Below are 66,418 nucleotides of genomic sequence, written 5' to 3'. Positions count from 1 at the left end.
GGTTGTACCAAGCGACGTCTCCATGGAGTAGAAGACAAGTATAGCAAAAACAAAAGAAACAAGGAAGGAATGTATGTCGAATGGAAGCGTCCGTTTTGATGGCGGCCCATGAACAAGGTTAGGCCTTTTCTGTTCACAGCGAGACCTAATCAGAGATGCGTTTGGGTGTCGAGAGAAAAAAGCATTCTTGGATTTCAAATTGAACTGCGAAAGGTGCCCTGAAAAGACCTAAGGAGGCAACCATTTCGGCTTTTCCGGGAATTCAGTTTCCCTACGTCGTAGGAAACCAGAATTCCTGGCAAAGCTAGCTTTTGAACCCTACGTTGTACAGTTCAAAAAGCTAGGTCTTAAATGGCTTTGTCCGTAGGGGTTCGGGATACTCCACAGGCGAAAAGGGGCGTAGAAGGGAAGCACACATACTTCGCTTCTGGGAAGTATCCTCTCACTGTGACATGTGAACATTTTGCAACGTTACTGTATGAAAGAAGCATGGTGTATGAAAGGCGCAACATTGAACAGCGCGCATCAGATAGGGCACAAAGAGGAGCACGATGATGTCGCTATCTCTCGGGCCAAAAGCACCTCGCGGAGGCCCACTCCCTTTTTCGCCGTGGACACGTGGCGATTTGGGCGACTCTCGTGAATTCGCGCAGCATTACAGATCTGATATTGACAGTGAAGGATTCGTTAAGCTACCCCTCTCGAAATCAATGGAATAAAACGGGGGAAATTTCGAAACTTTGAACCCCGCCGAAACAGCAGCATTGATTGGGCCGCGTAGCACCCGCCCTCAGCGCTGTCTGGCGCAGAACGGCTCGCTCGAAATGTCCCCAATGTTCCGCTTCTCCTATTCTGCCTCGCCTTGCTCCGCCACCTGCCCTCCTCATCTACATATACACACACATCCTTCACACCGATCTCTGATCTACCTATCGCTCCAGCGATATCTCCCCGCCACTATGGTCGACGCTATGGCGTTGCTAGCCGCCGCCGCTGCTGCGAAGCTCACCGGCGACCGCCTGGTCCGCGACTTTGTCGCATACATCCGCGAGACGAGCACCTCCATGTCCTCCACCGCCCAAGCCTACGCGTCCTCCTCCACCTACAAGAAGCGCTCTGCACGCAGACCACGCAGAACACGTCTCTCCAGACCCATGAAGCCCTCCACCTCCGGCCTTGGGCGTCGGCCCGCGTCCTCGCGCCTGTCTAAAAAGGTGTCTACCATGACCGACGCCGAGCTCGAAGCGGAGCTAGAAGCCCGCCGCCGCCGCCGCGCAAAGGAGCGAGAGGCCTATTCGAGAGCCATGCGCTCGGACAAATTGGCGGCTCTCGAGTCGGAACTTGATAGCCTGCGTAGGGAAATTGGTCGCCTCGACCCGCCTGCCCCGGGAAGAGCACCAAGACAACCGGCGGGGACCCCACCAAATGCTCGTTGGGAGGCCTTGCCGCGCTCGCGCAGACCCTCGATGTCCCACGGCCCGTCGCCGCCGGGCTTTGCGTATCCGAACACCCCGGGAGTCGCGGGCCCAACGGCGGGCACGCCGGCTCCACCAGTGGGTGGCCCGCCTCCACCACCGCCTCCACCACCACCTCCGCGCATGGGCAGTGGTGACGACGATGATGATGCGGAAGTCGACCCGGAGAAGCAGCGGTTGGAAAAGCTTGAAAGGCAAAAGCGACGCGAGGCGAAGAAGAAAGAACGTGAGCGCACTAAAAAGAAGATGACGTTGGCGGATATTATCCGCGCGGCGGGGCCGGATCCTGCGAGTCGCCTCAAGCCTGCTGGGCTTAAGCCCGCGGATTTGGAGCAGCAAGAGTGGGAACGCGCGAAAAAGGAGAGGGAAGAGAGAGAAGCGCGACAGGAACAGGAACGCGTGGAAAAAGAACGGCTCGTCAAAGAAAGTAAAACTCGGGTATCGGAGAACTCTTCCGCGAAGGGGAAAGAGAACGACGTTGAGAAAGAACAGGATACAAATGAAACAGGGGACAAGGGCAATCCGATGCCGACGGAAAACGGAGACAAGACAAACGGCAAGTCTACATCTGCCGGGAAGGATGAATCTGACAAGGAGAAGGACGGGGATGTTGCAGATGAAAAGAGTGGGGAGGAAACGAAGAAGTCGACAGAATCGCTTTCATCTAAGAAGCCGTCTGCCGATTCTAACAAGGGGAATGGGGAAGGGCCCAAAGAAGACGAGACGAAAACACAAGAAGCTGCACCAGGTAAGGATTCTGCCGCAGAAGCGATACAAAAGGCTGGTGCCAAGCGCAATGCGGAGAGCGAGGCAATTCAGGCATCCCCTGACGAGGCCCCAAAGGATTCAGAGAATGTAGCTCCGAACGCTCCTCAGAAGGTTGATACCAAGGAACCGGCAAAAACAGTTGAGGATGCAGGCAAAGCGCAAACAAATAAGCAGGTGGAAGCGAGTTCATGACTGTGCTAGTGTTCTCCATCACAACCACTGTTGACGGGGCTCCCCACAGTTCCCTTCCGTGCGTAGAATGGAACTTGAAGATGTATGTAATCCTAGACTCGATATCTTGAAGATATCAAACATTTATTTTTTCCATTTCACAGCAACCCATATGGTCGGCTCAGATTCGATAGTCCATGTGACTTTATGTTTGGCGTGAGGTGGAATGATTACCCAGTCCCCTATATTCATTCTAACTGCCAGCGAGTCCTTGAAGAGTAAGTCGGCCGCTCCTTTCAACACGGAGCAAAATTCAGTTTCTTCTTGATCATACCATTCTGAAGAAGTATGTCCATGGGAAACGATGCGTTCGATGACTAGACCGTTACTCTCTGCGAGTATTTTGAATTCCTCTTCATCAGCTCCGATGGGAATATTGTTAAAGAAGCTTGAAAATACGGGCGTTGGGGCAACTTGTTTGTCGCTCATTGCAACAGATATACACGATGACTCCAAAGGCTTCCTCTGGAGTGTTCGTTGCAAATCTGGGGCAGTTTTGAAGAGTGGATGACAATTGAGGCGTGGAAGATCTGCGAGTTGTACTTGACCAAGGATGTGAATTACCTCTCGAAGGTAAACTCTTTCCGCAACGCTGCTCGCGATCTGCGCTGGACCTTCCGTGTAAAATACAGTACAATCTCTGGCAAAATTCGTAGTTAGGAATTAGTGAAATTCACTTTTCACGTCATGAACCAGGATTCAAATTGTCTGCTTGCGGGATCCGTCTGCGTTGACCTCAGGAACGGGGCGAAGTTAGCCTTTCCGTTAGATAACCATTCCGTCTATGGTGATCGAGCGAGTCTTTCCAGTGCCCATCCCTTCAGTATCTCTCGCGCGTCATGATGCACTCAGGAAAAAGTTGCGGCAACCGACGCTTCTAATCGAATGGCACGGTTTCATAACTGGGTGCATGGGTCAATGACTCTTGCGAAGACCAGGCAATCATCGTGCATGGATTCGAGGTACTGATATCTTGGTATCGTCGTCTCTGCAACGAAACTAGTGGGCGACAAATAGTATGTACATATTCGTCCCTTTATGTACATATAGACTTAGAGATTCTGTGTGCGCTCTTGAAAGCCTTCGATTCGTTCCGCCAGTGCGTGTATATCAGTCCCCTCCGGCAAATGAGAAAGTGGAGGTGGCAATGGAGCGCCATCTGAATCCAAGTCAAGGAAGTCCTCGATGGCCTTTTCGTCACGGTCGCAGCCAGTGTTGACGTTAGTTGCTGCGGATACTTCGCCATTCACGTCGTCAAAACCCTTGCCACAAAAGTCCGGCGTGTCCAAATGTCCGTTCGGTTTGTCGGCGCTATTGTTAAGCGCAGACTCGATGGCGTCCATCGTCAAACTTGAATTTGGGGTGGAAGGCAATTCTTCCAATAACCCCAGGGCCTCATCGTGAATGGACATCGAAGAGTCTCCAGGTTCACGTACCGATATGCCGCCCTTAATTCGTGCAGACGAGTATGGAGAGAGCAGATTGTGAACAGCCGGATTTGCAGCAGGCGAAATCGGAGGCAGTTCTTCGTGTAGTTCTTGGACGGTTGCTGGAGCGAAAGCGAGCTTTGCAGGGGAGGAAGGCTCCTCCGAGCTTTTCAGCAACGACGGCGAGGGCCCTGGCTGTGAACTTCGTACGCGTGGGGTCGAAGGAGATCGGGACATGTTCATCTGCATTTGCTGCATCATGGCTCGCAGAGCATCCATTCCGGGTGGCGGCTGTGGGGCATGTGAGACAGGCTGGGAAGTGGAACGCGGTGGACTGTTGGCTTCAGTGACAACGTCGGTCATTTCCGCTTCGGAAGATGACATAATGCGTTTTCTTTTCCGAGACGCCATGGCTTCCGAATATGGCTGGAGCACCTGAGAAAAGTAGTGCATGATGAAGGCCTGCATTTGCTTTGAGTTGCTTTCCAAGTCTTCCATCCTGTTTTCGAGGTTGTCGCATTTGTTCTTGAGCTTCTCCTCCGCCTGTCGCGTAACAACAAGCTCCCTAATAAGCAGATCCTTATCCCTCTTTAGTGCTTTTACCTCTCCCTCAATACCGTAGTTGCCAAGCTCAACGACGGCTTTATGCGCGAGCGTCCCCGGGGCGACGACAGCCTGGCTAGCCTGGCTCGCCGCCTGGGACTTTGGTCTTCGCCGCGTGATGTCACGAAGGAGGTCTGGCCTTCCGCAGCGAAACTTTTCGTGACCAAACATCCAGCGGTCCGGGTCTTGCTTGTGGAAGCCGTACTGGTTGAGCTGGCGCACAAAGGAGGAGAAGTTGTTGTGCTTGAAAAACTTGGGGAGGATGTCGCGCCCGAATTCGCTCGGCTTGTGCACAGTGAAGGAACGGCCGGCGTCATCGGTCCACGACACAAGCTCGTCGATGGACGCATCGTTGACGAGTTGGAACAACTTGGTCGGGAAGGGGGGTGGTTGCGCTGGCCCGGAGGAGGAGCTCATGGTGAATGAGGGAGGGGGGACTGAAGGGGGGGAAGGAAAGCTGAAATGCGTGATGCGTGAGCCAGAGCGTCTGAAGAAGACGTGGGAACCACTATGTGAAAGATAGATGGGAGGGCGACTCAAACCGATCACGCCTGATTTAAGACTCGGCCCTTGTACATGTTGATGGGACAAGACTTGAAAACGCTAACAGTGTATCATACAGTACCATGGCGGATCATGAGATGGCATGAAACACACATGCACAGGCGGTGACACTTGCCGCGGTGACACTTGCCGCGGTAGCGCTTCGCTCAATTGCAATCATGCAGAAGAAATTGAGCGGAAGTCATTCAGCACCAATCAGTGACCGACACCGAGACGCTCAATCGGTCCCACGAGATCTCGGGAATTCGTTTCACCTCCTCAACGCGAAATACCCAAGGGTAGTCCCCGCCGATGACCGTTCTCTTTTCACAGAGACGATCTTCACTTTTCGTCGTCCACCTGCCGGTGTCTAACGATGTCTCCCCTACAGCCGGCCTTTGCTACCCCATGCCCAAAATCATGTTTTTCTTCTTTCACCCCTTCAAGACTTGCCTCCCGAACGGCGCAAATGCCATGCCCACACTCTCCCCGTCGTCGCCCCAGCCTGCACCTCCCATTCGTCGCTCGCTCCACCACCGCACTTCACGAGGACCCTCTCCAGGAAGACGCCTACCTTGATACGCCTCCCGTCAAGCGGGCCACCTCCACCCTCCCCATTGTCGCCGTCGTGGGCCGCCCCAACGTCGGTAAATCCACGCTCGTGAACCGCATAGCCGGCGCGTTCCATGACGGCTCCATCGTCGAAAACGTTGTCGGCATCACCCGCGATCGCACTTACCGCCCCGGAGTATGGAACGGGCGCAACTTCCAGGTTGTCGACACGGGCGGTTTGGTCTTCGATGACCAGTCAACCTTTATGCCAGAGATACGCACCCAGGCTCTCATCGCTATCCGCGAAGCCGTCGTTGTGGTGCTTTGTGTAGACGGAAGGGAGGGCGTGAATCCGCTTGATCTCGAGCTCGCCTCATTTCTACGGCGCGAGACCAAGAAGTCGTCCGTGTTTGTCGCAGTGAACAAGTGCGAGAGCGATGCGGGATTTTCGCAAGCGGCCGAGTTTTGGTCGCTTGGGTTGGGCGAGCCGTACCCAGTTAGCGCAATACATGGCAGCGGCACAGGAGACCTGATGGATATGGTTGTCGAGCCATTGCCGCCTATTGAAGGAGAGATTGAGGAGGATGTTGTTAATATTGCGATTGTGGGCCGTCCGAATGTCGGAAAGAGCAGCCTGCTTAATCTCATGACAGGGGAAAACAGGGCAATTGTTAGCGAGATTCCGGGCACGACGCGCGATGCGGTGGATGAAATAATCACCGTGAATGGCAAGCAATATCGGCTAATTGATACCGCGGGTATTCGACGAAGGACAGCGGTTACTTTTGGGACTGAGTTTTTCATGATCAACCGAGCGTTTAAGGCCATTCGGAGAGCGGATGTGGTGTTGCTCATGCTCGACGTATCTGAGGCCAGCGAACAGGACAGGAAAATTGCAGATCGCATCGCCGCGGAAGGGAAGGGGTGCATCGTGCTGGCTAACAAATGGGACCTTATCACAGAAAAGGACAACAGGAGTTACATTAATGCCGTCGGAGATGTCAAAGACCGAACCGTCTGTATACCGTGGGCGCCCGTAGAACTCGTGTCTGTCTTGGAGAAAAAGCGCATCGGCAAGATTATTGGGCTCGTCGAAGAAGCATTGGAACAACATCGACGCAGGGTGTCCACAGCTGTGTTGAACGAGATTTTACGTGAGGCTGTTGAATGGCATAAACCACCGGCGACGAAAACCGCGAGACAAGGCCGCATTTACTATTGCACGCAAGTCGCGAGTCGGCCTCCAACTATAGCGATGTTTGTGAATGAGCCCAGACTTTTCCATGAAAACTACCGGCGCTACATGGAAGGCCAGTTCCGGAAGTCCCTTGGATTTCAGGGAACACCGATCAGACTCGTCTGGCGGGGAAAGTCCAGACCACCAGCCCTGACCTAGGAATAATTTGTCTTTAGTCGTTAACGAGGTGTTTTGTGTCTGTGTGCTGTGGGCCAAAAAGGTGCACTGTGCTTCACCTCACGTTAAGGTGCGCAAACACCGTTCGTGGTGCAAATTGGGGTTGAAGGAGCCGACATCTGGGAATAAATGATATCAAATGACTGACTAGGTTTGTTTCAATGCCCGCATACTGCTTCTTATGAACATGTTAGATCGGAATGGATATGGCATATTGCCAACGCCAGGAGTCGAATAGCACTTATCGACTCTTAGGAAAATTATAGTATTCTAAGTAGGAAGAGCCAAGTCGTGTTACGACGGCGAGTGCATGGTGCGGAATAAGTCCTTTGTGTATTCGTAAACTTCGTCTGGGGTCCCAATAGCGGAGTCCACTTCGCGCAACAGACCACGTCGTCGATAATAATCAATCACAGGCATTGTCGTTTTTGTAAATGTTTGAAGGCGTCGTTTTACCACTTCTTCATTGTCGTCTGCTCGGCCACTTGTTTCAGCTCGCTTGGAAAGTCGTCTTATCATCACGCTCTCATCACAGTTGAAGTACAGAACAAATTCGCAAGTTGCCACCAGCTCTTCAAAGGCATGAGCCTGATCCATAGCCCGTGGAAAGCCGTCTATGAGCACACAATCGCATGATCCGCTGAATTTCGCAAGCTCGTCATTGAGTAAGGTCATGGTCACTTCACCAGGGACAATTTCTCCCTTTTGCATAATCTCTGCGATCGTTTTCCCTATTGGTGCTTCGCCTGCAGCTTCGCGGCGTAGCAGGTCTCCGACGCAGACTTGTACAAAATCGAAATCTTGCAGCAACATTTCACATTGCGTTCCCTTTCCGCTCCCTGGTCCGCCTAGCACGAAGACAACCGGGGGGATCGGCAACCGAGAAGTGGTCGGGAGGGTAACATTTGAATATTGCGGCGCTTCACTGGGGTGGGTACAGAGCAGCGTTGGTCGCTTAAATCGTATTTGCGGTCGTCGCGTTGTCAGCATGGGGATTGAAAAGCAAAGCATATTGCGAAGCGGTGGGAAGGGTCGATCAAACGCGCCGGAGTCGAGTTGCCGTTCGTCACTTGTTCAGGTTGCGATCGAAAAAATCAGTAAGGACAATGTAGCTGGAGCCCGTTGCTTTTTGCTACACCACGGCCTGGGACAGAGGAGCAGAGAGCCGAATAAATTGATGGAAGTGATCTGGCGGCGGAAGCTATGAGAGGGGGGGGGGGGGGGGGGGGGGGCTATCGGGTGAATTTGAAGTGCTCATGTGCGGGAAGTCATACCCATACCGTAGAAAACAGGATATGTGGATCAGTGGATTTAGAGGGTTTTCCTTCCCGCCCTGCTGACAATTCCACCCACGTAACCAGCACACTGTACATGCGAATGTTACATTCCCCGATTCAACTTTGGGCACCAAGGTACTGAATGCATGTTGACATGCGAAGCGAAAACAGTGCATTAACATGGAAGTTGACATCAACTTCCATGTTTCAAGTTGCAGATAACTTCCCTGTTCAGGAATCGAGTTTTCTGAGCAAAGCGATATGATGGAATGCGGGGCGTAACGACGACACGCAGTAGCCATTCTGACTCATCCTACCATCAGTGAAAACGCGAGCTCTTGACAGCCTCCGTGCATGTGTGGATGGGAGGAGCAACATAGAGCATCCATATTGGAAATTCCCTCGACTGGAAACGACTCTACCTACAAGAAAGAAAGTGTAACCAGAGCTCGCTTCGCAGACAACCCTCGTCGGCAAATCCAAGCTTCGGCCTCTACCATTGGTATTATGTCCACTATGTGCCAACTAATCATCAAACTGGAGCCCGCGATTCGCCAACAAAACGTACGTTTAATATCTCGTTTAGCGATGTAGCAGATAACACATCTACAGCGCCATAGTTTGTACTCCGTCAATGTCGTTGTATTTCAAGTTATTGCCAGGATCTCCATGGTAGTTGCAGCCTGCGATATTGCGCAAAATCTCCACTGGGGACCCCTTGAGGCGACTCCGAACTTCTTTGGCGTTGTAAAGTTGGGTTTTCTCAAAACAGAGATCAACTAATTGGCTCAGTTTCTCAGCGCATTCCGGGAACTCTTGAAAATTCATGTTGCCGGACACATCCAGCGAGGACAAAACCGATCCTTCCTGAGCAAAGTCATGTGGTAAGGTTCTTAGCCTATTTTCGGACACATCCAAGTGCCTCAGTGCCTTCAAGTTCATGAAGCCACTGGGAAGCTCACAAATGGCGTTCTTCTTGACGTTTAGAGATTGTAACCTCGTCAAGGAAGTAATTTCGTCTGGGATCGAAGATAATTTGTTTCGAGATAGATCCAAAATGATTAAACCGCTGTCGCTGGGAAAGATGTGAATAAGTTGGAGACTATTTTGTCGCAGATTCAACCGAATCACATTCAAAGAAACTATCCATTCCCAAATTGCATGTGGGACCTTCGTAAGACGATTATAGCTCAAGTTAAAGTATCTCGTTGTCTTGTCATTTTCTGGCGGCTGTTTCCGCCTGGTGCATCTTTCCATGATATTGCACAACTCCGTGTCTACGAGACCATAAAATGCAAGCTCGAAGTACGGTATTTGCATTGCAAAGCATCTCTCAACGGTTGCTTTTGCTCTTTCCAAATTCCCACCCATAGGTTTCAGCAACTTTTGATACGCTGTAGACCGTCGTGATTCAGCTTCCTCCACATGGGACACAGCCGGCTCGTCGACATCCACGTTTTCCACGCTGGGCTGCGATGTAGACTTTTCGGTGGGCTCCACAGCTTTGTTTCCGTGAACTTCTACTTCAAGTGCCTCTCCACTCGCGAGACTTCTTTCCTGTCTCAGAGATGGGCTGCCAGTTCGCGGTGCTACTAAGCTCCTTAGGCGCGGTATTTTCAACCCATCTGCACGAGCAGTGCTTGACGGCTTGGACTTGACCTCCCCATTTCGCTGGGAAACGTCTCGTTTCAGATCTTGAGGTACAGACGGTATACTAAGGGCTTTCTTTGAGGAAGGCAAAAGGACAGACGGCTCACCGAATCTTCGTCGCTTTGAAGTGGCGCTCGAGCGTATACGATCTGTACCTTTTCCTGCGCCCCTGCTTTGCAGTCCTGGCTCTCGGAGACGTAGCACTCCTTCGTTCTCATGCTTTGCAATAGTTGGTTTCTCCAAGTTTTTAGATCGCCCCGGTTTTTTTTGTCGGTCAAGGTGAGAACCTTTTGGTTTTGCCGGCTTTTCGTGTTCCAACGGCGTCGGCGAAGTGTGCTGATCCCTTTCCCTTGATTGGGTGAGAGTTGTATCTACTATAGACGGGTGCGCCTTGCAGTTTCGTGTCTGATGACCTTCTGAAACGCTCCTCCTTGGAGCTGGCTGAAATTGGGGATTGGCGATTGCCATGGCGGTCATTGGTCGGAGTGATCGGCGTGGCCTCTTGGGTACATGCTCTACGGGCGGGCCTTCGTCAGCTGATTCCGCAATTTGCGTGAAGTAGTCGCCCGCGGGGGGGGGATTTCGATTGTTGAGGTCGACGAGTTGGTAGTTTACAGTCAGGATCTCCGGGCTCGAAGAACGGCGGGATGTAATCTGGCGGGTAGCTTGGGGTAAGGGAGTTTGACCGTCAGTTCGTGGGCGAGAGAAGCGTGCAAACTTGGCACTCGGTGGAGAAATAGCTCGCCTGGGAATGAATGGTGCATTGGCGCTTGTTGTACGGGCTCTGGTGGCCAATACCTTAGTGAGCTCGAACGGATCCGTCGGGGGTTTTGATAAGGAAGGCGAGGGATTTTGAGGCTGCTTATCTGGAAGCGGCGTGTACTTGAATGGAGTGGTTTGAGAGGGAGGAAGGGTGGTTGACGGTGCTACGTCGAAACCCTGTCTCTGCGCAGGGGTGGGTTCCTTGCCAGGGAGGTGCTTGTGCGGTTGAAACATACGCTCTGGCATGGCGCCGCAGTTGGTAGTGCTGTATAGGAAGGGGAAGGGGGGGGAGGGGGGGTGGGTGGACTGGTGCAGGGGTAGGGTAAATCGAGGAATTTCGAGTTAGGAAGAAATAGTTTGAAAAAACATGGCTTCCACACGACGGAAGCCTTGCGGCAGAGCGCAAAGTCAATCGGGGGCCGGCGTTGAGGAAGCCGCACCGACGGACAACAATAGAAGGGGGAAGGGGGGCGGCGAACAAGACAATACACAAGTTGTCCGCCAAAGCCGGTCTACCCCAACAAATGCCAAATGGAAGCGGAGCATGCACTGTACAGTACCAAGGGTACATCTATATAACGCCCTTCACAAATGAAACAGCACAGGGCGGTACGCCCAGTCGCAACCGGAAATTCAAGCGACACCCAATTGCGTCCAAGCATCACAGATCCGATACACGATGCTCATTGGTACGGCCTCAGAAATATCTGAAAATCCAATCATCGCTTTTGATCCCCGGTAAAAGGCAACATCATTTCGCGCCACTCTCAGACTGCACCCCTCACTCCGTCTAGACGCCGCCGACTCCTCCCGCCCTCCCTTTCACGGAGACAGCCTCCCCACCCGCCCTTGACTTGACTCAGACACCCTCCCGTCCTGACACCCGTGTCTCACTCCTCTCCCTTCCGAGCTGTATCCGTGCTGGCCACACCCACACAGCCTCTGCTTTACCTAACATGGTTTCGGCCGTTGAAGTCCCTTCCACCTTGGGGTTCACTTCCGCCGCCTCGCTAGATGCCGTGTATGGCGACGGCACAGCCGCACGCGTGCACAGCTCTCGAATCCTGGTTGTTGGCGCTGGCGGAGTCGGCTGTGAGCTTGTTAAGAACCTCGCATCTACAGGCTTCTCGCACATCACCCTCATCGACCTCGACACCATCGACGTCTCCAACCTCAATAGACAGTTTCTCTTCCGCAAGCACCACGTCGGCAAATCAAAGGCTGTCGAGGCGGCCGCCACCATCACCGCCATGGTGCCTTCTACTGAAATTGAGGGTATCGTCGGCAATATCAAGGACACCAAGTTCGGCATCAGCTTCTTCAAGAGCTTCAACATCGTCTGTTGCGCACTCGACAACCTCGAGGCCCGCCGCCATGTTAACCGCATGTGTCTGGCAGCCGATGTGCCCATGATCGAGAGCGGCAGCACAGGGTATGTGGGACAGACCTCTGTCGTAGCAAAGGGGTTTGAATGCTACGACTGTACTACGCGGCCTCAGCCGAAGTCGTACGCGGTATGTACCATTAGATCCACGCCAGAAAAACCCGTCCACTGCGTGGTCTGGGCAAAGTTTCTCTACGAGCTCATCTTTGGTCCGGATGACGACGGCAACGTCTTGAAGGATCTCGACATGGATACGGGCCGCGCGGCGAACGAGGCCTCTGCTTCGATACCAGACACGGAGAAGACAGGGCCTAAGGAGGATGCGAAGAAGGGCAAAGAACCTGTAAAAGCCCCACAGGCGAACGGTCATGAAAATGGTCACTCAGAGCAATCAACTGAAAACAACGGTACCGTCATTGCGCCAAAATCTAAGCGCGTGCGATACGCTGAGGGCGAAGATCCAGAGGAATTTGCTAAACGGGTCTGCGAGCTCGTATTCGTGACCGATATTGAAAAGCAAAGAAAAATGACAGAATTGTGGCAAGAGCGCGCACCGCCTCTTGTGTACGATGTTGGTGGAGTTGTTGACAATCTTTCAGAGGAATTTAAGCAACCCAACCTGTCGGACCAGACTTCGTGGACAAAAGAGAAGAGCGCGGTTGTGTTCAGAGAAACCTTGAAACACATTGCCTCACATCGAAAGGAGGAGGTCGGGAATCTCACCTTTGACAAAGATGACAAGGATGCGCTCATGTTCGTCTGTGCTGCATCCAATCTCAGATCGCATGCCTACGGGGTGCCACTGCAGAGCCCTTTTGCAGTCAAAGGAATTGCAGGCAATATTGTCCATGCAATCGCTACAACAAATGCGGTCGTTGGAGGACTAATTGTACAAGAGGCTCTGAAAGTTATGGCTAATAATGGCGACGTCCGCGACTGTCTGACCACGTTTGTCAGCAAGGCACCGGTTGGAGCAAGAGTGATGAAGATATTGTATCCGGAGCAATTACGGAAGAAGAACGAGAAATGCTTTGTCTGCTCGAAGGGTCACCTGCAGTTAATCCTTGACTTGGAGAAGACCAAATTGAGGACAGTGGTCAACACGGTGCTGCAGAAGAGAATGTGTGTTCTACAGCCAACTGTGAACCTGACTGCAGGAGAGTATCACAATACCCTTTATGAATGCGGAGTGGGGCTTGAGGCAGATGAAATAGAAGAGTACGAGCAGAATTTAGAAAAAAGTCTTCAGGAACTACGAGTCACAGATGGAAGCGAACTGGTTGTATCAGATTTGGCGCAAAATCTGAGCTGCACCGTGCATGTGAGCCATGCGAGCGGGTTGTATGAAGATAAGGCAGAATGGGAGAGGTTCAGGCTGGAAGGTAAGATTCAGGAAGCTGAGGTTGACACGAACGGGGTTCGTTCTGAAGATGATAGCACTGAAGACGTTGACGATGAATGTCTTGAAGTACCGGTACAAGAGATGGAGGGCAGCTGTGCAGCTGCTCCGAATACGTCAGTCGCAATTGCTGACGAAGCGAATGTAACGGTGACAGCGGAAGGAGAGGACCGAGGTGGTAAGAAGAGAAGTCTGGACCATGCTGAGAATGGAAGATTGGACGGGGAACCAGAATCCAAAAAGATGCGAGGAGAAGAAAGGGAAAGTATGGAGGCGGAAAATCGATGATTGGAACAGGCGTGGCCGTAAAGCATGTGCAAATCAAAACATATACGCACGACTTGAGGTAAGACTCAGACGATGCATTTATTGCACTTGGTAAACTATACAGAAGAGTGAGATTTGCGAAGCCCGAGGCCACGCGTGGTGTTACCGCGAGGCGACATGTACATACTCCGATACTTCCCCAGGGAGGAGTCCGTGAGAGAGCACACGTGCTCTCTCTCACGCCAGCCCTTTTGCGGTGGACATACGGCCAGGGACGGGCAACCGCAGGGGGAAATAATCTACACGCAGATGGCTTGCGTTGGCAGTCTCAACAGGTGCAGTGAAACTGACGTCTGAACTGCTCTGCGAACAGAGCCGCTATGAACAACAAGATGAGAAAGGGGAGGTCTGTGGTCTCGTCGCCGAACGCCTCGACAACGTTGTTCTGCTCGTCGTCAGCCGCCGGGGCTTGCGCAAGCTTCTGCGGGCGACGGCCTGAGCCGTCGTTTCCGTTGTTATCACTGCGGTCTGGGAATTCCATGTCGTTGTCTGATTGCCTGTGCAATACAAGGAGGAAGCGAGGAAGGGCTAGGCTGCGATATAGGCAAGGCTTCTGTGGCGATGTCGGCAACCGACAGTATGAGGGTGGATGCGACTTGCAAGAGGCTAGCGTCAGGTGTGTGAATACAGAGCGATGTGAGACCGCCGTGTGGAGCGTTGCTGGGCGGAAGAGTACTGGGGCGCGACCACGCGGTGAATCCCGTGAATTTGTCGTGGCGGAAGTGCGCGACTGATGGCGCCCGTTCTTGGGGAGAGGAAAATATTGTCGCGGAGCCTGATGTGACCGTGCATGAGATATACTCCCTTCCCTGCACTGTGAAATTATTGAATTTCAGCATCCGTGGAGAATGATGCGCATTGTGCGGTACGTGGCGGTGACCCCTCTCCCCTGCTGCTTTTTGCGGGCCAGCCGCCTACAAAAGCATCTTCTTCTAAGAAACGCGGGTTCGCAAAATGTCCCCAACAAAAAACAAATACAAGCACCGATTTCACGATTTTCATTCTAGATCAGCGCGCACCAGGTATTGGTGCAGAATTAAAAATTGCCCATCTTGTAGCTTCAGGCCATAAATGCGAGGTATCGTGCTGTAATTTACTGTATGTAGGTGCACCATATCCCCCTCGACGGCACCACATCATATCGCGCCACCACGTATTCAACCTGTCCAGACCCCCAAAACGCTCACCATCGACGTCCTTTTTGCCGATTGCTCCTCCCGCAACGACTTTCGATATCTCGCCTTCCAAGATGATCCGTCGATCCGTTCGCCTCTTCCGCCTCCCCCAACTCAGCTCTCGTTCCCTTACAACCCAACCGCTCACCACCACACCCCCCACCCCCCTCCTTCTCGAGCTGCACCGTCGCATTCGTTTCCACGGTCCCCTAACCGTCGCCGAGTACATGCGCCAATGCCTACTCCACCCAATCCACGGCTACTACACCACAACGCCAACCATCTTCGGCCCCCAGGGCGACTTCTACACCTCCCCCACCCTCTCCGCCCATTTTGGCGAGCTGCTTGCCGTCTTTCTCGCGCATCACATCCCCCCGCCCTACACCCTTATCGAGCTCGGCCCCGGCACCGCCTCCCTCCTCTCCTCTGCCCTCCCTGCGCTCCGCACCCTGCGCTCCTCGCCCAGCTCTATTTCGCTCGTCGACCGCTCGCCCCTCCTCCGCGACGCCCAGAAAGCCGCTCTCCGCGCCGCGGCCAGCCCCCCCGTCTCCTGGTTCGACTCGCTCGAGCACGCGCTGGAGCACTCGGACCCTTCCATCCCGCGCGTCTTCCTCGCGCACGAGTTTCTCGACGCGCTTCCCGTGCACGTCTTCCAGCGCGAGCACGCGACCGCGCCGTGGCGCGAGCGTCTCGTCGACGTCGCGCCGGACGCAAGCGACGACAGCCCACGGCTGCGATTCGTGCTCGCGCCGAGCGCCACGCCAGCGTCCGCGCTGCTGGGCGTGTTCCCGGCCCCAGTGGATGCAACTGTGACAGAAGTAGGGGCAGAGGCGGCCGGAACGGTGGAGACAATGTCGCGCGCTGTGGGCGAGTCCGGGGGGATGGCGCTGTTGGTGGACTACGGCGGGGTGGGGGTAGGGGATACGCTGCGAGGTTTTAAGAAGCACCAACAGGTTGACGTGCTGGCGGAGCCCGGACGGGTGGATATGACGGCGGATGTGGATTTCGGGCACTTGCGGACGGCGGTGGAGCGGGTGGACGTGGACGGGGTGCAGTTTCGCGGGCCCGTGACGCAGAGAGAGTTTTTGCTGAGGCTAGGGGCGGCGGCGAGGTTCCGCAACGTCGCTCAAGGCGTCGTAGAGAGGGGGGAGAGGGTAGGGGACAGCGATGACGTGGTGGATAGAAAGTTGCAACGGCTGCAGGGCGAGTACGATCAGTTGGTGGGTGAGACGGAAATGGGGCTTAGATTTAAGGTGGCTGGAATTGTGAAGGGGCAAGGGGATTTCGCGGGGGGTTTGTAGGCGGGGTGGACGGTTTTTTAGTGAGACGTGATAGTTTTTTACCTTGCGCTTTGTTCCTGTTGAAAACGTGAGCGGGGAAGAACAGGTACTATTACCGCAGCCGTGGATGGGCCGTCAATCGGGTGACGATCAAGGTTGTTGACCTTGCTGTCCATGAATCGATGAAGTCTTACAGTAGCGCAGGCCTCGTTTCTGTGTACAGTATATATTAATTTATGCATATATGTACTATTGTAGAAACCTGGTTTGTCATTGGTGTACTAGGTCTCAAACGCAGATCCTCGCTGCGTGCAGCAAGATTTACTTCACATGCAGAACAAAGGTAAAATATGTATGCACTTGGTCTTTACGAAGTTTCTTGATAATCATTGGCCATCCTCAGTCTTTTCGAAAATTTCGTTATGATAAACTAGAACATGGGCAACTGTAAACTGATATCACTATTGTTCCGTTCCACAACCATTCGGCTCTTCCAAAAATCTTCCGCAAGAGACGCACCCGAAATCCGCCACCTCCCTCTCCCATCCGCCCGCGTGAGAGACAACAGCTCATGTGAGCTGTTGTCTGTGTGAACACACCCCCTATTTCCAGGTGCACCACACAGTGCCACCCTTCTCACTCTCCCCCCCGCCACTTCGCCGCCCACTTCCGCCCAACTCCCGCCGCTCCTCATGTGCACTACACCCATCCATCTGACCCGCCAGCATTTGCCCCTTTCCCGTCCGTCCCGGCCCTCACTCACCCTTCCAGTACTCTCCCTGCCCAGTTCCTCCCCCACATGCCTCCCCGACTCCCGGGTCCAGCCGGCAAGTGCTGCAGAGCACCTTCGACGCGATCGTGCGGGAGCACATATCCCATTTCGGCCAGACCCCTGCGGAGGCGGTGTCCGACGCGCGCGCCCAGCTGACCGCCGCGGGCCTCACGGACCAGTCCAACCTCTCGGACCCGACGTCGTCCGGCCCGGCGGACGTACAACAGCGCGCCGCGGAGCTCTTGGCTGCGCTGCGGGCAGACCTGGCCTTCCCGTGCGACGCAGTCACCGCGGAGCGCATCGCACGCCCCCTGCAGGCGGCGGAGGCGGCGCTAAGCAGGGCGGCGCCCTGGGCGGCGCACACAAAAGCCTGTGCACAAGAGGGCAGCAAGGGAGCCGAGAAGGCGGAGGTGGAAGAAGACGACGCGGGCGTAGCGCGGCTGCAGGATCTGCAGGACCAAGGCGACGGCGGCCGCGAAGTGCACGGCCAAGGGGCAGGCCTGGAGAGTTGTGCTACCCGGACGACGAAAGAGGGGATTGTGTTTTCGCGTGTGGACATTCAGGCGTGCTGGGATCATGGTTACGGCGTTTACGCACTACGTTTATGAAAGAGAGCAAAGGGCAAGTTGCACGCACAATCAGTGAAGCGTCCGAGACACGCACGAGATGTAGTTTTAGTCGGACTCATCTGTGTGGTTGATGGATCTGAATTGCATCTCCACTCGGCGACGACGCTTTTCGCGATAACGCCTTTGCACCTGGCGCCGTTTTTGAATTTGAGATGTTGCTATATGATAGCGGCGGTTCTTCATCGTCCTCAAAATTTTGGAGTCCTCAGCGCGTAGAGGATTCTTGTGTAAATGAAAGTTTGTCAGTCCCACACATAAACGAAAAATACTGTCATAACCCGCCTCACTCCATTTCCACTTCGCTGCCATGACATTCCAAAGACCACAAAGCCTTCCAAAAAAGTTTTCCACTATAATTCTATCGCTTGAAATGTGCCTGTTATTAGAAACCTCGGCTTGCGTAAGTGTTCCATTGATCGGTTTTTTGGTCGGATGGATCACACGACAGAACTCCTTAGCCCCATAGTATCCTTTATCGCACAGTACAGCCCAATAGTTTGGGAACTCATTCGACAAGGGCCCATCATCCTCTATGTCATTTTCACCTTCCCCTGCACCTTTGCGAAGTTGTTTCGAGTGAAAGGGTGGCATGGCCTCGAATATTTTTAAGTCTGACACTGACCCAGGCTCGTGAGCGCTGCAACCTAAAGCAAGGCCATTTGGCAATACCGAGACCTCAGTCTTGTAGCCATACAATTTATGTTTCCCGCTATAGTACAGCTTGCCTTCCTCCACGCTGCCACTCGGGCGGAAACTTTGCTGGAATGTCACATCAGTGGCATAACGCGCAACAGGGTAGTTTTTAAACCCGACTTTCTTGCTCTGCATGACGGCCATTTTCCATTTCTTACCTTGATATTCCACATAGTGATGGAAGACCGGATAAGAGATTATGTCTACAAATTTCATAATCATTCGCTCAAACGTAGGACCTTTCAAACTGAACATCTTGGCCAAGAAGTCCCATTGGCCTCCATGTTTTAATACAGAGAGTGTCATAAACAGGACATCACGTGGAGTATGGGAGCATTTGCGTCCACGCCCTGCATTGTACCTCTCTTTGATGGCCTTTTCCAGGCTGCACCAAGTGGAATGGAATTCTGTCGGACTGAAGTTGGTCATCTGTATGACGGCGGCAGCGCCCCCCTTTTCGTAGAACTGATCATAAATGGGGGACTCACTTTCCACCTCATCGTCCGTATCGACGGCGTCAGAGTCTGACGCATACTCCTCCAGGTCTGCACGGCGCTCCAGGGCGGCATCGGAGAGCAGGAGTAGAGCTCTTGCAGCCTGCGTGGGGGTCACAGATGCCATATTATGGCGCTTGTGAAAAGGTGTGGGGTCAAGGAGGGAGAGGGAGTGGATTGGTGTGGTTTTAGTGTGGTGGGGTGCTGTGCGGGCGTGCGATGTTGACATGTTTCCGAAAGACCAGAGCCTATTGTAAAAGACCGCCCTTTTTTGAACTGGACCGATAATTTTCGTAAATCATTACAGCTCAGGTTATGACAAAGTCGATCGAAAACAGATCTAGTGGACCTGACAATACGACGTATTCATACAAATATTTCGAAAGTACTGATATACTGGATCAGTTCCAATTGCGCAGTACTTTTACTGTAGGAATCAATGTGATTTCGTGTGCGACAGGTGTTTGCACGAAAGGTCTACTGGGGGATTGCAGGCGAATGGTGAGGCGCTACTCTACGAACACGGTAAATGAGCACAAGTGCTCCGGGTCACGCAGTGAACCCGTTGTTGCTGTTTTCTCTTTGCTCTCTAGCTGTCGCTGTCAAAATCCCATTTCCTTCTATCATCTAGTTTACAGTGCTAGCTTATGTAGCTCTGCCTGGGTTGCTCGCCGCCCCTCTGATGCTCGCTCTCTCTATCATGGCCGTTGCTGATAAGTTCTTGCACTAGTCTACGTACTAATTGCACTGGGCGCGTAGTGCTGAGTGGTCGTGTAGCCACTGCACGACACTCCGAAGTCTTCTACTTCGTCTTTCTGTAGCTTTGCATTTCTCTGTCGGTTCTCCGCCCGTTCGGTATCCAAGTCAGTGATGGTCAATGTCGGTGGCAGTTGACGCATGTTGTACGACGTGTAATAGGTTTCACTTGGATCTGCCACAACTATGTATATTGGAACTGTGCGATTGGTGTATAGACGCTGTAATTTCTTGCTGTTCACATCTCACATGAGATGCAAGCAGAGTTGATGTCAACGGTGTCAACACCATGCGGTCGATTCAAGAGTTCTTCCCCATTTTGAAAACAGCAAACGGTACATTTTTGTACTATACAGTGGTGGCAAAAACAATAGGACATATGACATTATCCGGTCCCATGGTGTAAGCGTTGGGATACAGGTAATGAACATTGCTGTAGTTGGAGCACGCGGCGAGAGGAGTCTGAATTTTTAAACAGATTTGCAAACAAACAAAACGGTTTTAGAGATATCATCGGAGACATGCAAATGAGTCGGCAAAAACTATAGGTACAGTTTATTGCACGCGGCACCTGAAGGGCAGGAAGGGCAATGACTGCTCTTCTCAGTAGTCTATCTTCTTGCCTTTGGCCAGGACTACCTCTACGAACCGCTTCCGCATAGATTGAGCTAAGCTAACAAGCGTTTCAGTAGAAATAGAGTCCCAAGCGTCAATAATGCACTCCGTGAGCGATTGGATACTTTCAAATTGTCTCTGATTAGCGTAAACCCTTCTTACGAGAATACCCCTCAAGCTATCTATGGGGTTAAGGTCTGGGGAGTACGCGGGCCACTCTAAGACGGATATTCGAACACTACGTGGTCAGATAGCTGTAGATCAGGGAGCGTGGGTAGACAGTATTGTTCTTTGTTAGCTTTGGCTTATGCGGAGAGCTTATGCGCAGGGTCCTCCCCCTGGCTTCCTGGACTTGGGCGTGCAGCGCGGTATCATATACTCCTACGCCGCTTCTGTGGTCGTCAGCAAATGCAATCGACTGCATTTGAATCATTTGGATTTATAAGTCGAACGGACGTCAAAGCAGAATATCTACCCTAATTCCGGATTTGTATTGCCTGGGCGTTTGTATTTGAATACAGACTGCTGGTGAGTCGTATTGTTACATTCACTTCTTTTTCTGAAGGTCGATGTTCTCATCGACATGTTGCTCCTTCGGTTTGTCTTTTCTTCGCTTTGACATTTCAAATTCCTTCACCAAATCCATACAGTTGCCCAACTTAGATCTGTGTTTCCAAATTACTTGAGCTCTGGAGTCACCATGAAACTGCACAAGATAGTAAACTTTTCTGTTTTCGCGCTTCTTGTCTAAGAAAGCTAACACGGCATCTTCTGTTGTGCCATCAGTGTCAATTGTTATGGAAAGAGGTCTCATTTCTCCTGGTGACGTATGATACGGTTTGATTTGTCACACGTGCACCACATTGTGCGCTCTTTTCATGCTTGGTGGCATTTCAATCATGTATGTGACTGGTCCCATTACTCTTAAAACTGACAAAGGTCCTAATAATTTTGGTTGCCACTTGACGGGTAGATCCGCTCTGTGCGTAATATTGTATCCTTCGGTTCGTAGCATAACGAGGTCACCTTCGTTGAACGTGAGGTCCACGCGGGTCCTGTCCGTGTAAAACTTCTGCCGAGCACGGGCATTAGCTAAATTTTCCTTGGCGATTTGATTGAATGCTTTGCGACGTTCCGAGGTCTCTATAGCGCCTGCACACTGTATTGTGCAGTCCGTAAGGGGGCGAGTCATCGGAGCGTGCGGTATGCGGCCAAGGTCTATCTCAAATGGCGCTAGACCTGTACTGCTGTTCTTGGAAGCGTTGTAAACATATTCCAAATTGCTTAAGATTGTATCCCATTCATTGGGGGCTCGCTGAATTGAATGCCGCAACATAGACGATAGAGTGCGGATAAGATTTTCCGATTGACCATCCGTCTGTGGATGATCAGCAGTGCTAAGATTGAGCCTGATATTGAGAATCTCCGCAATTCCCGTCCAGTAATTTGAAACAAATTTCGGGTCTCGATCGGAGATTATCTTTGTCAGAACTCCGTGCTTCGCGAAGAGTCTATCGTTGAAATTTTGAAACACGTCTGCCGCTGAGCATGATTTTTTTAGCGGTTCGAAAGTGCCCGCTTAGATAACTTGTCCACAATCACAAGAATTGCATCGAACCCTCGATTGGTTTTTGGAAGTTCAGTGAGAAAATCACAAGTGACAATGTCCCAGCATCTGGTGGGTATTTCAAGAGGCTGAAGTAATCCTGATTTGCTGAAAGGTGGTGTCTTGTTAATTTGGCACTCCTTACATGCTGTGACAAATTTTGTAATTGCTTGGTACATCTTAGGCCAATACATTTGGCGAGCACAAAAGTTGTACCTCTTTTCTAGTCCAAGATGACCAGTCTTGTGAAAATCGTGGATTATGGATTGGCGGAGATCTCCTGCACTAGGAACGTATAGACGACAGTTGCCATTACCCTGCCAGCATAGAAGACCATTCTGATACTTGTAGTTCGGTAGTTGTATTTTCGCTCTCGTATTCTTTGGCTAGAGAGATGTTGATAACGCAGTAATTATTGTCTGCGCCCACTCGTCAGAACGGTATCCTTCCTGTATTTGATTAATGATTCCTGGATCTTTCAATTGCATATGCTTGAAGGACAAGGTATTTTTCATGTGGTCTGGTCGACGGCTCAGCGCATTAGGAACTGTATGAAGACGACCGGGGATATGTTCCACATCATAAGAAAATTCTTGCAACGTGTCTAGCCATCTATGCTGTCTACCTGAGAGGCGGCTCTTCGTCTGTAGGTAACGAATTGGCTCGTGGTCAGTGCGAAATGTAAATGTTCGACCACGTAAATATACACTCCATTCTCGGAGGGCGATGATGAAAGCGAGGAGTTCTTGATCTCCAGTATCCCAGTTCGTTTCTGTGTCGGACAACCGGTGAGATAAGAAAGCCACTGGATGTCCGCATTGTTCTAATGAGGCACCTACTGCATACTTGGAGGCGTCTGTAGAAACAGTGAATTTTTCCTTTGATGAGGGGTGTGCCAAGACCGGTGCAGACGTGAACTGAGATTTTAAAAAGGTAAAAGCTTTCTGTTGTGATTCATGCCATTCAAACGCGTTGCTTGAGCGGATAAGATCCGAAATAGGTCTGGCAATGCGCGCGTAGTCCTTAATAAATCGTCTGTAGAAGTTTGTCAAACCGAGAAATTGGCGCACCTCCTACGCACGTAGAGCTTATTTGCGCGTAATATCTTGAACAAACTACGGAGGTGTTGTCTGTGTTCTTCCTCGTTTGAACTGTAAATGAGGACATCGTCCAAGAAAAGGACGAGACATTCCCCATTCAGTTCCTGAAGCATATTGGAAAGCAGTCTTGAAAACGCTGCTGGAGCATTCGTAAGACCAAAACAGAGAACCAGCCATTCGAAAGTTCCGAAGCACGTACGAATTGCCGTCTTTGGGCAATCTACGTTGCGAATGCGCATTTGATGGTAGGCTCCTATAAGGTCAATTTGAGAAAATATACGCGCTCCTGCCACTTGGTCCAAGGTCTCGTCAATCAACGGCAAAGGGTTTGAATCAGAAATCGTAATCTTGTTCAGGGCGCCGTAGTCACAGACCATACGGAGGTCTCCATTTTTCTTCTTCACGAAGAAGACCGGGGCCCCATATGGTGAAGACGATGGTCTAATTAGCCCCTTCTTCAGTAGTGACTGTAATTGTATTTTTAGCTCCTGAAGCTCCTCTGCTGATAACCTCAAACTGGACGTACAGGCGGCGGTTCATCGGACTTGAGATTAATCTCAAAGTCTAGTGCTCTTCTCGGAGGCAGAGAGTCCGGCAGTTCTTCCACGTAAATGTCCTCGTAGTCGCTCACAATGTCTTGTAACTTTTCATTTACGTTCATCTTCTCGACTTTCGGGTGTACTCGAACCGCAAAAAGTTCGTTACCGTCCTGCTTTGTCAATTTCGAAAGCTTCTTGAAGGAGATATTCTTGAAAGCTACCGACTTACTTCGGTGCTTCACTTTTGAGGGCCCTCGACCACATTGTGTCCATTGTGGGATAACTCCTCTCCGCCCTGGGTAGGGTGAGAGGCGGAGGCTATAGTGAGGGAGCACGCGGCGTGGACGCCAAGCGCTAATTGAACCGATCGGACGAGCTCGCGAAAAGGGAGTGGCTCACTGGCCGGTTACGCGCAGTCGCCTCGTGGTGCGTGAACGGGAGCTACCGGAAACGGGTTAGAAGCCAGCGTGCGCGATAGACAACCGAAACGGACGTATATAGGCGCGAAAGGGACGGGGGCGAGCTTGCCCCAGTTTACCGGTAGGGACGGGTGTCAGGTCTTAACCCCTCAGAGGGACGCCTTGAACACCTGTCCCAGTACAGTAGTACAGTACCTGCCGCCTAGTGCGTGCCGGGTACTGTACACAATTGAAAAGCTAGCGCCATAATTACTACTACCGCACGGACGACACGTGTGCTAACGCGCACACGTAACACGTGTAGACTACCGCACGGACGACACGTGTGCTAACGCCCACACGTAACACGTGTAGACTACCGCACGGACGACACGTGTGTTACTGTACACGTACGCCAGATTACGACCGCTCGGCACGCACGCGCGCTCGCTACACGTGGGCACAACCGCCCACGTGTATACCGTACACGGCCGTTCGATGACCTCCGCGCGCTCGCGCCGGTCATTATACTACAGACCTCTCCCCTTAGCTTTCGCTACGTCCCGGTAGCGACCCTCTACTCGACCGCGCGGGTCCGTTCCGGACGTTTCCTTCTATCGCGCACGATGCGGGGACAGAAACCCCTCCGTGCGGACGATCATGCCCCCTGGCTCGTCAGCGAGCTGGCCGTATATAACGCCGCGGGTTCATCCGATTCGGAGAGCGCGTCTTCCGATTCTCCCCACGCGATCCACACTGACCCCCCAATTCTTCCCCAACACTCCCCTGCGAACTCAGAAACCTCCTCCGACAGCGACGACGACATCCCCCTACAGCGGCTCTTCAACCAACCTATGGAGGGTCATCGCGACACTTCTGCTCTGCGCGCGTACAGACAGCCGTTGAACCCGCCTCGGGCTCCGGCGGCGGCGCCGGTCGGTCCCACCTTCCAACCCCGGCGACGCCTTCGCGACGGCCTGCAACCGTCTACTGGAGTGGCGGGGCCCGCGCAAGCGCCAGTTGATTCGCCCGTACTAGTCGGTTCCCCACCGCTGGGCGCCCAAGCAACACAGTCCTCGCCGCTGCCCCTCGTGAGCGCGGCTCCAAGAACGGTTGAGGCGGACCCGGGGCTCCCCGTGGAGCTGCCGCCGCCCCCCCGTGTCGCCGCTGCCCGCTGCGGGCACGGCGCTCACAAGGGCCGCTTCCGAGGCGCCGTACGCGGCGCCGGCGCCGTCGAGTAGCGTAGCGCTTCCACCGGCCCGACGGGGGGCGACAACGTCGCTGGGGCGGGTATTCACCGCCCCGAGTACCCCGGCCTGGCTGCGCAGCGGCGTCGACTCCGTACGGTCACTGTGGCCCGGGTCCTCGATGGACCACCGCTGCCGGCGCGCACGCCGGCGCGCCGCGGGCCGCAAGCCTCCGATTGCAGTCGAGGAATATGTTCAGCGGAACTTGCTGGACGCGGCGAGGTTCGCAGCCATTCCGATGGTGCGCGCGATCAAGACTCCGTCCGGGCGCGCTGCCGTGGCGCAAGAGAACCGCGCCGGCGCGTGGAAGGCGCGATGGCATCACGCTCCATGTCGGACGCCGGCCGCGGCGGGCAGTGACTTGCTCTATGTCCGCTGCGAGGGCGAGGAAAAGTACCACGTCTCACTGCTGAACCTCTTCGGTCAGTATCGCCGCTACGAGGGCCTCGCGCCCGACGTCCGCTTGGTGGCCTTTTCGCGGCCTTTCGCCAGCTGGTACAGCGTTGCGAAGCGAGCGCGGTGGGGTGAGGACGCAGCGCGCGAGAGTCGACTGCGCTGGCGTCGGGTGGACGATTTCTTCCACATGTGGCATAGCACCGAGTTTTTCTCGGTGTGCAGCGCAGCGCGGCGCGGCCTGTACCCCGCGCTCCCGACGAACTGGTCGACGCTCGAGGCGCCGGAGTACCTGTGCGTACCGACGCCGAGCGTCATGGCATACGTGGCGGCGCATTGGTTGCCGCTCGGCCGATCGGAATCCGCGGAAACGGAGCGAACGCGCGTCTTGGTGCACGCAATCATGCTTTCCGAATGGGCGGTCTTGGCCTTCCTGTGCTTCTTACACGCCGCTCGCGAAGGACTGCCGTTCTTCACGAAGTGTCCAGACCGCGGCTGATCGCACGGCGCGAGGAATCGTTCGGTGAGCGCGGCCTGCTCTTCCGCCTCTCGGCGGGGCTAATCGATTTAATTCGCTCGGTCGGTATCGCGGAGATCCTCGAGGGTACGTCGTTTGACGCGACGTACGCGACGCAGCTGTTGGCCTTCACCGAGGGTATGGATTGGAGCGGCCGGCCGGACTTCGTGTCGTTCAGCTGGAACCAGCGGTGCACCTTACCGATGCCCTCCGGAGCCGAGGCCGAGACCGGTGCCGATGGTGGCTGCGCGGCCAGCGGTCCAGCGGACGCGACCGTCGCGGTCGACGTGGACGGCGCCGTTGACACAGTCGACGCAGGTGACACGGGCGGATTGCTTGCCGATGCCGATGTCGCGCCGCCGCGCGATGCTGGAACCGGTGCGGTGAGAAGCGTCGTCGAAACCGCGGTACCGGCCCGCGGCGGATCCGCTCGCGTGGCCTCGATCCAGAGCGACTCACCGAAGGTGTTTGTACCGGAGCGACGCCACTTAAGAGAACCCCCCGGTGTCGTGGGAATTTCGGCCCCCACCTCAAGCCCCCCACACATCAGCGTGGTTACCGGTACCGAAGGCGATCAGCGTCCGGCTCTGATGCCGCCTCCTTCCGCTCCGCAACCGTCCGGCCGGTCTTCCCCGAAGCGCCTCCGTGAGGAGACCGCGTTCACTGCCCTGCAGTACGCTTGCTCCTTCGAGGGGGCAACAGTTCCTTCGTCGGTTGAGCAGGCGCTACTGCAGGCCCGCGAGTGGATGCACCAAGTCAAGCAGTTGAAGACGACCGTTGCGGCGCTCCGAGAGGCCTCCACCGCGGCGGAGCGTGAGCGCGTCGAGCATCACGAGAAGCTCCGCGGCGTGCAGGACATCCTCGCGGTCGTCAGCCAATGTCTCGCGGCGCCGCCGATGCCTGCCGCTACGGTCTGGGCCTCGCGCCCGGCGCCCGAAGATGCCGCGGCGGCTCCACCGGCTAAGCGCACGCGTCGTTATTGAGCCCCGACCCGTTGGTCGCCCCCTTTCGCGTAGCCCATTAGGGGACTCGCTTCCCATAAACCAGACCGATTAATGGTGATCCTATCAATTGTCCGCGGCGCGCGCGCGCGGCGATGCGCAGCACGTGGTGGAGAAGTCGTCTTGACGGTGTGGCCATGCGGGATCTCGGGGCGCGCTACGCTTGCGCACGTGCCGGCCCTTGGCGCGTACGCCAATACCGGTCGATAAACGGCTGCGGGAGCCCCTCGGAGGGCTCGTAAGTATCGTCGGAAGCGGCGTACCCGTACCAGTGAACCTTGTACTCGGTGCCGCCGCGGGTCGTACGGTGTCCGACGATGTGGTCAACGACGTATTCCGCGCGGGGCGTTGCGACTTGTGCGTCCGATGCGGATGGAATGGCCGAGGTGACAGTATCTCCCGGCCGGCGCGGCATTTTGGTAACGCCTTCGATGCTCACGCGGTTCTCCACACCGTCCTGCTCGATGAGGACCGTGGTGTCCGCAGCGGAGCGCACGCGAAACGGCCCCTCTGTCTTTGGTAGAAGTTTGACAGAGAGCTCGTCCGTTCCGGTCGTACCTTGCGCACGCGTGCGTGGCTCGATGCTTGTCAACGGGCGGGGCGGGCGATCAACGTAGACAAAATCGCCCGCCACAACGACCGGACAGAAGCCGACCTTCTTGTCGAAATTGTCCTTGTACCGCTTTTGCGATGCGGTTAATTTCGTCCGAGCACGGTCGAGCGCGTCGCGAAGCTTGGGCAGCGTAGCGCGCTTGTACTGCACCGGGGTCCGCAGGTCCTCTCGATGGGTCCCCGCGTCCTGCGGTAGAGTACCGGGGAGAATTAAACTGGACGGTGGCCGCGTTAACACCAGGTCGAATGGAGTCGTCTCCGTCGACCGGTGGACCTGCGTATTGTACGCGAAGGTCAGCGGCTGCACGCAGTCGTCCCAATCGCGCTGGTGCTCCTCCACGTAGTGCAGGAGGCGTTGCACCACCGTGCGATTGAACCGTTCGGTCTGCCCATTCGACTGGGGGTGGTAGGCCGTCATGAGATAATGCCGCACCCCCAGGAAGGCGCATACAGCGTCGAAGAACTTCGCAGCGAACTGAGGGCCATTATCGGTTAGTACGTAGCGCGGCGCTCCGTAAACGTAGACCCAGTTGTCCAAAAACGCGTTTGCGACGACCGAAGCGGTTGTAGTCCGGAGCGGGATACTGCGCGTTAGCTTGGAGAACCGGTCGGTAATTACCAACACGTGTTGGTTTCCGTGCGCGGTCTTGGGCAGGGGCCCCAGGAGGTCCATCGCGACAAACTCCATGGGGCCCGCCGCGGGGAACAGCTTGAGATTTTTTTGGTTCTTGACAAGCGTCCCGCGGGTCGCAGCACACGAGGTGCAATTCCGTACGGTCGAAAACGCGTCGCTGGCCATCTGTGGCCAGTAGTACTCCCTGCGAAGGGTGTAGTACATACGCGTCGCTCCCGGGTGACCTGCCAACCTCGGATGGTGTGCCAGGTACAGTACCCGGGGGCGCAACCGAGTCGGTACCACGCGCTGCAGGGTCCTGTCCAGCGGGGACATCCTCACGAGAAATCCGTAACAGTCGATGTCGAACTTCGAGTTCGGCGTCCTGACGGTTTCCGCGGCGAAGCGACAGAAGGCGTCCTCAGCTTGTTCGCGTATAAATTCCTCAACCGAGATGGACGCAGCGTGGCGTTCCTCGGGAGTTATCGCGAGCTCGTGACAACCGTCCGGACGGTCTTGCGGCGGGTCCCAGTGCACATTGTCCAGGAGGGCCTCGCTGCCCTCATCGTACTGGACCGCGAAGCATGGGACCTCATCATCGACCGGTTCGGTGTCTCCTCCATCGGTGCGTAAGCGCGATACGCCGTCCGCGAGTTGGTACTTGACGCCTGGGCGGTACTGTACCTCGTAGTCGTACTCCGCCAAGCGCAGGCGCCAGCGAGCGAGCCGACCGGAACTGTCCGCTAAATTGAGGACCCAGCGTAGGGCCTCGTGATCCGTGCGGAGGTTGAACGCGCTTCCGTATAGGTACGGCTGTAGGGTGAGGAAGCTCCACACTACGGCCAAGTATTCCTTTTCGGTAGTCGTATAATTGCGCTCCGCATCGTTCAACGCGCGGCTCCAATATTCGATCGGTCGGGTACCTCCATCGGGTTGCCCCTGTAGAAGAGCGCAACCCACTTGGTGTCCGCACGCGTCGGTGTCCAGCGTATATTTCCGTCCGTAGCGGGGCAGCGCGAGGATTGGCAGCGACACGAGGCGCCGCTTCAATTCCTCAAACGCCGCGTATTCCGCATCGGTTAAGATCTCGAACTCGTAGGGCTGATTCTTGCCGGTCTTCTTATTCTGCGGCGCGGCGATCTTCGCGAATCCTGGCACAAACCGTCGGTAAACGTTGCACATCCCGAGAAAGGATCGCAGTTCCGTTTGGTTCGTAGGCGCGCGCGCGCGCTCGATCGCGATGACGTTGCGTCGCCCCACCTCCAACCGTCCCGGACGGACGACGTGCCCGAGATAGGTTACGGAGGTGTCGAAAAACGGGCACTTCGCCAATTTTAGCGACACGCCCGCAGTATGTAGAAGCCGTAGTACCTCGCGCACGTGCGCCATATGTTCCGTAACGGTTCGCGAGTAGACGATGACGTCATCGAAGTAGACCAGCTCGGTCTCCCATTTCACTCGTGACAGGATGATGTGGACCGCCCGTTGAAATGTCGCGGGCGCGTTTTTAAGACCGAACGGCATGCGTAGAAAGCGGTAGAGGCCCGAATGCGACGCGAACGTAGTTTTATCGCGGTCCTCCTCGGCGACTTCCACCTGCCAATACCCGCTATTACAGTCTAGCGTGGTAAAGACAGTGGCATCGCCGAGCGAGTCGATGCATTCGTCCATGCGCGGTAGTGAGTAGGAGTCGCGAACCGTAACGGCATTTAGCTTGCGGTTGTCCACGCAGAAACGCATGGTCCCGTCCTTTTTAGGGACGAAGACCACGGAGCTCGCCCACTCGGCCAATGTCGGTTCGATGACTCTCGCGCGCAGCATGCGGTCGATTTCCTTCTTCTCCTTCTCGCGCGCGATGGGTCCGGCTCGGTAGGGTGCTTGGTAGATCGGCTTCGCACCGGACTTCAGCTCGATGCGATGCTTCGTAGCATCGATCTTACCCAAGTGGCCGGACCACATGTCCTTGAACTCGGACAGCATGTCCATAACTTCCGACCGGACGGTACTGTCTTCTGCACCAATATGGAAGTCTTCTTCCCACGAGCGGGTCTTCTCCGCGTCCGTATCGGTCCGCTCATCCACGTTAGGGGGATTGCCACTGTGGGCGTCGTCCGTTTCCGGTTCTTCGCGTCGCACGCCTCCTCCCGTAGCGGTGGTGGATTTAATTCTGCCATCGTCCGTAACGGGTCCTTCTCGTCGCGCACCTTCCCCGCAGGTGAGGAATTAATCCTGCCTTCGTCCGTAGCGGATTCTTTGCGACGCGCGTATCCTTCCGTAGCGGTGGAGGATTTTCTTCTGCCATCGTCCGTAACTGGTTGTTCGCGTCGCACCTGTTCCTCCGTAGCGGTCGAGGAATTATTTTTATTCCCTCCCCCTTCCTTAGCGTCGGCCTCTCCGGGGACCGACACGCCAAGTGTCAGGATGTGTGTGGGGGATGGCAACGCGAGACCAACAACGGTATGCTTCGGGACGTGGACCGCGCGGTTTCCGAAGTTGCTAACAAGCACCGTAAACGGCTCGCCCGGGAAGAGGTCCATGACCCCCTGGGCCATCAGGCATAAATTCTTAAGCGCCGTTTTGGGGTGGTTTTGTAGGAAGCAAAGCCCCCCAACCGGTGTTGCGACGCGTACCATCGCTTGGGTCATCGGGGGTATCGTGACCCCCTTGACCACGCCAATTTTCCGTGACGGTACGTTCGTCGGGAACTGCGCGCGCTTCCGGTCGGCCGAATTCTCCTCCTGCGGGAGCTGCTGCGACGGTCCCCTCGAGGCCATCTTGCGGTCGTGCCTCGAGGGTGTGACTGCCGTCAGCGCTACGGACGGCGCATGATGGAACAGCACCTTCCTCTGAGGTGGCATGATCGCCTTCACGTGGCGATCCAGGAACGTGGTTCCGAGGATACAGTCCACCGCAAGGTTGGTGACGACCAAGAACGGTACGCGCGTGACGAACTCACCAATCCGGACGTACAGCTTGAGCTCGCCGAGGGCCTTCATCGACCCATTCGAAGCGTCGATGAGCGGCGGGCTCCGCCCGGACTGGATGGCAGCGCGCCACGGTTCTGCCACACAGCGTAGGTGGATTAGATTCGGGCCAGCGCCCGAATCTAGAACCGGCGTGATGGCGCGCATCATCGCGCGTCGTTGTCCGACCGTTGCGGTGACCTTATAATTTTGCTTCTTCAAGAAGCAAATTGCCGCTTCGTCCGTTCGGCTCTGCGATTGCGCGCGTACCGAAGCGGTCGACGGGGGTGCCTTGTTTATTGAGGCTGGCACGGGGAGGACCGTCGACGCCTCTACGCGTCCTCCCCGGCTTCCCCCGTCAACCCAAGGTCCTCGGTGTAGCATAAACACCCCCAGCGATAGGGGTGTATGCACAGTTCGACCGAGACCCTTGTCGATCGGGAAGACGGGGGTGAAGCGGGACAACAGCCTACGGCACCGGGCAGCGGGCCCGGGTAGCGTGGTAGAGCGGGAACGGGGAGGACGCCGGTACGCGCGAGCGGTTCGACGCCTCGACGCCCCGGCGCGGTACTGGGTAACGATCCAGTACCGACGGGCGGATGCGGAGCCGGCTCGTGGGCGTACCGCGCGCGTCCTCAACCCGCACTCGGTGGTGCTTCTAAGGTAATTAGCGAACGTTACCTTAGAATAAGCGGGAAGTCGGACCTTGACGGTCGGTGGGTGACAAGTCCGTGCTTGTCCTCCTCCACCGCCGCCGGTCCGCCCCATATATAATATACAAAACAATCTATCATAACACTACAGTACCGAGGTACTGTAGTGGGCTACTGTAGTGCAGGTCGGCCTGCACTGTAATACTGTCAGCTATGTCGAGGCTGACAGTACACGTATTACCCGTGGTGCGTGCGCGCTTCGTTCGCGCGTGGTACACTTGTGCACGTGTATGCGCGTGTCCCTTGTCCCCGTGGTGTACACGTGGACACGCGCGGTTGTACTGTAGAGCGTCGAGCTCTACAGTAGGGGATCCTGTTGTTGATTCAATCTAACTAAAAAGCCCCCAGGGGGGGGTTATACTACACGGCCCCCCCCACAAGTGTGAACGTCCGCGTTCACATGTGCTTGTAGGGTGACTCGTGCTTCCTTCCCAGACTCCATCCTCGTTTCCCTATCGCCCCCCTCCTGCGTTCGTTCCTCACTTCCTCGTGCGTCGTGCTCTCCGTTCTTGTTCACCCCTTCCGTTGGCTGTTCTCCTCCCTCATCCCTCGCCCGGCATTTGGCGTCCTTCCTCGCTGCGCGCCCGGTTCCGTAACGCTGCGTTGCGTGATCTCTGAGCCCTGCTGCGTTTCTGACCCCTCTTTGCGGACGGCTTCCCCGGTGTGGGTACTGTACTCGTGGTGTTCATCGCCCCTGTCTCACGTGTCGTTGTTATGACCAGGCCCCCCTCCGTCGCCCGGGGCGGTCAATGCGGCCTTGGGTTCGTAGAGAATGCTCTTGTTCGTTTTACCCGGTCCCCGTCGAGGAGCACCGCTCATACTCCCCTTCACCCGCTTCGTGGGGGGGGGGAGTATTTTCCTCCATTTCACCCTCATCTACCGTCGCTGCCCCCCTGTCCGGGGCGACGATCCCGTACAAGGCGCTTCGTGCGGCGCCTTTACGGGTCGCGCCTCTCTCCTCGCGGTTGCCGGCGGTCGTCACTCTGCGTGCCCATCATGCTGTTCGAACATGGCTCTCTTCGTAGAGCAACGGGAGGCGCGAGAGTGAACGGCTCCTCTCGTATGACCGCAGCGTCCGATGCGCGGAGGTCCGTCCGGTGTATGATCGGCATTCACAATTGCGCTCGCGACGGTCGCCTCACTGGCGGCGCCACTCGCCATCGGGGAAGTGCGCGGACGCGTAGTCGTTCGCTACCCTTCTTCTTGCCGCTCGCCGTCGAGGCCAGAGCGCGAAGAGGCGAAGTCCGTATCTGGCGTACCTCGCCTTTGTGGCGGGCGCGCCATCGGCTTCCGCCGCACGGTTTGCAGCATTATACCGGCGCGAGCGGGGGCGCTCCGGAGCCTGTGCCCGGGCGGTGGCAGTCGGTACCGCCCCCCGTACTGTAGACTTGCCGGCCTTCGCTGTCCGTGGCGAGGGCGCGGCGCGCGACGACGCGTGACGACGGTCCTTATCCTTATCAGCCCTCGCCCCCGATAGCGAGGGCGCGGCGCGCCCACTCTGCGCTGTGGTGCGGCGGAAAAGTCCGCGTAGAAGCGCCTGGGCCTCGCAAGCTCGGCCCGCGGCGCTCCCCGACAACTTTTTCCTGCGCTCCTCGCACTCCGGTTCCACCGAGGCAAGGTCCCACGCGGGTGTCATCTTCGTCGCCCCCCCTAAGGCAATCGGGGCGAGGGCAGAGGGTGCAGTATTCTCCTCTTCCACGCGCCCCTCGCCATCGGGGCGAGGGCACAGCGCGCGGTATTCTCCTCGTCCACGCGCCCCTCGCCATTGCGGCGAGGGCGCAGCGCACAGTATTCTCCTCGTCCATGCGCCCCTCGCCATCGCGGCGAGGGCGCGCCTCGCGGTATTCTCCTTGTCCACGCGCCCCTCGCCATCGCGGCGAGGGCGCAGCGCCGTGGATTGCGACTTTTTCTCGTAGTACACGTGTACTGCGACCTTTTTCCGTCCGCCGCGCAATCAGAAAATCATCCCAAAAATTGTCCTAATTTCCCGCGAAAACAATTTCTGCCAAAAAATCAGAGCACGGTTCCTGATTGGTGCGCTGTCGTCTGAGGAAGAAATCTTCCCAAAATTAAATCATGGCATACGCCGTGATTAGCGACAAAAAGTTCTAATTGGGGCTGACAGTACACGTGTGTGTGCATATATTGTTGCCCCTCCGACCGAGTTGCTCTCGCGCTTACGCCCCTTCCTTAACTATCCTGGCGACTGTTGAGGCGAACGCAGCCTCACTCGCCTGCTCATCTGAAAACGCCTTTTGCGCATTTCCTCGCGCACGACCCCTATCGATAGGGTCATGACCACGCCGTCCGTCGGGTTATCGGACCCGGATGCGGACTGAGGGCTCGAAGTGAGCCCGAACCTTCTCGGATATTCCGAGACACAAACAACAAGCATTCTGGTCGCTTACTCTGCCCACCGAGGGGCTCTCGTAATTCCACCGCTGATCGCCTCATTCGTCGGGCGCCCCTCCTCGCCGTGGTGGCTGGACTTAACGGATCGTCCGGCAATCCTGTTCGGGGGGGTGTCGTCCGACTTTTCCGATCCGAACGGGGTATTGCAGTCCTCGTCATGTCGGTCATTACGAGGGCCCAACCTTTTTTTTTCAGGCAGTTCGTACTGTCCTGTTCTTATGTCTCGCGTCCTTGACGTCCGAGAAGTCAAGACGACTTGACTTGAACGCGTCCCCGGCTGTGAACCTCCGATAGGGTCCGCCGACCTCCTTCGCTTCCCCTTTTAGTCTGTTCGTGCAGGCTGGGGTTAATCCGCAAAGGAGCGGTTGAGGGCCCCCCCCTTAAGCGTGAACGTCCGCGTTCACGGTTTGGGTGAGGTTCCTGCCGGTACGTCTCCGGAGGCGTTGGGCGTAACGAGACACCAACTCCTCCGGGACGCGAGTCCGCGCCGTCCAAGTGGGCGCGTCGTAATCCGCCCACTTGATGAGGAACTCCGTAGTTCCGTCTTCTATGACTCGATTTCTCAGTAGTCGTTCGACGGCATACTGCGTTCCCGCGGTGACCTTATCGGCGAGGTCCCGCGGGGTCGTCGTACTTGCTCGTGGCGCGTTTATCGGAGACGGCGCGTACACGCAGCGGTCGGCGGAGACTCGCTCGGTGACCCCATCACGATCGATCGTGATGGTTCGGCGGTCATTGGCGAGCACGCGGTAGGGTCCGACAGCGGGCGAGGCGAGCTTGTTCGACGTCCTAGCCCCATCGGTGGGGTTGAGATATACGTATTCTCCGGGACGGAGCCGGGAATTAATACGTCGTATGCGCTTATCGAAGTCGCGCTTGTAGCGAGCCTGCGTCTGACGCAGGCTCTCGTAGGCCTTTTGGATAGTCGAGTCCAAGGTCTTGAGGAACTTGGCACGTTGGTTCCCTCTATCGGAAGGGGGCGCGTCGCCGTCCTCCCGTCGGAGAGAGAACTCCGGCGGTGGCCTGCTGAGCACGAGCTCAAACGGCGTGGTGCGTGTGGTGCGATGTACGTGGGAGTTGTACGCATACGTAAGCGGCCCCACGTACACATCGCAGTCGTCCTGGTGTTCACCCACGTAGTTCTGCAGCATCGAGGCGATTGTTCGGTTATATCGCTCGACTTGCCCGTTCGTTTGGGGATGGTACGCCGAAGTGTACAAATTCGTTATCCCCAGAACGTGGGGCACGTGCTGTGGAAGAACTTGGCGTTAAACTGCGGTCCGTTATCGGACAGCAACGTGGGCCGGACGCCGTACTTAAACACCCACGATTCGCAGAACGCAACCGCCACGGTGTATGCGGTTATCGTGCGGAGCGCAACGACTTGCGTCAGCTTACTGAAGCGGTCCGTAATCACGAGCAGGAATCGTTTTCCTGTCTTCGTCTTGGGGAGCGGCCCCAAGATGTCGATTGCGAGGCTCTGGAGGGGCCTCGTAGCTGGAAACAACCTCAATCGGTTGAGATGTTTCCTCAGCTTGACCCGGTTCATCGCGCTGGTTCGACACCCTCGCACCGTGGCTGCTACGTCTGCAGCCAGGTGGGGCCAGTAGTACTCGCGTCGAAGTGCGTAGTACATACGGTTCTGGCCCGGGTGCCCCGCGATAGCCGGGTTGTGGCACAGGCGAAGGAGCCTGGCGCGAAGCGTCCGAGGTACCACCACCTGAACGATATCAGGGTCGAAGGGGTGTCTCCGTTTGAGCACCCCTTGGTGGTCCTCGAAGAACACGGAGTCCCCGGACTCTGACTGTCGTGCCAAAACGGTTTGGCAGAACTCATCCACGCGTTGCTCCTCGACTATCTCCTCTATCGTAAGAGGGGCCGGAAGGTCGTCCAGCGGTGGGGCGACCGGGGCGTCGAGCACGCCAGCCTCGGGGTCTTCGGCGCGCTGGATGTCGGCGGCGTCGAACTCGTCGTTCTCCTCCCAAAACGAATTGGGTCCTTGGAGAGCGGGGGCTTCGTCGTCGCCTCTCGGTTCGTCGCGCGTCCGTGCGCGACCTTGTTCGGGCTTCGGCTTGTTTCCGTGTCGTTACGAAGACATGGACGGCCTGATGATCACAACTGGCGGTACAAGCGTGGTCCGCGAGCTCGTTCGATACGTCTCGAACTGTCGTGCCCCCGTCGAAAGTGGGGATGTCGTCATCCACCTCGACGGTGGGGCGAGGGTCATCGGCGACTTTCGGCGACACGAGTCGTGACAGGGCATCGGGCACCTGATGCACGCGTCCGGGGCGGTACTGAATGGTGAAATCGTATTCAGCCAGACGTAGCCGCCACCGGGTGAGTCTTCCGGAACTCTTGGTGAGTGACATGAGCCATCGGAGGGCGTCATGGTCCGTCCGTACGGTGAACTTCGTGCCCTCTACGTACGGCCGTAGTGTGCGGAGGGCCCACACTACGGCGAAGCACTCGCGTTCGGTAGCGCTGTAGTTGCGCTCACTATCGGACAGTGAGTACGATCAATACCCCACGGGGCGCCAGTCGTTCGGCTCTTCGTGCCCCTGAAGTAAGGTGCAGCCGAGTTGGTAATCACTCGCGTCGGTGTCTATCATGTACGGACGACCGTGCCGGGGCAACGCGAGGATCGGCGGAGCGATTATGCACTTCTTAAGGTTCTCGAACGCCTGAATTTGCAGCTCCGTGAGGTTATAGAAATCGGGATCCAAATCCTTGCGCGTCATGTCGGTCAGAGGACGCGCAATCTTAGCGAACCCCTTAACGAATCGGCGGTATACGTTACACGCCCCGAGGAACGAGCGCACTTGCGTCAACGTCCTCGGGAACGTGAACGTCTTGAAAGCGTCGGCCGCCGTATCAGCCACGCTCAACTTGCCTGGGGAGATGACGTGCCCCAGGTAGTGCACCTTCGGTCGGAAGAAGCTGCACTTCTTGAGCTTAAGGGAGATACCGGAACTCCGCAGTAAGCTCAAGACGGTATCGAGATGCCTCGCGTGCGTGCGTACGGGAGAACACGATCACGTCGTCGAGATAGACGAGGCATATTTGCCAGCGGACTCCGGAGAGTATTATGTCGAGCGCACGTTGGAAGGTGGCCGGTGCCCCTTTGAGTCCAAACCGCATGCGCAAGTGGCGAAACGTGCCCATGTGCGTCGTAAACGTGGTCTTATCCCGGTGTTCCGGAGCGACCGGGATCTGCCAATAGCCGGAATTTAAGTCCAACGTGGTGAAGACGGCTGCATCTCCTAACGAGTCGATGCAGTCGTCCATCCGTGGCAGCGGATACGAATCCGCTGCCGTCTTTGCGTTGAGACGCCGGTAGTCCACGCAGAACCGAAGAGAGCCGTCTTTCTTCGGTACGAGCACCACGGGGGACGCCCACTCGGTGCTCGCGGGTTCGATAACCCCTGCGTTCAACATCTTGTTCACCTCCTTCGCGACCATTTCGCGCATGGCCGGGCCCTTCTGATAGGGCATAGAACGAATCGGTTTCGTTCCCGGTTCGAGGGGAATGCGGTGCTCCGTGGCTTGGATCGTTCCAAGCGCACCGCTCCACAGACTCGAGTGCTTACGGAGCATCTCGAGTACGTGGCCACGGAGCTTGTAATCGTCGATGTATGACAAGTCGATCTCTTTTTCCCAATCCATCGGTGGATTTTCGGGATTCTTTTGCTGGTGGAGTACAGTACTCCTCGCCGTCGGTTGGCATAAAGGTGACCGTTCGTCCGGGTCGACCCCCCTGCCCCCGGCGGTGGTCTTATCGTCGGAGTTGGGTCGGCCAACTCCAACCCCACCGACTTGATCGGTCCAGTCGGTCAGGTGTAGCGCGTGCGCGATCCCCTCGGCGACCTTACGTTCGGGAGTGAGGATCGCGAGGGGGTTGCGCTTCGCGTATCCCACGACGGTGTGCTTCGGAAGCCTCTTTTCTCGTCGTGAGAAATTCGCGACGATGACGTCGAAGGTCTGATTCGGTAGGACCTCCGCGACACCATTCGTCAGCCTCACTCCATGTCGGTGTTGGAGTGAGGGCTTGGGTTCCAGGAACACGAGGCCCCTCCCCGCGGTTGTCACACGCACGTGGGCTTGTGAGATCGCGGGGATGGTAACCCAGCGGGCGATTCGGATCGCTTGCGGGGCCTCCTCGCGTGCGTCTGGCCGACCCGTGTGTCGCCCGTGTCGCCTGGTAGGGGGAGTCGACTCCCCCTTTCCGTCGACGATGGCGACGGAACCGCCTTGGCGTAGCTCCATTCGTTGAGCTTCGATGTCGATACATGGCACGTGCGTATCAATGAAGGCCGTGCCGAGGAGGACCGACACGGCGAGCTGGTCTGCGACTACGAACGGAATTCGGAACACCGTGTTCCTCAACCGCACGGCCAGGCGGACGACGGCGGAAAGCTTGAGGGGGTTGCTATTCGCGCCTGCCAGTCGTGGCAGAGGTGCGTCGTGCACGACGTAACGCGTCCAATCGGGGGGAAGGTCGGCCCTCCTCATCAGATTATACCCGGAGCACGTATCAACGGCGATCGTGCGGGGTTTAAATGCATTTCCCTCTGTGGCTATCGAGCCGAGGACGTTGTAGATCTTCGACGTCATAAGGCAAATGACGCCGGCAACAACCTTCGGGGCGACCTTATCGGTGAGGTCGTTCCGCCGGGGCCTTCGATTTCGGTGCTGGCCCCGCTTGCGTGTCCTTCTCCCCCTTCCTTGGGGCGTCCGCGGATCAGTGACGCCCCACGGATTACTCGAGTCCGTACGACACGGACCTTTCTCCGGAGACCTTGGGCTCGCGGGAGTCAGGGGGTCGACCGAATCTTTTCGGTCGTCGTTGCCCCCGTCGCCATCGTTACGCCTCACCGGGACGTCGGCTGTCCCCGTGCCTTGTTCACTTAACGTCGGGCCTCCGGAGGCCTCGACGTGCGCTCCCTCCGGTATCGGCATTACAGGAGCTCCCGTGCTCGCCTCCGGAGGCGGGGGATGTATTATCGGACAATACCCCTCGTGTCCTTGGCGAGCACGCGGGGTCGGGTCTAGTTCGTGGGGAAAAGACGGCTCACGCGACCGCGTGTACGTAACCGTCTTTACCCTTTTTTCGAACTACCTGTGCTATCGGAGCTAACCTCCTGGCTATCGACGGCCAGGTCTTCTTCGGGTAGCCGTCCGCGTGGGTCGGCACGATTCCCCCACTGCGGCTCAGCGGCCTGGCGAAGTATTCGGGTACTTCCGGGCCTTGACCTGCGGCGTCCGGTCGTCGCAGGATATGGGGGACGAAGCGAGTCGGCTCCCCTTCGTGACCCTCCGTGGGTAGAGGGTAAGGATCCTCTACCCAGTCTTGCAGGTACATTATCGCATTTTGTACCTGTTGGGGTAACCGAGAACGGTCTCGGTCCCCTCTTTCTCCTTGACGGGGGTACCTTGTGTCCGCCTGCCGGTAGGCGGGTCGATCCCGACGATCGACTTCGTTACGACGGTACCCGCCTCCACGGGGGGCGAAGCGTGCGCCCCCACCCGATCGGTTCGGGAAACCTTGACGCGGGGGACGGCCCTCGCCCGCCGCTTGCCGGAGGAGATTACGCGCACCGGGGCGCGTCTCCATCTGGTAGCGGTAGTTCCTGTACGCCGTGAACATTCGTTGTTCCGGCGACAGGAACGGGCACGCGTACATGGCATGCCCGTACGTACGGCATAGCCAGCACACGTACGCGCTGCCGTCCGTTGAGGCGAAGGTCGCCGCGTGCCGCGCGTCCTCATCGGTGAGGAGGGGCACGCGAGGCGCTCGGCCTCCTGCATCTCGGTTCGAGATGTCGAGCTCTGCGACCCGGGGGTCCGTATCCCTTGCCACTCTTGGAGTGGCTGCGAACGCGGTCGCGTAACTCGATGTCGTTCCGGTCGACATCGGTGAGGGGGTTCGTGCCCCCACGGGCCCTGCTCCTTGCCTAATGAGGACAGGGTCGGCCTGCCACTCATCCTCCCCGATATGGAGGGTCGAGGCGGGCGAACTTGTCGCGGCGGACTTCGTAGTCCTGCCAGCTCTCCTTGCCGGTTTCGAATCCGGCAGAGATAAACCGCGCCGAGCGCGGTACGTTGTACCTTCCGCCGTGGCGATACGGCGGATGGTCGGAAGATCGGTCTTCTGACTGCCTGGCAGCCTTTGCACATTTTCGAATACTGCGGCACGGGTTGCCGGTGCAAGTCCCCGCACGAAGTAGTGCGCGAGGGACTGTTCGGAGAAGACTGCCGTGCATCGGAACGCGGCAGTCTCGAGTCGGTCAGCAAACGTGCTTTCCGTCTCATGCGATTGCTGTCGCGCCGTAGCGACAGCGTCGTACGCTTCACCTAACACGTCGTCCGTGAGGTAGCGTTTTAAGAATTGATTCACGAGCCCCGGCCAGCTCACGTCATCATGGAGCTGGCCGGCGCGGAGGCCACGCATCGTATAACTCGTATACAGGCGCTCCGCGTCGCGCTCGAGGAAGTGAGCGAGGACTCGTACCGCAACACCTTCGGTCAGGTGTTGCGAGTTGAAGGTGATTCGGATATCCTTCAAAAACGGCAGCAGCTGGATCGGGTCGGTACCGTCGAAGCTGCGCATCGTGGGACGGATCCCACGACAGCGTTGGACGTACTTCGCGATCCGTCCCGCGTCACCCGAGGTAACGAGCCTCGAGGTGTTATCCAAGCGGTACATACGATAGTCAGCAACGGCGCTGAACTCTCGGATCATCGTATGTCCCGGCTCGAGCCCGGGTTCAGCGGGACCCAGCGTGCCAAGGAGGTAACCGGTAGCGTACGGACGACTACCAGACCTGGATGCTCGGCGTAACTCGCCGGCGGGTAGCCACCCCATCGGGGATCGACGGAGAACATCGGTTCTCCGGATCCGCAGGCGGCTCCTCCACGGTCCTGTTCGTCCGCGTACGATACGCGGTCCACTTGCCGCCTACTTCCGGCGATAGGCGGCAAGGCTCGGGTCTCAGACGCAAAGTTCGCGTCTATCGGACGACGACTTCATTCTGCAGTCCGACTGGTAGCGGCACCAGTCGGACGCCAACCTTCGGGGGCGGCGGCGCTCGGAGGCACGGTACCGCCGGGCCATCTCGAGGGGGCACCGGGTAGCCCTTCGGCCATGGTACGTTCCATGTCACGAGCACGCCGACGAGTGGCGTTGGGCTCAGCGGAGAGGTGCGCGAACGCACCCAATTGCTCTGCGGACGGAGAGGTTTGGTCCTCGGGTCGTCTCACCGAGGTCGGCCTCTCAGGGCGACCTTGCCCGGACGGTCCGGGCGAGGCGAAACGGGAGTCTTCGACGAGCACTATCCGCGAGTGTAACTCGTCGATCAGTGCTCGGAGATTCTCTAAGGACTGCGTCACTCTATCGAACTTCTCTTCACGCAGGGAGCGGAGTTCGGCCATACATCGAGTGTATACATGGTCCGATACATCGATCCGAAGGGAGGTACGGACTTCCTCGATGTATTCGGCTATGCGTTCGAACATCGCCGCCGCTCTTTCCTCGGAGGGTCCGAGCGACGGTTCGCGGTCACGAGGACCTGCGTCGCCGTCGCCCGACGGGGCGGATGGGGACTGCACAGCGGCCGGACTCAGATCCGCCACTTCGGAGCGGATCGAGGGCTCAAACTCTTGGCTCATCTCAACGCGATCGGTTCGCGGAGGGAAGCGGAAGTCTTCTCGGAGATCGGACTCCAGGGTCTTCTAGGTCAGGAGACCACTGTAGCATAAACACCCCCAGCGATAGGGGTGTATGCACAGTTCGACCGAGACCCTTGTCGATCGGGAAGACGGGGGTGAAGCGGGACACCAGCCTACGGCACCGGGCAGCGGGCCCGGGTAGCGTGGTAGAGCGGGAACGGGGAGGACGCCGGTACGCGCGAGCGGTTCGACGCCTCGACGCCCCGGCGCGGTACTGGGTAACGATACAGTACCGACGGGCGGATGCGGAGCCGGCTCGTGGGCGTACCGCGCGCGTCCTCAACCCGCGCTCGGTGCTGCTTCTAAGGTAATTAGCGAACGTTACCTTAGAATAAGCGGGAAGTCGGACCTTGACGGTCGGTGGGTGACAAGTCCGTGCTTGTCCTCCTCCACCGCCGCCGGTCCGCCCCATATTTAATATACAAAACAATCTATCATAACACTACAGTAGCGAGGTACTGTAGTGGGCTACTGTAGTGCAGGTCGGCCTGCACTGTAATACTGTCAGCTATGTCGAGGCTGACAGTACACGTATTACCCGTGGTGCGTGCGCGCTTCGTTCGCGTGTGGCACACGTGTGCACGTGTATGCGCGTGTCCCTTGTCCCCGTGGTGTACACGTGGACACGCGCGGTTGTACTGTAGAGCGTCGAGCTCTACAGTAGGGGATCCTGTTGTTGATTCAATCTAACTAAAAAGCCCCCAGGGGGGGGGGTTATACTACACTCGGGCCCCTCGTCCGTCAGCGGTAGCGCCGGTTCTTCCGATTGGACGGTCTCGCGCGGCTCGACCACGTTGATGCCCGTGGGAGCCTGCGCACGCGAATTTCGCCACGCGGTCGGCGGTTGACGCTCGAACGGCGAACCTGGGCGGAGACTTTGACGGATCCGAAGCTTTTGATAATTGGCCTCTCGGGCCTGCAAAAGCTTCGACTGCAGTGCGCTGTCCGCCACCACAGGACATTGCTCCTGTCGGTGGGTCAGGTCCAGACAGAACCGACACGGCGGGGGTCCAGGTAATCCTTGGTTGAAGAACCGGACCCGCTGGTTCTGTACTGGCCTTCCGTACGGATGTGCGCGCGCGTCACCGTGTTGGGCGGGCGCCATCGGTGCGCCCGCCGGGGACGAGGCAGGTGACGGATGGTAGCTAGTCGGCGGCGAGCCAAGCGAGCTCGGCGTCGCCGATTGGTCCGTCACCGCCAGTATCTCCTCCGGTTCGGTTCCGCGCGCTGTCGGGAGTTCAGATAGGGACTCGACCGACAGCACGGGCCTTGTCCGCGTGTTGCGCGTGAATCTTCTCACCGAATCGGACGGTGCTTGAGGCGACGCGAACGAGGTCGCCTGTCTTCGAGCCGAGCGGTGCGTCTCGCCTATCGCTTGCGCGTAGCGTGCCACCGCTTGGTAGTCCACGCCCGGGTGCGTCGCGAGATAATTCTGCACCTGCGCGCACGTCGCGGGCAGAAGTCCCTCAACGAAAAGGGACTTCAAGCGCCTGTCCGAAAATACGGTTCCGCAGCGCAACGCCTTGTCCCAAAACTGGTTACTGTACACCTCCTCCGTCATATTAGAGCTCTGTCGGAAGGAAGTGACATCACCGACCGCTTCGGAAATAACTTCGTCCGTCGCGTACGTGCGTAATAAAAAGTTAACAACTTCCGCGTAGGTTTCGAGCATATTGCGCTGCTCCGCATCGACCGCCATGGTGTTCCTGTGTAGCCTGGACTGGAGCAAGGCGTGAGCCTGCCCAGTCAAATAGAACTGGAAACACCATACGGCCGCTCCTTCGCGGACCCCATTGTGATTGCAGGCCATCTTGAAGCGCGCGAGGAACCCTAACACCGCGATTGGATCTTGACCACCGAACGTGTGGGTTTTCAGCTGGACGTCCAACTTCTTCCGATAACGGTTAACTCGCCGTGCAGTACTCGCGTCGTAGCGCGCGCTGCGATTTTCCAGCCTATACGTGCGGTAGTCGACGGCCTTGGTGAACAGGTCGTTCAGCGGCCTGATCACCGGCAACCGTTTCGGATCCCGCCTCGGGGCAGACCGGCGGTCTCTGCCCCTGCGATTGCGGTCTCCTTCTCCGCCGGGGCTACTGTAGCCGTCCAAGTCGGAGTCTTCTGGCCGGAACCGACGTCGGTCGCGCGCATTGCGGCCTCTGCGGTCGCTTCTGCGCGATTCGTCCGACTCGGTGTCCTCGTCATCGGAGGGGTATCCACCTCCTCCTGCATCGCGGTATTGCGTATAGCGTCCTTCGCGGTTATCATCGGAGGGGTAACCGACCCCTCCGGCATCGCGGTACCGCGCGTAGCGTCCGTCGCCGTTCTTGCGCGTCGCCCTGTGGCGACGTCTTGTGTCGTCTTCCTCGGAGGGGATGTCTGTACCCTCCGAGTTATATCCTTGAGCGCCGGGTGCGCTTCTTCTGATCGACCGATACGGCTGTCGCTTTTCTGTCGCGACGCGCCCCGGGCGGTTTTCTGTCCCGCGGGGGGCCAGCCGTATCGGCGAGTACGGGAGGGCCATTTTCTGTGGGCCCTCCTGTAGCACCATAAATTGGTGGGACGTAAATGGTCTTACCCTCCGGGTGAGGGGCCATTATACCGATCCCGGGCGCGGCGCCGATCGGTTCAGCGTGCGGTAGCGTAAAATCCGGAGCGGTTGAGTCGCGCTGCGCGTGCGCGTCGACTCCTGCTTCGGCGGGAAAGGTCGTGGCCAGACGATTGGCCACGGCGGAGCTGATCGCTCCCTTTATAGCCGTACCGGACGGGGATTCTTCGTCCACAGTGGTGAGCGCGGTCACCACCCTGCAGTGGACTTGAGCGGGTAGAAGTTCGTCCAAAAGCGGTGGTATCGCGCTGCGTATGTGCGCGTCCACGAGCGCGGGCACCGTTCGGTCGAGGCATACGCGCGCTACCTGGGGGAGTTCCGTAGCGAGGAACTCCTCGACCCAGGCCTGGATGCGCGGCTGAATCGCGTCGACCATCCATCGGACGCGATTCTCAGTGCCTGCCGACACGACCGGCGTAACATCCGATGCGGACGCTTGCGTGCGGCCCAGTCGCGGTGGTGGTCGCAGCAGGGCTTCCGGGTTCTCCACCCGGGGGCGCGGTGCGCCACTGCCACTGCGGGTGCTCAGACGCCCGGAGGCGGAGTCTCCCCCTTCTTCCGGTCGGTTCATCGTCGAATACGCTTCGCGATCGACGCGGTGATTTCTCAACCTTTTCCGTCCGTACGGTTCTGCGCGCGATCGACCGACTACGTGTGCGGCTCAACCTCAAGAGTTATTCCCCTCCACAAGAGTGCCAAAATGTGGGATAACTCCTCTCCGCCCTGGGTAGGGTGAGAGGCGGAGGCTATAGCGAGGGAGCACGCGGCGTGGACGCGACGCGCTAATTGAACCGATCGGACGAGCTCGCGAAAAGGGAGTGGCTCACTGGCCGGTTACGCGCAGTCGCCCCGTGGTGCGTGAACGGGAGCGACCGGAAACGAGTTAGAAGCCAGCGCGCGCGATATACAACCGAAACGGACGTATATAGGCGCGAAAGGGACGGGGGCGAGCTTGCCCCAGTTTACCGGTAGGGACGGGTGTCAGGTCTTAACCCCTCAGAGGGACGCCTCGGACACCTGTCCCAGTACAGTAGTACAGTACCTGCCGCCTAGTGCGTGCCGGGTACTGTACACAATTGAAAAGCTAGCGCCATAATTACTACTACCGCACGGACGACACGTGTGCTAACGCGCACACGTAACACGTGTAGACTACCGCACGGACGACACGTGTGCTACTGTACACGTACGCCAGATTACGACCGCTCGGCATGCACGCGCGCTCGCTACACGTGGGCACAATCGCCCACGTGTATACTGTACACGGCCGTCCGATGACCTCCGTGCGCTCGCGCCGGTCATTATACTACATCCATGTGAAAAGACCCGATGGCCGAAGGTGGACTATACACCCGGGTGTATGGTCCACCTTCGGCCATCGGGTCTTTTCACATGGACACAATGTGTTTTCTAATCCACTCTTGGGTTGTCTTGGTCCAACCAAGACCTTCCAAAAATAATGTAAGGCAAATTATGGAGTTTTTCTTGCATAGATATTGTGTATATACGTATGCTGCAGACGTAATCTGCAATTTTAAAGGATGCTTGGCATGTGCCAGTAGCCTTTAAACTGGATTGATCACCCAGAGTCACTGTGGTTGTCGTGCAGCCTGTTTTGACATAAATGAATGACTTGCACCCGAATCAAGCTCAGCAAGCACCGGAATCCCATTCAAAGTCCCGTCATAAATCATGTCAGAATTACCTCCAGTGCTTACGCTGGAAAGTTTTGGACTGTTTGCAGAAAAGCAGTCCAAAGTCGCCGCCCCTTCGTGCAGCAGCTTTAGTTTTTTGTTTTGAGTCGCAGATCCTTGCGGCAAGGATGATCCGGTGCGCTCCACGGTTTCTTCCCACAGACACAGCAGCGATCGTTCTCTCGCTACAACTTCCCTTCCCCCGGCTTTGCTTTGCCCCAAGTTTCGGAATTGACCTCCACGTCATGAATGGTTCTCGCTCTTGTCGTGGTTTCGCTTGGACGAATATCACTCTTTTGCTTATTATATTGCCAGCTTTTGTTCCTTTCCTTGAAGGCAGGAGTGCGTGTCTTATCTGAATCCTCCTTTGCCCATTTCTCGGCCATCTCATACTTTCGCGTGCACTTAAAAACCTCGGGCATATCGGAGCGGTCCGATTCTGGGAAGGCTTCTGCAAGCTTCCCTTTCATAGAATGCGGCATACTCATGAAATAAAATGCGTGGGCCTCGCTTGTCGGAGTGCCACAAATTTTGGTGAGGTCAATAAATTCTTCAATGTGCTTGTCAAGGGATCCACGCATTTTGAGTGTCAGAAGTTGTAGTTGAGCTTTAGCTTGCTCATTTGAGGACACAAACTTTTTGATCACAGCTGCTTGCAGTCCTGCCAACGTAAACGGCTTTTCGTCTTTCTCCTCTAAACGTGCAATCCAAGTAGAAGCACGGTCCTGGAGGTGACACTCGGCCAACTGAACTAATTTATTCTCGTCAATGTTGTTGGATAAGCGGCCCACTCTTCGTATGTTGAAAATGAAGCCTTTGACTCTTGTAGATGTGCAGTCTGAAGTATTCCTAGAAAATATCGGGATTGGTGGGGACTTGAGACTCTACAAAGGATTTGTGGCATGTCGGGCTGTCGGCTGCGGGTCTTCTGGATTTTGTAGTTCTGCAATGAGTGTTGGTTGGGCAGAGACCGTCTCTTCAAGTTTTTGCATCTTTTCCATTATTTCTTCGAGAGATGCGGCAGCCACCGAAGATCGCGTATTCATCATGTGTGGCGTGAGATTCTTTTAGTCGCGATGTTACCAAATGGAACACTACGTGGTCGGGTAGCTGTAGAGCAGGGAGCGTGGGTAGACAGTATTGTTCTTTATTAGCTTAGGCTTATGCGGAGAGCTTATGCGCAGGGTCCTCCCCCCCGGCTTCCTGGACTTGGGCGTGCAGCGCGGTATCATATACTCCTACGCCGCTCCTGTGGTCGTCAGCAAATGCAATCGACTGCATTTGAATCATATGATTAATCATTGACGTCCGTTCGACTTATAAATCCAAATATATTTGGATTTATAAGTCGAACGGACGTCAAAGCAGAATATCTACCCGAAGTCCAGAATTGTATTGCCTGGGCGTTTGTATTTGAATACAGACTACTGATGAGTCGTATTGTTACAGATATGCAGTTGTCAAAAAGCCAGTCTTTGGCAAACTTAGAACGGTGACATGGAGCACCATCTTGCAAAAAGTTCCGGGTGACAGGAAGCTCCTCTGAAGAAGGAAGGAGATTTTCCTCCAATGTCTGCACGTACTTCTCGCCGTCTTGCGAACCCACCAGAAACACGAGCTTTGACTTCAAATTTCCTGCGAGGCAAGCCCAAACCATGAGCCTTTGGCCACCACTGTGTCTTCTTGAAAACCACTCTTTCTCTTTCCTAAGGTCGTGCCACTTATAGGCCAGACCATCGGGGCCGTCTAAGTCGATTTTTTTCGTCGGACCACACCACTTTGTCCCATTTTTGTTGACTCCAGGCCATCCTGTCCATTGCCCAAGAGACAAGAGCTTTGTCATGCCTTTCACGCATCGCCGCAGTCCTCGTTACTCGTTTGTATCGCAGGTTTTTGCTTTTCTGCAGTATCTGACATACTCTCCGTGCCTTAAAGTTCAATTGTAAGGCTTTAACAATGCCAGCGGAGCTCAAAACACCCTTGGAGGCCTCTTGATTGATCCTTCTCTGGTCAGTTGCAGTAAGCTTACGTGGCCTCCCACTCGGGTTCTTGCGATTATATCGAGCCTGGTCCCGAAGAAACGCACTCACCACGTTTCTAGACCGCCCCCTCTCCTCCGCGATTCGTGACACAGGCCAACAGTTGGATTGGTATGCCATAATTTGTCCTTTCTCGAAAGTAGATAACGTGGTTTTCGAGGCATGCTGGACGGGTGGAAATTTGTTTAGCATCAATCCTGTACCGGCTATCTGTTTCTCGTGTCCTTATGCTATACATTGACGAAGTTTCGCGGGAAGAGAGTAGGTGTTTCCCGCTATATTGAGGTTCGCATTGAACTGTATCTATTGTTTTTGCCGACTCATTTGCATGTCTCCGATGATATCTCTAAAAACCGTTTGTTTGTTTGCAAATCTGTTTAAAATTCAGACTCCTCTCGCCGCGTGCTCCAGCTACAGCAATGTTCATTACCTGTATCTCAGCGCTTACACCATGGGACCGGATAATGTCATATGTCCTATTGTTTTTGTCACCACTGTATGGCGTTGTGTCTCATTCGTCGTTTACACGTGCCACGTGTATTATGTTCCTCCATCCTTGATCCGTGATGGATGTGGCATGCTGCCATGCTGCCATCGATAACACCAATGATGGCTCGCAAAGCAAGAATCTCTCTTTACGTATCGCCCCACTATTGAGCTCATGATAAGCCTTGGGCCAGACCTTTTTACCCGCATCGGCACCAACCGACTTCTTATCGATTGCGTCCGAGCCCATCACTCCCAACCAGCGCAACTCAGCACCTTTCCAACCTCCATCTGAACTTCTACAATGTGTCAACCGGAGGACGATATCACAAAGGAGCACCCCTCCCCACCCCTACCGCAAAACTGGTGGTGGAATCCCACTTCCCCCCCGCGATCGACGAAGCACCATGCCCGCGCCCCCTTCCACCTGATGGACTTCCTCATGCAGTATCGGTGGCTCATCATTATCCCTGTAGTCCTCCCCCTTTCCTTCCTCTGGGCCCGTCTTCATCTCGCCCGCGCCTGGATCAAAAAGCGTCTCCGCGGGGAAGCCACCCATGAAAAACACTGCGCACGTATTGAACGCGTCCAGCAAGCTGTCAAAGGACACGCCAAGGGCACCGATGGACTCATCTGTACTGCAAGGCCCTCGTTTTGGAGCGTCTCCACGAGAGATTCTGCATACAAGAAGGGTGCCAGATATCAAGTCGACTTATCCGATCTCGCAGATGTCGTCGACGTCGATTTGGAACGCATGGTAGTCAAAATGGAACCGTACGTTACCATGGGCTATCTCACCGCCACCCTTCTCGACATGGGCGTCTGCGTCCCCATCGTCCCCGAGTATGATGATCTTACAGTGGGTGGCTTAGTTTGTGGTTACGGCATTGAAGGCTCCAGTCACAAGTACGGCTTCTTTTATGACGAAGTCACATCCATGGAAGTCGTCATTGCAAGCGGTGAGGTCATCACAGCCACCAGAGATAACGAGTATAGCGACTTGTTCCATGCCATCCCGTGGTCGTACGGCGCTATCGGTATGCTGGTAGGAGTTGAGATGCGCCTCATCAAAGTTAAGCCGTTCATGAAAGTCACGTACTACCCCGTCGCCGGGAGTATCGAGGAAATGACAAAGGCCTGGAACCACTTTCTCGTGCCCACAGATAAGCCGTGGGCAGAGTACGTGGAGGGCTTGATCTATAGCTCTACGCGAGGCGTTATCATGACGGCAGACTACGCAGAGGCGGACGAAGTCAAAGTGTCTGGCAAGGTCAACAATATGGGATTCTGGTACAAGCCTTGGTTCCACAAATACGTCAAGGAAGAAATTCTAGACAAGACGGATGACGGATCCCCGGTTGTAGAATACGTCCCTACCCGCGCATATTATCATCGACATACGCGCAGCCTGTACTGGGAGGCAGACTTGTTGGTCCCCATGGGAAACCACCCGCTGTTCCGTCTTGCTCTGGGCTGGCTTATGCCTCCTCGCGTGTCATTCCTGAAACTTACCATGTTTGGAAAAATGTGGAAGTACTATAACTCGCGATTCGCCGCACAAGATATCCTTGTTCCCCTGCACAAGACCGCAGCTTGTATGGAACTCATGCATGATGAATACGACATATACCCCCTTTGGTTGTGCCCCCACCGCGTGTTTAAAACAAGAATGGGCACCATGCTTGACTGCGAGAAGGACTTCGACAAAACACCGCTGGGTCCAGGAGACACGAAGGACGCGCAGATGTTTACTGATCTGGGCATTTGGTACACACCAGGGCATATTCTTCGAGGTGAAAAATGGGATGCAGCAGAAGCAAGCCACAAACTTGAACAATGGCTCATCAAAAACCACGGCTATCAGACCCTATACGCTATTACTGAGCTAAATGAGGCGGACTTCTGGCGGATGTTTGACAAGACGCTCTATGAAAAATGTCGAAAGAAGTACGACGCAGTGGGAAGCTTCATGGATGTGTACTACAAGATTGGAAAGAAAAATTTAAGTGCAAGTGCGTTGTCGGCGAAGAGCTGAGACACTTCATCCGAATGTTTTCCTAAAATAGAATTCAGTAACCACTCGGCAAGGTATATCGCAGGCACCCCCTGTCCAGAGTCCCCACTTTTGTGCAAGCCCTCAAGGACACTTTTGCCTTGCCCTCGATCCATACATCAGCCATCGTGTACATCTTGGGGGCATATTGTAGCCTTGATCAGTTCATGTAAAACAGTTTTCAAACCCGGTCATTTCATCGACAGGCTTCAAGTGTGCTTCAACTAGTCTTTATTACTCGAAGTCAAAGTCTAAGTCGTGCAAATTTGGATCAGTTTTCGGGAGCTTTCTAACCAATTCCGTGCTAAATACTACAGCAAAACGCAAAAAGAAATAGATATGTTGCCACTACACAACAGCTCCTCCTCGAGCAAGTCTTCACTTCTCGTAGATTGCGCTGTACAAATACACGACTGTTGATTTATTGTTTGTGAAAATGAAGTCAAGAGGGGCAGGTTCCGAGCTTTTGCAGCGCTTGCTGGGCAAAATAGTTAACGTCCTTGTCCTTCTCGTTGACATCGACAAGTGATAGTAAACATGGTCGAATCTTTGACTCCCGGACATCCTGGCGAACATATGGAATGACAAGGTTCAGAGTCTTGGCAGAACAAAACCTGACATTGGGGACTGGATCTCGATATGCTCTTTCAGTAATAATTGGAAGAAACAATTCCTCCACAGTTTCTGAACCGACAACTTCTGCAAGAACGCCAATAGCATGAAGAGAAGTGACGCGCAACAGATAATTGTTAGACATGTCGTACATCCCAAGCACTTGCGGAACAATGTGATCCTTTGCCCATCCAATCCCAAACACCTCTGTGACTGCTTTTAGATTCGCAATAGCAGCTTCACGGACAGAATATACACAATCACCGAGCCAACTTATGCAGAGGTCACCCAGCTTGGCATTTTCCTCGAAAAAGTCGCGACCAAGCTGGCTGGCAAGCAAAGGGATATGGTGCATAGTGGCCAGTCGAACTCTCCAGTTCTTGTCTTCAGCCAAATCAACAACAGCCGGCAACAACTCCCTGCTTAGCTTCTCACTCGACATGATAAAACTGACTTTCTCCAAGCGAGAAATCACGTTGAGGCGCACCTCAGGCACTTCATCTTTCAAAAGAGCCATGACCACATCGACAAGCGTATTCACGGCCTCGCTCGTGGCAAGGTTGGGAGCGAGACCCATGATGTTAGAGGCCAGCGCGGAACGTACGTGTTGCGATGCATCAGAGACCATTTCCTCGACAACCGGTACGATTTCTCGCACCACCAGTGCTAAACCAGTTTCCGATCCCTCACCAGACGGAAGGAGCTCTATGATCCTTTGTGCAACGGCAGTAACCTTGTTCGCCGCGGCAGTTCGAACTTCTGGTTCGCTATCCGTCAGAAGCTTAACAAACGCAGGGAGGAGGTCTTTCTTAGTGGGTTCTGAACCTAGAGCATCACATAAGGCGTTCAATTCATCAGCCGCAACGTAACGAACCCGCCAAGACTTGTCCGTAGTAAATCCAAGTACCAGTTCAATAACGCGATCTTTTGCACGTTTGGAATCGGATGGGTCGTTGACGGAGGGTGTGCTCGTCTCAGTAGTCGGGTTAGTCTGAGCGGCTTCGGTGTCTGCGGGGGGCTTCTCTTCAGCAGGCTTCTCCGATTGGGCAAGGTCAGTCTCGGATCCGTTTGCCTCAGCGGACATCATCATATCACTTGCTCCGTCGCCAGTCTTCTGCTTCATAACGACACCCGCAAACGTTGCGGCGTTTTGCACGGCAACGATACGGACACTATCTTGATCATCTTCGACGAGATCGGCAAATACGGGCACTAATGCGTTACGGATGGAGGTAGGGTCCAAATTGTTGAGCGACTGGGCAACCCTTCCAATCTCGACGGCGGCAGTCCGACGAACCATGGGCGTCTCGTCCTCCGCGAGGGATTTGAAGAGATTGAGGACCTCTGTACGGGCGTTGACCTCGTCAGCCGGAATGCGCCTGTATATATCCGGGAGAAGCGAGCAGGCGGAGACTCTTGAGGTGAACCAGTCGCCGGAGGCGAGTCTCTGTAGCAAAGGAAACATGTGGTCGACGTGGAGGGTACGGCTATCGGTATCGGAAAGGTCTGCGATGGTGGCAGATAGAGCGTGCAAACTCTCGACGGCCTTCTCTCGGACGAGAGTTTCCTCGACAGTGGCGAGGGTCTCGAGGGGTTCGACGAGGACGTACGCATGCGGTGAGCCGCCAACTTCCTCAATGAAGTCGCCGAACTCGGTGGCTAGGGCAAGAAGGATTTCGTCCTCGTCATCGATGCTGTCAGCGAGGAAGGGGAGAAGCTCGCCGCGGGTGCGCTCGGGGCCGAGGGCTTCGGCGATGGTTTTGATGCGACGGGTGGCGTTCAGACGCAGCTCAAGATCTTCGTTCTTGAGTTCGTCGAGGAGGACGGCGATCGGATAGAGAGCGGCATCCAGGTCTTCGTCTTGGGAGATTGAGGTCATGGCGAAGGGTTGGAGCCGGGGGTGAGGTCCCAACGGCGAGGGTGGGATGCGGACTTCAGACGAGGTAACGAGCTGTTGCAGGTGAGGGAACGGCGAGTGGAGGCAGAGTGAAAGGCGGACAGGATTGCGTAGGGCAGGGAGGTGCGGGAATGGAAGGGGGAGGAAGTGGGATCGCGAGAGGTGGGAGGGAACGCAAGGGAAACGGGAGAGGGCAGATAGGGTACAGAGGGAGGGCGCGGGGACGTCGAGGGTGGAAAGGGAAACCGGATGGCGCAGGAGGGCGTAAGGGGCGACAATGCTGACTCTCTCGTTCTGTGAGTTGCATGTTTTTTGGAGGACAAACACAATGTCCAATTTTTTCTCAAATTCACGTTCTTTTAGCCTCCGTCTACATCGCACTTCACCAAACGTCTCTCCCTCTCGCCGAGCCACCACTGACCCTCCATCGTTAAGATCTACTCTTTCATACTTGGCTACGCCTCCGCCTCCGCCTCCGCCTCCTCCTCTGGAGCATTAGCGCTAACCAACTGCAGGTCGAAAATGAGCAGCGCATTCGGTGGCAGCAAATCTCCAAACATGTCCGACATGCCGTCGCATGCCTCGGGGTGCACATACAACAGCCGCGACTCGTTCTCCCGCATCCCCACAATCCCCTTAGAGAGCGCCGGCGGCGCAGTCTTCAGCGGAAGGGTGAGCGGATGAACCGATTCCCCCGTCTCATCCGCAGCCGGGCATGTGAAAAAGTGCCGCCCATCCAGTAACCTCGCTGTCACAATTACAAGCACTGTCGAAGTCTCCTCTGCCGCCGGTTGCGTCGCATCCGGCTCCACATCCGCGCGCTCATACGCCACCTTCCCTTCTTCTAAAATCACCCCCTGCCCGTCCGCCTTAAATTCCTGGAAGAAGTTGTTGGCGTCATCAAGGTTGGCCTTGGTTAGAAACTCTGAAGCAATATTCTGCAACGATGCCATCGACCGTTCATATTCCGGCAGCGCCATCGGGAACGACTTCCCATCTACCGCGCTCTTCAATCCCTTTACTACCAGGTCCGGGTCCAACCCCAACCCCGAGTTGATCAAACTCTGCCCAAGTGCATGCCCGTAGCTCTCCGATAACTTCTTGATGTCAATCCCCGGAGGTGCCATCTCCGCGGCCGATACTCGCGACCCTGCGCTTTTCAGCGAACGCTCCGTAGCCGACGGCGCAGTCCCATCCGTCACCGCTCCAGACGCGCCGTCCCCACCTGCGGCGGCTGTCTCCCCTTCTACATTAAAGAGGCTCTTTGCGGCCTGCATGCTCTGCTGCCATTTATCCGGGTCATTGACTACTTTTGCAAACTCCGGGTCCGAGTCTAGCAGCCCCTTCAACATAGGATTGCTCAACAATGCCTCGCGGCTTTGCTTCTGCTTCTCGGGGTCGTTGAGATAATCCTGTAACATAGGCGTCTTCATCAAACCATTCATCATCTGAGGCAGTTGTGCGAGGAGCTGCTCCATATTCGCCGGGGTCCCGCCTGCACCAAGCGGGGCGCCTCCCGCGCCGCCCATCAATGATGCAAGGTCCGGAATGCCCGCACCTGGGCCCGGGGCGGCGCCCGCGGCGCCCGCAGCACCCGCAGCACCCGCAGCGGCACCCATTTGGTTGAGCAAGGCGGAAAAGTCTGGCGGGGTGGCGGCGGGGTTGCCGCCTGACGCCCCCATGTTCATCGCACGCATCATCTCCTCAATGGAAGGCTGGGCACCCGTAGCAGGTACAGGGCCGGATGAAGGCAGCGTCTCTGTGGCGGTTGCAGCGGGGGCGGCGGCAGCAGCAGAGGGGGAAGGGGCGGACTTGGTGGCAGCTGGGGGGGGTCTTGAGGAGGGCTTGCCGATGCGTCTGACGACAGAGATTATCGCGCCTTCCGTAAGAGGGTAGTCCGAAGTCGAGGTGGTCGGGTCTAGGACTTGGCCGCGGAAGAGGATGGTTTGACGGTCGGGAGTGATGCCGGAGGCAGTGGATATTTGGTCCTGCAAGTCAGAGACGGGGATCGAGGCCGAGGGTAGCTTCAGGTCGTACGATTGGCCATTGAAGCACTTGGCTTTTAGCGTTAGCGACATCGTAGGGGCGAGGACAAGGGGGAAGGCGGGGGGATCTGCGAAGGGGAGACGAGGAAGGAGTGGTTAGTGAGGACGGTAAACAGGGTGGCGGGGGCGGGGGGGGAGGGGGGGGAGGGAAACTGGAATGCGCGCCGTCCAGAGGCTAAGCGGGGGCAGTGCGTGCATTGGGAGACAAGGTGGTCGAGAGATCTGAGATCTACCTCCTCGCATGTAATTACGCCGCAGAAGGCTCTTGTATCTTACCCACCACCAATACATTTCGCTTGTTGCAATTTATTTAGTGCCCAGACGGAACAGCTGTAAGCTTCGTGTGCCATGGTTTCGCGTGTCCACGTGGACATTTTCACTGTTGGATGGTCTTACTGTATCAACGTTGTCCGTAAAATAACGCGCTGTTTTTTTTCATTTGTCCACAAAAAAAGGCTGGACGTAAAATAAACCCGATATTAGAGAGTTTCCGCAAAAAAATGAAATGGCTAAAAGCACAAGAATGCGCTTTTGAGTCATGTGCCGTTCTGAATTTTCCCTCGAAAATACTGGTTTTGGGGGTTTACGCCGTTTCAAAAATGGTTTATCTGTGAGTACTACACATAACGGCTCTCACTCGTCGCCACCCACCGCCGCGAAACTTCTATGAGACCGAAAGATGAGGGCGGGGGTGGGGAGGAAAGTGGAATAAGGCGATGCGGAGAAGAGGGTGCAAACCGAGTCCGTGGTTTCGCTAACTCGTCGATTTAGCGAAAAATGACTTGGCTTCCTCAGCTTTTTGTGAGACACGTATGGTGGGTGGCATACGGTTCACAACATTTGGCCTGAGAACGAAATCATTTTTTTTGAGTAAACCCTCCATTGAAAAATTCCGCCACGGGTTGTGCGGACTGACCTCCAACATGGTGCCTGCCGGCAACAAACGCAAGTCTGGCACAATGTTGTGTCGCTCAACAGATCACGTGCACCTGCGCGAATGCTCGCTGAAGCGAATATTGTAGCTCGCCACAAGGATAGAATGGTTCTCAGTGGAAAGAGCGATGTGTTTCGTCTTCTTGACAGGCAGAGGGGGGCCGTTTGGAGAGGACCGCTTTTTAGAAGCTTCTAGTTGTCTATCTTTCGCGGTTGCTTCGGCGGCATCTGTGGCAGATCCTGTCGCACTTTGATCCGTTGATGGACTCTGCGCAGGTGAAGCGATAGGCGTCCATGACGCATATCGACACGACCCGTGCAGTCTGAGACTGGTTTTTGCCGATGATAAGAACGGAAAACCCACTTCGTTTTCTTTCAAGGCGGGTCGATCCGGCACTTCTGTGATCAGGCGGATGTGAAACTCGTGGAAAACTCACATGCCCCTAGTTTTCGGTATGACGTGAGTTTTGCCAAACGCGTTGTCTGAAATTTTTGCGTTTAGAAAATATGAGCAAACACGCCGCCAAAACACTCGTTTCCGTGACTTTACGGACAACCTTAATAAGGTTGTGTGTCGGATTTACATGCGGCCAGAACGCGTTTGAAATACAGGGCTCCCACGTGTACACGTTAGGAAAGCAGATCTAGGGATGTCAATGACTCATTGGGCCAGAAACGGACAAGCCGACCAATAACGCGAAAAGCGCCGACGGTGCGCATGCACCTGTACACATCGTACTTGTAAAGGCATCCATCAACCACTTCCCAAGGGGCTCTGCATGCCACGTTCCTTCGTCAACCATTCGGCTAGTTGCTCTGAACCTCGTCCGAGCATCCTCACATCCATCGCCCACCCCAGGTCCCAACCGCAACCTCACCCTGGCTTCCCCTCGCGCCCCCACCCCTTCCGCTCCCCACTGACTCCCAGCACTCTCATCCACCATGCTTCCTGCCTCGCGCCAGTACTCGCGCTCCACCCCCCTAGTCGTCACCCGTCTCATCCACGCCCTCTCACCCCCCACCCACCCCGTAGGTCGCGGCCTGGCCTCGCTGCGCCATCTGGCGTCCGCCTCAATCCCACAAGCTCCGCATCCCCCCCAACAAGCCCCTTCTGCCACCTCCTGGTCGCGCCGTCTGACCCAGCTCGCCGCTGCCTCCGCCGTTATCGGCGGCGCTGCCACCTACATCTCCGATCCCGACGGCACCACTGCTACGGTCCGCGGTGCCGTCGAAGCTGTCGACGCTCAGATCAAGTATTTTGCAGAGCCTTCCAGGAAAAAGCTCCTCCCCGATCTCGAGCCCGCCTTTCCTGGCGGACCCATCCCACGCACCCTCGTTATCGATCTCGAGCGCACCCTCATTTACTCTACCTATTCCCGCGCTTCCGGCTGGCGTGTGGCGAAACGCCCTGGTGCTGAGGCCTTTTTGGCCTACCTCGCCTCATTTTATGAGATCATCGTCTTCACGTCTGCCCTCGATAGTTATGCAGAGCCCATTCTGAACAAGCTCGATCCCAATGGCTATATTACCGATAAATTGTATCGAGCAGAAACAGACTATAAACGAGGGGTCCACATCAAGAACTTAGATGTTCTCAACCGCGACCTTTCCCGCGTGGTCGTTATCGACCACGACGCCAAGCAAGTCGGCCTGCATCCGCAAAACGCTATCATCGTGCCTGAGTGGACGGGCGATTCGAGTGATACGGCCTTGCTGGACCTCATCCCCTTCCTGGAGGCCATGGTCAACGACGATGTCGCAGATGTTAGGGAAGAGCTCAAGCTACTCTCCGACGGTGACATTGCAGCCGCCGTTGCAGAGTACAGGGCAGTCGCGGCGGCTAGGGCAGACAATGCGGCAGGGGCTGGCGCTGGGACTGGACTGTTTGGCCACGCGATCACTGGCATGGCGCAACAAGGGGGTGCTGTTGGCGCACAGTCGGAAGAAGAGGATGATGAGACACGTAAGGGAGGAATATGGGGGTCTATTGGAAGGCCTGGTAAGATTTTCCATGGATCAAGTGGAGGGGCAACCACAAAGAATGCCAACTAGGACGTGGAGGGCTTTGTCTTGATTCACATATTCTAGTGTCTTACGATCTGTCATGTACAGTAACTGAAGGATATCGGCGTGATTGAAGATGTCGGCAAAGTGGGGAGATGCACGCGCTTTACTGTACTGAGAGCGCTTTACTGTACTGAGAGCGAACCAGTTCGACGATTGCATTGCGCGAAAGGGAGACGCTAGCAGAGACACTTCCACATGCTTTTTGGTTTCCAGAAAATCGTCCTGTGACCAGAAACCATGATGGTCCCCACACGCTTGTGCAGACCACCTGATTGGGCAACAATGCGTCTTGGGACCTTGGGAGGACATGCATTGTTGTAGTGGTTGAGATCTGCGTTGGTGACAAATTTCGCAAATATTCTCACTCGCCGAACCTGGTGGTCGCGCGGCTCGCACAAGGTCCACATACAACACGTTAGCACGTTGGTGATGTCAGGACGCACACTTGCGTCTAGGTATCATGCAAAGTACCCGTTAGCACCCTTTCTCAAGCCAGGCACTGTCGTTAATCATCTTACCCAATGACATCGACAGCAACAGCCAGTGCACACCCACGGCGAGCAAGGTTTTATCAACCGGCAGCCGTGACACTCGTGCGCGCGTTGATACAATCCCAAGCACGAATGGTGGAATCATACGTACTGCACATCAGGTAAGGAGTTTCCTGCACTTTATGGGTGTCCTAAATTCGAATGCGAATGCGGATGTCCCGGCTTCTGCAGCAGCAACAGCAGAGATAGCGCGCTTTGCTGGCTTTTTTTATCCCTGATCCCCTGTTCCAAATATGTATGTGTGCATATGTACATATGCATGTGTACATATGCATGCGTGTGTGTGTGTGTGTGTGTGTGTGTGTGTGTGTGTGTGTGTGTGTGCTCACAACCAACCGGGTTCCGTAGCGTACAGTGTTTGAGAGCGTTCCCAATGAATAAAAAAGTACAGTACGGTTCATAATCTGCCGTGAACCCCTGTCCGTCGTTTGTGTAAACGGACCTCTTGATATAATTGTGAGTATCCAGCAGTAGCTTCGAAGCAAGAAAGCTGTTTCGGTGCACAGAAAAGTTTAGCGGTCACCTCTCTCTCTGGTCTTCTGCCAATGATTTATTTCCACTTGCATGTGTCTTTTACTCAAAAAGTACGAACTCTTCATCTAGCCTCGAAGCAAAATCTGAATTACCACGTGCGAAACAGGACTACCATGGTCACCAATAAGTCCATGAGACTTGTCGCGGACGGGCATTCGCAACTGTAAAGGCCGTCTATGAGGCTACAGGCACACCAGGCACACTCCGACCACCTGCTTGTGTGCGGAATTTCCCCATTGACAGTTTGCTGAAAGTCTCGTGTTTCGAGTATAAACCAAACTTCCACTTTCCGATCTTCATTTGGGAGGCCGTTACTTTTGGTTTCGAAAAAAACACGATCCCGCATCTCTTTAGTTGTTAGGGAAAGTGCGATAAAGAATGCCGCAGATTGTTAGGGGGGTCAAAGAACTGCACGGTACCAATAAAACCACCTGGCACAGAAGATGGCCAAATGTGGCCACTGGATGCCCAACCAAACGGTTTCTGACGCATTACATCTCCGCCGCGGCCCATACTGGAGCAGCACATGCGCGAAATCATTCTAAGCGTGCCTTTTTGAACGATCTCAGAGACGCACTATGCCCCAGCACAAAAGAATTCGAAAAAGTGGAAGCACTGGACACAGAAACATCTCTCATCGAGCACTATTCCTGCGTCTTGATCGCCAGAATCGTCTGACCAAGATCCCTGACAAATCACGAGAGGTGTACACATCCAACAGTACAATATCGAATCGAGATATCAATGATAGGATTTTCCATTTCGCGAAAGGATTCTGGCCACCACTCACGGCCTGAGAATAACCACGTGGCTCCTGAAATATATTATAGGTCATTCATTCACGTTTGAGAAGCAGTTGAGTTGGCCATATGATGCGCCTTCCTGTCATGGGTAGGTTTAAGAAATCTGGCGGTTCGTTAAAAACATATCTCCCTTGGCTCCCAAACGGTCGATGATCCTATGGGCCAAGCAGTCCACGTACCATACATGTTTCTGCAAATCGAACTCCAAATATCTCAACTGGCAACCTACCGCATCGGTGCCCTAATTCAAAATCCAAACTTCACATGCGGGATGGCATTGCACATGCTTGCGCTCACGATACTTTCGTTCCGGCTCGTCCACGATGAGTTGATACCGTTACGAAATCCTCGCACTTACGACAAATGTGTGACAACTCACTAGATAAATGCGTGCGGGCGTTCATTCTGTGATGTCTCGTGACCTGACGTCCTGACGTATGCGTAATAAAAACCCTCTCATTGCTGCAGTTCACCAGTAATACACGCATTGATGTGCCCAGAGCTGCTGCGGCCATACCGTCTTGAGTGGAGAAGAATACCAGTGGTCTTCTACTAGTCATCCGGTGATTCGGCGAAAGGGAGAGTGGTGGCCATGTGTTTTCGAACATCACACCGTGACCTGCATCTACGTGACGTCTAATCTGCATAGATGAGTGAGAAAGGCCTGGGTCCGATACAAAACTTTCTCAGGACTTGCACACAGGTGTAATACAAGCTTAAGAGTGAGGTGTGGCTCGCGAGGAAGGGTGGCACTTCGTTTTATGCCTACTTCTCGAGCTTTTATGCTTGAATCGTCTTGTGCATCCTTCCACTTGACATTCGAAAGTAAATTCTTCCTCCGCGATACCCAATACATCCAGTGTTGGACCAGCACTAGGAGCAATGGGTACAGGTCTTGGGGCAGAGGAGGCGTTTCCGGATGACTGACCCTGCGATTCTCTGTTATTGCCTGATTCATTTGTCCCTTGCGCTGAAGACGTGAGTCCTCCAGATGGGGATGATTGGGATTGAGAATTGCCACTAGCGTTGCGTCCTGAGGAAGAACTCATTTGAAGTACTACAATTAGATACGGAAGTTTCAACGTTGTTCCGCTGTGAGACAGGCCTTTCGTGGTGATGCACACCGAGATATAAAAACGAGAAGCAAGCTTCCGGGACGTGTGTAGTAGCTTCAAATCTGCCGAATGCGTTCGTTTCCGCCTCTGTGCATAGTAGCCTGCGATAAAAGAGAATGGCCCAATAGAAAATAGGACCCCTCAGTAACCCATCAGGTATTCCCGTAGTATACTGTACGAGTACGGTGTACTGTACTGTACTCGCGCTCAGTCCACTCAAATGGGTTTAGATTTTAGATTTTCTGCCTATCAAAAAGCGCATTCTACTCTAAGACCTTCACATGCCTTTAGTAACCTGCGTGGTTTATTTTTCACTAGATCGAGGGGCGGCCGATGCCATATCACAGAACAGGCTTGAAGGACTCACAGTTGCGGGTGACACGATAAGGCCGGTTTAGTAGCCTGTGGGAATTTTATTCAAATGCTAGGGTGGGCCGATACAGTATCATGCGGGTGGACGTCAAGGTCCGCCCGCGGAACCTTGGGGTGGGGGGTAAATTTATCAGTGCAGGGGGTGCTCTTACAGTAATCTGTCTCATTTATTTTTCACTAGATCAGGGGGGCGGATCATCAGACTCTTGTTCTCGGTTTTCGTTCTCGGTTTGCTTACAGACTACTGTAAGCAAACCGAGAACAAAGGTTTCAAGGGATGTATAAATACGTAAAAAATTTCGACTTCAGCAAGATGCGAAACGCCCATTCCGAGCCGTATTTACACCTTACTCAGGTACACGTCAGCTCAGTGGTTAGAGCAATGGTCTTACATGCTTCAGCCCTCAAGTACGCCATGGGTCCCAAGTTCGAACCTTGGATGCGGTACGAACACGTTTCGCGGTTTCGCGATTTTTTTTTGCTGATGTTGTCTTCAGCACCGCCTCCACACGTGGCATATTCGGCATACTGGATATCTTCCCTTGCAGGGGACATCTTCCCTTTGCACGGGAGCAGGAGGTGCGGTAAGATACCTGGACAGGCATGCAAACCTATCATGGAAGGCAGCCTTGCAGCCTCTCATGCGCTCCCGACCACCCGCTGCATGACTCCCTCGAAATCCACATATACCACGACACCGCTCGTACCTCCGCGGGCCTCCGTCATCTCATTCCATGTACTGTACCATGATAGAAGTGTCCCCATCTCCTCCTTGTTCCATGCCCATCCCGCATCCGTTGAAGAATTGACATTCGCATCTTCCCTGCCTGGCGGTACATACCTCACGTCCCGGGGCCACCCACCAGTTTCCCTTACGTACTAGTCAGAACTATGCTAGTTGACCATGGAAGACATGACTCTTCTACCCCTTCACCAGACTCAACTCGTCTTGATATTGCGGACCCTCTCCGCTCTATCCGCACCCTTTTTTCTATACCTGCTCCCGTTTATCTCTGTGGCAACTCCCTGGGGCCTCAACCGCTCTCGGTTCGCACCGCACTACAAACCCATCTTGACAAATGGGCATCCCTCGGCGTCGCAGGCCATTTCACTACCCCCGACCCATGGGCAGACATTGAAGTTGCAGCTGCCGCTGCAGTCGCTCCGATAGTTGGGGCTAAACCAGGAGAAGTAGCCATCATGAATTCCCTTACTGTTAACTTGCATCTCATGTTGACTGCCTTCTACAGACCACACGGCGATAGAAAATGCATAATAATTGAGGATGGTGCCTTCTCCACCGACGAGTATGCTCTACAGACTCACATCACCGCGCGCGGACTGGATCCCGCCAGCGTCATAGTCCGTCTACAACCGCGCACCGGTGAACGCTTACTGCGTGATCAAGATATTCTCTCTACCATATCAGACTTGAGCGCAGCTTCCCGTCTCGCCCTCGTCTTACTCCCCGGTGTTCAATACTACACAGGTCAACTCTTTCCGTTGGCAGAAGCATGCAGAGTCGCACGCGAGGCCGGCGTGCCAATTGGCTTTGACCTTGCCCATGCTGTGGGCAACATTCCGCTTTCGTTGCACAAATGGGGGGCTAATTTCGCCGTATGGTGCTCGTACAAGTACCTCAATGCCGGCCCTGGCGCCGTCGGAGGGGTCTTCATACACGAAAAGCATGCAGCGGAAGATTTACCCAGACATGCGGGATGGTGGGGCCATGACCGAACCTCCCGTTTCTTGATGCCCAGAGACTTCATCCCTCAAAGAGGCGCCCCAGGATTTCAGTTGTCCAACCCACCTGTCTTCGCAATCGTGCCTGTCATCGAGGCGGCCCGCGTTTTTGAAAGGGCAGGCGGTATGGAAGCTGTTCGGAGAAAGAGTGTCAAGCTGACAGCGTTTCTTGAGCGCTTGATCGAAAAGAAATTAGGGGGGGCTGTGGAAATCGTTTCCCCGAGGGATGAGCATAGAAGGGGGGCACAGTTGAGTTTGGCCGTGGAGAGAGTTAGGAGATGGGAAGGTGGAGATATGCATGCGTTTAATGCTCGTTTGGAAAAACGAGGTGTCGTTTGCGACGTCCGCGAGCCCGACGTCTTGCGAGTAGCTCCGGCGCCGTTATACAATTCGTTTGCCGACGTAGAGCTATTCGTCGACGTTTTGGCGCACGCTCTTGGGGAATTACCACCATGCAAGTGAATACCTCGCGGTATCTGCCTTGGGCCTGTGGTGACGGAAACGGCCAGGCCGACAAATCAGGATTCCCCCGCCGGCGTACCTTGTGCCATGCAGAATCATTTACACTCAGGGCTTCGGTAATTACGCCTTTCGCCTGACACCATTGGAGCATCGAAAGCACAATAATCAAGTCGCAGACGGCCTATAGACAGAGGCTTCAAGCGAGGAGGGGTCGTCACCGGCGCTCGCAGCATATGCGGTCCCCACATTGAAAATGGGAATTATATCCGTGTCGACATGAATGTTATCTGAGGTGCAAGGATCTTTCCCTTCCTTGATGACGAACTGGGACACGCAACGCGAACACAACACCGACCCTGTGCGTAACGCAATAGGCTTCACAGCGTTGACGAGTACCGCTTGACATACGGGACACATGTATTTATCCGCGTGATTGGGCTTGTCTTCCTTTCCGTCCTCTCTGCCAACAACGTTGGGCGTCAGCCTGAGCGAGATTAAATCCTTAGAGCGCAACGGCTTCTTCGAGATCGGACATTTAGTCTTTAAAGATATGCGAGCCCTCTTCTTACTGGCGCGAAGCTGCTCATGCGACGCAGGTAAACGCACGGGAATGTTCGGCACCCAAAAATTGGAGTCAGCATTAATCGCTTTCCTCTTTTGTTTCCCTTCATCGCTAGCCGCAGCAGGACGTCCTTCCCCACGAACGACCTCCCTCTGCGCCTCTTCAAACCTTTCAATATCCGCTCTGTCCGCCTCTCTCTTCCTGGCCAGCTCTTCCCCCTCCTTCTGCTCGCGCTGTCTCGTCGCCTCGGCCTGGGCCTGGCGCGCCTCGTCGCGCTGTCGTAGCAAATCGCGGAGGATTGCCTCACGCTCGTAGAGTACGCCGTCGGGCGTTACGACGGGGTCCTTCGGGCGGGAGAGACCCAGGGCGCAGCGGTCCCAGGGCTTCATGGCGTCACCGGGAAGGCGGCGATGGAGAGAGCCGTGGTCCATCTTGAGACGTTCATGATAAGTGAAAACGGCGCCGTCCGTGCTGTTTTTTGAGCGGCGTGGCATCCTGGGGGCAGACCTTTTTTCCTGTGATGTGAGGTGAGAGAGAACACTGGGGTGCGGTGTAACTGTACGGATAAGTGCTTGGGTCGAGTGGGAGCGGGGTCTCCAGTGTCTAGTGTCTAGACGACAAGCGATTTGACCTCATATGAGGCCAGTTTTTTTTGCAAAAAATATATAAATTAAATCGAAACTTTAAAAAGTCAGTTTGGACACCATTTCTTTAACGTATTTGCCCTCGGCATTAACATCTTGCAAAACATTGGGATGGCAGTTTCCAATGCACAGAGAGACTAAGAATCTAATGAAGCTTCAATGATGAGTTGGCTTTTTAAACAGGCGTTTTGGTTTCGAAGAAATCAACATAAAACGTTTTGAGGTTGGTCAAAAAGGCTCCTTTTTTGGGCATTTTAAAAATGGCTGGAAAAGACGTACAGATCTCACCAAACTCCGCCCTTCCGCAACGCAGAAGTCAACTGCGGTGGCGAGAGTATCTTTTTCCATCTTGTTGAGCTAGCGCAAGTAGAGAAAAAATAAGTTGAAAAGTGACCTCATATGAGGTCATTTGTCACCTAGACAGTACACCCAGTTACTGTAGATAGTGTCACTTACCTTATCCCTGTGCTCCCGTTTGTGACGATTATAGGCGTCTCAAAAAGTGAGACGATTTGTGAGATTTTTTGTGAGAGTTGTACTACCGAGCCCGCCGCCGTCTACAACATCACAAACCGTTTGTGAACATTTGTTGACGTTTAGCACTTTTTCAGATGGTTTTGAGACGATCTCATTGCCTCATCTCAAACGTCTCATAAAATGTAGCACTTTTTGAGATCATTGCGTGACGTCTCACAGGTGCATCTCAAACATCACACTAACTATAGCACTTTTTGAGATGAATTTGTGTGAACATTCAAGAAGTTCGCAAACGTCAACCCTAAACTGCACAGTTCACAAAACTAGTGTGCCGTTTGAGACGGTTGTGTGTGAGCGCACCACCACGATCAGACACCTCACACAGTCAAGTGCCTTTCGTCTCACAAAGTGCTCTTCGTCAACAAACTCAACCAAAATTTCCCCCAATCTCACTGTGTCTCGCGGGATTCTGCCCTTTGTGATATCTGCCTGTTCCATCCCACCAATCACCGAATACCCGCACTGTCCACATTCTCTGAGACTTCTGGCCACCTCTCGCTATGGGCGACAGAGCACGGTCCCCGGTGGAAAAAATATCCAACAATCGCATCTCCGCAGACGACAGTCTTGATGCAACCGCTCTTTGCGGGCCTCAGCAG

At 55.2% G+C, this 66,418-nt stretch overlaps 14 protein-coding genes; 8 read left to right on the top strand and 6 right to left on the bottom strand.

Moving 5' to 3' along the window:
- The first annotated feature begins 824 nt into the window (after positions 1 to 824).
- On the top strand, positions 825 to 2,435 carry CHC_T00002795001 (hypothetical protein). Its single transcript, XM_005713874.1, has one exon. It carries the CDS (start codon positions 825 to 827, stop codon positions 2,433 to 2,435), a length of 1,611 nt encoding a protein of 536 aa, XP_005713931.1.
- Positions 2,436 to 2,522: 87 nt separating this feature from the next.
- Positions 2,523 to 4,921, bottom strand: CHC_T00010102001 (Heat Shock Transcription Factor, HSF). XM_005713873.1 is given in 2 exon segments: positions 2,523 to 3,526; positions 3,527 to 4,921. 1 exon segment carries the CDS (start codon positions 4,919 to 4,921, stop codon positions 3,527 to 3,529), a length of 1,395 nt encoding a protein of 464 aa, XP_005713930.1. The 3' UTR covers positions 2,523 to 3,526.
- CHC_T00002793001 (hypothetical protein) lies at positions 4,767 to 5,027 on the top strand. Its single transcript, XM_005713872.1, has one exon. It carries the CDS (start codon positions 4,767 to 4,769, stop codon positions 5,025 to 5,027), a length of 261 nt encoding a protein of 86 aa, XP_005713929.1.
- Positions 5,028 to 5,423: 396 nt separating this feature from the next.
- On the top strand, positions 5,424 to 7,183 carry CHC_T00002792001 (hypothetical protein). XM_005713871.1 is given in 2 exon segments: positions 5,424 to 6,995; positions 6,996 to 7,183. 1 exon segment carries the CDS (start codon positions 5,424 to 5,426, stop codon positions 6,993 to 6,995), a length of 1,572 nt encoding a protein of 523 aa, XP_005713928.1. The 3' UTR covers positions 6,996 to 7,183.
- Positions 7,184 to 8,844: 1,661 nt separating this feature from the next.
- Positions 8,845 to 10,936, bottom strand: CHC_T00008395001 (Leucine rich repeat-containing protein). XM_005713870.1 is given in 2 exon segments: positions 8,845 to 8,896; positions 8,897 to 10,936. The coding sequence occupies 1 exon segment, from the start codon at positions 10,934 to 10,936 to the stop codon at positions 8,897 to 8,899; it is 2,040 nt and encodes a 679-aa protein (XP_005713927.1). The 3' UTR covers positions 8,845 to 8,896.
- Positions 10,937 to 11,658: 722 nt separating this feature from the next.
- On the top strand, positions 11,659 to 14,880 carry CHC_T00002791001 (hypothetical protein). XM_005713869.1 is given in 2 exon segments: positions 11,659 to 13,773; positions 13,774 to 14,880. 1 exon segment carries the CDS (start codon positions 11,659 to 11,661, stop codon positions 13,771 to 13,773), a length of 2,115 nt encoding a protein of 704 aa, XP_005713926.1. The 3' UTR covers positions 13,774 to 14,880.
- A 21,976-nt stretch (positions 14,881 to 36,856) lies between these two features.
- CHC_T00002790001 (hypothetical protein) lies at positions 36,857 to 37,478 on the bottom strand. The gene is made up of 2 exons (XM_005713868.1): positions 37,377 to 37,478; positions 36,857 to 37,225 (listed from the first exon to the last, which is right to left on the bottom strand). The coding sequence occupies exons 1-2, from the start codon at positions 37,476 to 37,478 to the stop codon at positions 36,857 to 36,859; spliced, it is 471 nt and encodes a 156-aa protein (XP_005713925.1).
- An 11,715-nt stretch (positions 37,479 to 49,193) lies between these two features.
- Positions 49,194 to 51,134, top strand: CHC_T00002789001 (hypothetical protein). XM_005713867.1 is given in 2 exon segments: positions 49,194 to 50,924; positions 50,925 to 51,134. 1 exon segment carries the CDS (start codon positions 49,194 to 49,196, stop codon positions 50,922 to 50,924), a length of 1,731 nt encoding a protein of 576 aa, XP_005713924.1. The 3' UTR covers positions 50,925 to 51,134.
- Positions 51,135 to 51,330: 196 nt separating this feature from the next.
- CHC_T00002788001 (hypothetical protein) lies at positions 51,331 to 53,900 on the bottom strand. XM_005713866.1 is given in 5 exon segments: positions 51,331 to 51,384; positions 51,385 to 52,205; positions 52,245 to 52,478; positions 52,650 to 53,731; positions 53,893 to 53,900. The coding sequence occupies 4 exon segments, from the start codon at positions 53,898 to 53,900 to the stop codon at positions 51,385 to 51,387; spliced, it is 2,145 nt and encodes a 714-aa protein (XP_005713923.1). The 3' UTR covers positions 51,331 to 51,384.
- A 6-nt stretch (positions 53,901 to 53,906) lies between these two features.
- On the bottom strand, positions 53,907 to 55,529 carry CHC_T00002787001 (hypothetical protein). Its single transcript, XM_005713865.1, has one exon. It carries the CDS (start codon positions 55,527 to 55,529, stop codon positions 53,907 to 53,909), a length of 1,623 nt encoding a protein of 540 aa, XP_005713922.1.
- Positions 55,530 to 57,371: 1,842 nt separating this feature from the next.
- Positions 57,372 to 59,494, top strand: CHC_T00002786001 (hypothetical protein). XM_005713864.1 is given in 2 exon segments: positions 57,372 to 58,481; positions 58,482 to 59,494. 1 exon segment carries the CDS (start codon positions 57,372 to 57,374, stop codon positions 58,479 to 58,481), a length of 1,110 nt encoding a protein of 369 aa, XP_005713921.1. The 3' UTR covers positions 58,482 to 59,494.
- Positions 59,495 to 62,148: 2,654 nt separating this feature from the next.
- Positions 62,149 to 62,754, top strand: CHC_T00002785001 (hypothetical protein). The gene has a single exon (XM_005713863.1). It carries the CDS (start codon positions 62,149 to 62,151, stop codon positions 62,752 to 62,754), a length of 606 nt encoding a protein of 201 aa, XP_005713920.1.
- An 8-nt stretch (positions 62,755 to 62,762) lies between these two features.
- Positions 62,763 to 64,076, top strand: CHC_T00002784001 (hypothetical protein). The gene has a single exon (XM_005713862.1). It carries the CDS (start codon positions 62,763 to 62,765, stop codon positions 64,074 to 64,076), a length of 1,314 nt encoding a protein of 437 aa, XP_005713919.1.
- Positions 64,077 to 64,241: 165 nt separating this feature from the next.
- CHC_T00010092001 lies at positions 64,242 to 65,132 on the bottom strand. Its single transcript, XM_005713861.1, has one exon. The coding sequence runs from the start codon at positions 65,130 to 65,132 to the stop codon at positions 64,242 to 64,244; it is 891 nt and encodes a 296-aa protein (XP_005713918.1).
- Between the last annotated feature and the right edge of the window lie 1,286 nt (positions 65,133 to 66,418).

Source organism: Chondrus crispus, genomic scaffold (assembly GCF_000350225.1).
Source record: "Chondrus crispus Stackhouse genomic scaffold, scaffold_156, whole genome shotgun sequence".
Classification (NCBI taxonomy): Eukaryota; Rhodophyta; class Florideophyceae; order Gigartinales; family Gigartinaceae; genus Chondrus; species Chondrus crispus.
This window is presented reverse-complemented; position numbering and strand designations above follow the sequence as displayed.

Bases quoted from the DNA above. Each gene is read 5' to 3' on its own strand.
- CHC_T00002795001 (XM_005713874.1), top strand. From the start codon at position 825: ATGTCCCCAATGTTCCGCTTCTCCTATTCTGCCTCGCCTTGCTCCGCC.
- CHC_T00002793001 (XM_005713872.1), top strand. From the start codon at position 4,767: ATGTCGCGCCCGAATTCGCTCGGCTTGTGCACAGTGAAGGAACGGCCG.
- CHC_T00010102001 (XM_005713873.1), bottom strand. From the start codon at position 4,921: ATGAGCTCCTCCTCCGGGCCAGCGCAACCACCCCCCTTCCCGACCAAG.
- CHC_T00002792001 (XM_005713871.1), top strand. From the start codon at position 5,424: ATGTCTCCCCTACAGCCGGCCTTTGCTACCCCATGCCCAAAATCATGT.
- CHC_T00008395001 (XM_005713870.1), bottom strand. From the start codon at position 10,936: ATGTTTCAACCGCACAAGCACCTCCCTGGCAAGGAACCCACCCCTGCG.
- CHC_T00002791001 (XM_005713869.1), top strand. From the start codon at position 11,659: ATGGTTTCGGCCGTTGAAGTCCCTTCCACCTTGGGGTTCACTTCCGCC.
- CHC_T00002790001 (XM_005713868.1), bottom strand. From the start codon at position 37,478: ATGCGGTTTGGACTCAAAGGGGCACCGGCCACCTTCCAACGTGCGCTC. The intron at 37,226-37,376 runs GTGATCGTGTTC...TCCCCAGGCAAG, and splicing joins GCCTCGTCTATCTCGACGAC to TTGAGCGTGGCTGATACGGC.
- CHC_T00002789001 (XM_005713867.1), top strand. From the start codon at position 49,194: ATGTGTCAACCGGAGGACGATATCACAAAGGAGCACCCCTCCCCACCC.
- CHC_T00002788001 (XM_005713866.1), bottom strand. The intron at 52,479-52,649 runs GTGATATGATGA...AACGTGCAAAAG, and splicing joins GAAGACTGGCGACGGAGCAA to ATCGCGTTATTGAACTGGTA. The intron at 52,206-52,244 runs GTGAGGGATCGG...TGGTGGTGCGAG, and splicing joins CATAGAGCTCCTTCCGTCTG to AAATCGTACCGGTTGTCGAG.
- CHC_T00002787001 (XM_005713865.1), bottom strand. From the start codon at position 55,529: ATGTCGCTAACGCTAAAAGCCAAGTGCTTCAATGGCCAATCGTACGAC.
- CHC_T00002786001 (XM_005713864.1), top strand. From the start codon at position 57,372: ATGCTTCCTGCCTCGCGCCAGTACTCGCGCTCCACCCCCCTAGTCGTC.
- CHC_T00002785001 (XM_005713863.1), top strand. From the start codon at position 62,149: ATGTATAAATACGTAAAAAATTTCGACTTCAGCAAGATGCGAAACGCC.
- CHC_T00002784001 (XM_005713862.1), top strand. From the start codon at position 62,763: ATGCTAGTTGACCATGGAAGACATGACTCTTCTACCCCTTCACCAGAC.
- CHC_T00010092001 (XM_005713861.1), bottom strand. From the start codon at position 65,132: ATGCCACGCCGCTCAAAAAACAGCACGGACGGCGCCGTTTTCACTTAT.